This window comes from Labrus mixtus, chromosome 3, assembly GCF_963584025.1.
Source record: "Labrus mixtus chromosome 3, fLabMix1.1, whole genome shotgun sequence".
Lineage (NCBI taxonomy): Eukaryota > Metazoa > Chordata > Actinopteri > Labriformes > Labridae > Labrus > Labrus mixtus.
Window position 1 is genome coordinate 31,528,402 of NC_083614.1, and position 71,004 is coordinate 31,599,405.

General features: G+C 39.7%; 3 protein-coding genes across 3 annotated transcripts; 2 read left to right on the plus strand and 1 right to left on the minus strand.

Moving 5' to 3' along the window:
* Positions 1-20,051: 20,051 nt before the first annotated feature.
* Positions 20,052-36,766, minus strand: lurap1 (leucine rich adaptor protein 1). The gene is made up of 2 exons (XM_061034980.1): positions 36,273-36,766; positions 20,052-21,432 (listed from the first exon to the last, which is right to left on the minus strand). The coding sequence occupies exons 1-2, from the start codon at positions 36,483-36,485 to the stop codon at positions 20,581-20,583; spliced, it is 1,065 nt and encodes a 354-aa protein (XP_060890963.1). The 5' UTR covers positions 36,486-36,766; the 3' UTR covers positions 20,052-20,580.
* Positions 36,767-41,930: 5,164 nt separating this feature from the next.
* On the plus strand, positions 41,931-50,818 carry ttc22 (tetratricopeptide repeat domain 22). Its single transcript, XM_061034974.1, has 8 exons — positions 41,931-42,558; positions 46,023-46,323; positions 46,461-46,516; positions 47,201-47,325; positions 47,546-47,664; positions 48,620-48,781; positions 48,960-49,112; positions 49,996-50,818. Exons 1-8 carry the CDS (start codon positions 42,296-42,298, stop codon positions 50,533-50,535), a joined length of 1,719 nt encoding a protein of 572 aa, XP_060890957.1. The 5' UTR covers positions 41,931-42,295; the 3' UTR covers positions 50,536-50,818.
* A 3,886-nt stretch (positions 50,819-54,704) lies between these two features.
* Positions 54,705-57,663, plus strand: LOC132971414 (cornifelin homolog B-like). The gene is made up of 4 exons (XM_061034567.1): positions 54,705-54,768; positions 55,840-55,944; positions 56,491-56,678; positions 57,120-57,663. The coding sequence occupies exons 2-4, from the start codon at positions 55,872-55,874 to the stop codon at positions 57,318-57,320; spliced, it is 462 nt and encodes a 153-aa protein (XP_060890550.1). The 5' UTR covers positions 54,705-54,768; positions 55,840-55,871; the 3' UTR covers positions 57,321-57,663.
* The last annotated feature ends 13,341 nt before the right edge of the window (positions 57,664-71,004 follow it).

Sequence of the window (71,004 nt, forward strand, 5' to 3'; positions counted from 1 at the left end):
GGATCTCAACCTGAAAGCCATTAAGACACAAGTGTTTCAAATTTAGTCAAGGACAAAATTACCTCCTACTCATGATCAAAAAAGCTCCTGAATCACAACCAAGCATCCAGTGAGGATGTTATGTCTAGTCTAGTGACCCAGATTCCCCAAGAAGGCCCCCCCCCCCTCGGGCAGCAGATCTTAGTACCTGCTTCCCGGTCAGAACACCAGCAGCTTAGCACACGGGGTCGTGAGATAAAACGACCTTCCTGGGGGAAATGCTGCACATGTGAAAGTTCTTTGGTGCTGTGCTGATCTCTCAGCTGTGACAAATTAGCATCCCCGAGGACAGATTGAGCTTCACTTGAAAAAGAGAGCGAAAGATATACTGCATTAAAGAAATAAGTTTCTTTAACAGTGACTAAGTCTTATAGAAAACAAGTCATATTCCTGATCATAATATTTTCAGACCATAACATGAGATTTTCTAAGATTATTATGTCTTTGAAAACACTTGGGGTAGTAAATCGTGTTAAAAACAGTAAGTATCAGCAAAATGTATAATCTACCTCTTAAGATTGAGCTTTCGTTCATTAGTGGGAAAAAGGTTGACTGACAGCTCAATAATAAGATCAATTTAACCGTAATTAAACTCCTCATGAGGCAATTTGAGCAGTTTATAAATGTCCTGGTACAGATTATTTTGTTATTGGCCATGAACTGTTGAGTTTCCGTTTCAATACAGAATAAAAGTAAAAGTCAACAAAAACCTTTTAAAAAAGTTATAAAACAAATTGTTAAACAAAACTGAATTTGTTTAAAACAGCTGTTTTGATTTTGAAAACGATATGTGTTATCCATAGTTAGGCGCGTAGCTGACATGATTGACAGGTGGGCGCCATGTAACGGTTCATCAAGAGGCTTAAAGTCTTTATATGTGATTTTTCACACTTAAATATAATATAAATCAAGTATATCCTCTGAAAATAACTCTGTGAGTCATGACTGTCTACAATGGGTGTAACACCCGAGTCCCACTGTCTGTGATGTTTTCAGAGTTTTCAGAGTCCTATCTTCACTTTGTTTACATCGCCCGGACGGCCGGCTGACTCCTCCCCTCGTGTATAAAAGTTGTTTACTTGAGGGACTAGAGAAAAGAAGAATAACATACTGTACTCACTGCTTAACTGTGTTTCTAGATCACGCTCATTTCAGGTAAATTTACATGCAGTGTGAAGATACGAGCATAATAAAGATCGCTAGCATTAGCATGCTAACACAACAATGCAGCGTGAGTTGTTTTGGTTTCATGCTGGTGCTCAAGGGCGACATCTGCTGGATCAAAAAATCACATATAAAGCCTTTAAAACCCTAACCCTCATCTTCGGCTCTAAGCCTGTCATCAGGTTGACAGAAAGTTAGGTTGAGACAGGATTTCCATCATGGCGGCTGCTGCTGATGAGACTCCAGAGCCCCGTGCTGTAACAGATGGCTGTCGTCACTCAGGCTTCGTCCATTAATTACAGTCTATGGGAAAGACACTTGACCCCACGTTGCAACGCAGCAGCATATGAATGTGGATGAATGGGAGTAGTTACTTCTGATGGTCATTTTACATAATAACCTCTGTCAGTGTGTGAATGTTGTAGGTGTGTCCTGCAGTGTAAAAAGTGCTTTGAGCAGTCAGAAGACCAGCAAAGCGCTAAACAAGCTCAAGTCCATTTACCATTTTACCATCTTCTCCCGCTCATCCATCCTCTGTTCCTCATCCTCATTTCTGCCAAGGTCCATCCATCTAAAAATGGCAGCACAAACATTTCCACAGAAAGCTTCTTCATCTCTCAGGAAATATCAATCTGGTAATAAAACTATCCACAAAAACAAACTCACATGTCCTCACTGATTTATCTCTGAGCTAGATGCTGTTGTCATCTGGAAACGATTGAATCACGTCTGGCTTTGTGGAGGAGGGAGGTGGGTAGGTGGAAAAAGGAGAAAACAGGAGGTAGAGAGGAGTGAAAAAAGAAATGCAGACAAACAGCTTTACTCTGGTGTGAGAGAATAAAGGTAAAAATCATCAGCTTCAAAGGAAAAGACCTGCAGTGCTGCAGCTACAATAAATCGTCGTATATCTTTTGATAAGCACAAAACCTTGTTTTCAATTAATACATATTTTTTTACATTTATTATTCTGCTATTTTTGTAGATGAAAAAGTGCAATGTGCTTATTTAATAATTAGTTCTGGTTAAGAAACATCCACCTACAAATTGAGTTACAACTATTATTGAACTTAACTTAATCATCTCTACTTCCCCCAAAAAAGGATGTGAGAATCAGTGAATTAGTTAACACCAAAGCAGCTGTTCTGAAATCACTGGAACTTACTCATTAAAGGCTTTATATGTGATTTTTTTGATCCAGCAGATGTCGCCCTTGAGCACCAGCATGAAACCAAAACAACTCGCGCTGCATTGTTGTGTTAGCATGCTAATGCTAGCGATCTTTATTATGCTCGTATCTTCACACTGCATGTAAATTTACCTGAAATGAGCGTGATCTAGAAACACAGTTAAGCAGTGAGTACAGTATGTTATTCTTCTTTTCTCTAGTCCCTCAATTAAACAACTTTTATACACGAGGGGAGGAGTCAGCCGGCCGTCCTGGCGATGTAAACAAACTGAAGATAGGACTCTGAAAACTCTGAAAACATCACAGACAGTGGGACTCGGGTGTTACACCCATTGTAGACAGTCATGACTCACAGAGTTATTTTCAGAGGATATACTTGATTTCTACATTTAAGTGTGAATGATCACATAGAAAGACTTTAATTGGAGAAACATGAAAACCTCATAACAAACTGATGCTGCTTCAGTATGCAGCATGTTTAGTTGTGACGCCATAGAGTGAAATCTCATCCATCACTGAACAGACAAATTGACCTAAAGTCGGGTATTTGTGTTACTGTTACCCCGTTGATGGGAATCAGGAGACAGATTTAACAGCTTGACATTGTAAATCCTTCATTGATCGTCCAGCATTAATCCGTGCAGCAAATCGTGAGGGGCTTTGCTACTGCTGTTTATCCACGTTAGCTTTGAAGGAACCTAACATCTGGGGAAAAGGTCAGAATGCAGAAGTCCACTAGAGACCTCATCGGCTGCAAAGAAGCAAAAGGAAATCTGCCTTTGCTGGTTTGAAGCTACATGTGCATACTGCGTTGGCTGTGCTCCCATTTTTAGAAAAACCTTGAAAGAAAGAAAGAAGAAAGAACTTGGCTTGGTTTCCAGGCTTCACGGCACAAGTCGGATAGATTTGGGTTCTCTGGGAATGTAAAACCTCTCTCTCTCATGCTTGTAATCTGTAATCTTAGCTCAACTGCAACTCAGAGAAGTTGATGTCATCAGGAAGGAGAAGGCGAGACAAATAAAGAGTCTACATGGAGGATGAAAAATGTGTGAGGAGAAGCAGGTGTAAGAGCGAGGGAGTGTGCGGGGGGTCAGAGAGCACATGTGTAGAAGCTGAGCTGACCCCTGAGACCCTCACATGGGGCCCATTATGTGCCAGAGGCCTCTGAGAGGATTTGGAGAGACATGCATGTTGTTCTCAGACTGATCAGTAAATATACAAGCTGTGTAATGCTCGTCATCTCAGACAAGAAATATTTCATGTCAGAGAGAGAGTCTTCTTATGAAGTCTGCATGAATAGATGGACGTTTTTATGGTGAAAGCGAGACACTGCAATACAGCCATTAAGGTGGTTTGTGTGTATTTTAAACATGACTGCAACATATTGTATGAGCTGCTCAGTACTGTAGTACTTTGTCTAGTTTTTTCATGATAGGAAATACTTTGTTACAATGAAGACGAGAAGAATAAAAAAACATCTTCTTTGAAAATGTATTTCAAAAAAGTGTCACTTTCCATCACATAATGATGTAACACAAGAGTTACCAGCTACCAGAAAGGTTGAGCGAAGTGTAAAACATGTTTGGCCGGCAGTTTTTCAGTCTCTACTAGTGTTGCAAGTAAGGAGTTAAAAGGGCCAAGGTCCCAAACAAAGCCCACCTGCTTGTTGGAATAAGTTCATGAGAAAAAAATTGAAATCCTCAAGATTTCTAAACTCATGTTCAAGCCTATGGAACTGTCTAAATATGAAACTAATCATTTGAGACTAAACAAGACACAACAGAGTGTATATATCTGTAGGTATTCTTTATGTGCCCTCAGCTCTGATTGGATGTGATTACGAGTAACCAAAACATCGTAACTATTTACATTGTTATTCAATTATGGCTGACCCAAGAGAAATTCCACAAATTTTAACTCGGGAGCAAAAATGTTAAGTTCCTGAAGTATCACAGCACGCGTTGTAGAGTCCATGTTCTTTACGCCTCAGGACTTAAAGTCTTTATATGTGATTTTTCACACTTAAATATAATATAAATCAAGTATATCCTCTGAAAATAACTCTGTGAGTCATGACTGTCTACAATGGGTGTAACACCCGAGTCCCACTTTCTAGATCACGCTCATTTCAGGTAAATTTACATGCAGTGTGAAGATACGAGCATAATAAAGATCGCTAGCATTAGCATGCTAACACAACAATGCAGCGCAATTTGTTTTGGTTTCATGCTGGTGCTCAAGGGCGACATCTGCTGGATCAAAAAATCACATATAAAGTCTTTAAAGCTTATGAACACACTCAGAAATCAGCAAACAGGACCATCATAAGACCATGTGAATGCACTTATAGACCCCCCCCCCCTTGTAGTTAACCAAAGACCATGATATTAGCTCTCACAACCTTCCTCCATTGTTGTCTCTTGTTGATCGGAGTCACAACAATTGGGTCAACCAAACTCAACGGTGTCCAACAAACTTCTGTGTTGTTTGTATTGAAGTTTTACGTCCAAGAGCTTGTCCGGTCGATTGCGACTCATTATTGTCCTTCTGTGCAGGAGGGGAAAACAGCAAATTACCCCACATATTTATAGGGCACAAACCAAAGACCATTAACCCAATCATTTGCATGGAAAACTCCATTTGTTCACTTGTTTGTGGGAGAAAACGTGAGATGCACACGAGGATTTGAAAGAGACCTGGGGGCGGGCTTTTTCAGAATTGGGGTCGGGATGGATGAAATGCCTCTGGATCAGTTCGTATGTGTGTGTGTCACAAAGCATGCTTGTCTCTGGCTAACAGGGTGAAAGAGGCTGAGCCGAATGGCCCCCTTTCACTCCGACACTCAATTAAGGCTTAATTGGTTTGAGGTCCACAACAGGCATGTGGCAAGGCAACACCCCAGGCTTCTGTGCATTGTTCCCCTACTTTAACCCCCCACCCCCTCCCCCCCTCTCTGGTAATATTCCTTTGATCTGAGCGCTACCAAAGTGGACTTTAAGCCAAGGGGTTGATAGCCTATTTTCTCTTTGAACATGTACATCAGTTTTAGACAATTATTTTGGTATGTTTACAGTTCATTTGAGTAGGTATGACAGAGGACAGAGTGGAGTACAGTTAAGTGCAGATCTTTGCATGTGTTTTTGTGTGCATGTGCACATGGCTAAAAATGTGCATGTGAGAGACATTTCTCTGAGCTGTGTCAGCAGTACAGTAAATCATCTCTTTATGGTGTGTTGACCTCCTCTAATGCATTACTGGAAAGCTCTATCCCTGTTCTCCAGAGACCCATACAACCATGTTACAGCATTATCACTGTATAGTCACGATATTTTAACCCCCTCAACAACATGAAGTCCTGTATGCGCGCTCAAGTCAGATACTTTTATTGTGGCGGGAACTTTCTCCAACAAAAAAAAAAAATGTGGGAAAATATCTCTTTCACGAAATAAAGTGGTCTCTCTTTATGAAAAAAAAGGCTGGAACATCAAGTTTTTAAGTCCCTGCAAATCCTCATTGTAGGAATGGACAGATTAAAAAAAACCCACCTGTGTAGGTCGCTTTGTGGGGCTTGTAAACATCACCTTTTGACAGCACAGATTTCATTGAGGAGTGTAAGAGGCCACAAATGATGAGAACAACAAATGTTTGTTGAAGTAACCAATTTACTCATATTTTAACGGGAAACTTTTGGGGCATTCTGGTGCTGAAGATACCCATGTTAGGATTTTATCCTGCATGTAACTATCAAAACACCATGTTAATTATGAGTTACATTTTAATGACCCAAAAAAATGGATAAGAGCATTGTTTCTTATTTTACAGAAATGAACATGCACAGCTTCATAATATCCTAAGTTACCATGACGATATACATGTTACCTTCTGTATCATAGTTGCCTGTGTTTTTATCGGTCAGTGTTAGTTTGAGGAGTATGAATAGAATAGAATAGATGTTTATTGCCATGTGCACAGGTACAGGACGGTACAGGTACATTGGAATTTTTGTGCGTTTCTCCCTGAGTCAGCTTCTACAAAAAAAGTTAACATTATATATAAAATAGAAAAGCATGAAAGCAAGAAAAAAATGAGTGGAAAAGTACAAATAAAATAAAAAAATAAATAAGTTGTAGTAACAGCTAAGTAAATTAAAATAAACTGTACAGAAGCTATACACTGTATTAAAGCAAAGATATAATACAAAAAAAAAATAACAAAGGGGAACACTGTACAATGAAATGAAAATATAAATATGTTTTCTTGTCTCTACTTTCTACATCGTATGAATAACAATGTACTGGAATCTCAGATTATAAAAGATTGATCAAGGCGCATTTTTTTTACCTACCAGAACTAAAATAATATAAAAATGAATATGTCAACTACTGAGGAAAGTGCAGCTCAGAAAAGTCTGAACTTTTCTCTAAGCCTCCTCTATACATCAAGCATGCCTGTTTGATCCGACGACATGCAGACCTCAATGTATCATTGATCAACGAGATGGGAGATGGGATGGGATGAGATGGGATAAGAGTGTATCTATAAAGAGGCTTCACAACCTGGGCTAGGATTACATGATCAATACTCCAGTCAGACTTCATAGAGGAACGCGATTTAACACTCGGTCGGAGTGTCAGCATCACATCTGACCTTGATCCCCCTGTAGGTCTGTTATTTTAATTGGCCTTATCTTGTCTATCAGTTTGCTGCAGAGGGATCTAACACAAGTGAAATCTGCTCTGCACATATGTTCTGCTTACAGTGAAATCCAAAAGGCCTCAGATCCTGCTGAGAAACCAACAACACATGCATACTCAGTAACGCTAACACAAAACAGATGTCCTTATCCCCAGCCGTGTTATGTGTTACACTTAACCACAAAATCTTTGAGCAGCTATTGGAAACTCCTACAACTATTCCCAAAAAGCCTGGCCTCTTCTGACCCAGACCCACGTCTGGTTACGTCACTCGATGGGAACACCAAGGCCTAGTTCTGCCCCTTTGTTCATTTTCCTCAGCGGATCCCGGGACCTCTGGAGTAAAAAACACTGGACAGTAGCAGCCGGCTCGTGGGACGGTGGAGAACATTCCAATGTCTGGGGACGTTCCTGACAAACTGTTACAGGACCTAAAGAGTTGTTGTTATTGTGAGAGGGAGGATGAGGCTGTTGTGTTAAAAAGTTGTTCCTGCTCCCCTCAAGTGGCTCCAAAAAAGGTGTTAATGCAGAGTTTACACATAAAACCAATGAAAGGCGTCTGATCCAACCCGACCTCTTCAAGCCTTTCACTCTAAATGCAGCTTGATAGTTGGTGAAGTTGTGCCATGAAGCTCTACTCAAGATCAATATCACTCTCATGTCTCTCATCCAGGTCTACGCTCCCTCCCGCCCACTACGCTCTGCCAATGAAAGGCGTCTGATCCAACCTTCACAACAGGGTCCTAAGTCTCTGACTAGACTCTTCTCCTCTGTCGCCCCCCGGTGGTGGAATGAACTTCCAAACTCCATGTGATCTGCAGAGTCCCTCTGCACCTTTAAGAAAAAGCTAAAGACCCAGCTCTTTCATGAATACCTACTAACTTAATGATGATGGTCTCCATATTATTGATGATGATGATGGTAATGACGATGGTTTTTGTTTGATAACGACGACTTATAAGATGGTTTCTATACTGATTAGAGCTCTCAAGAACTGCCCTCAATGTTGTGCTTTGCCTCTGGTCACTTCCTGTCAGCACCTGTGTGTCCAATCAGACTCAAAGCTGATCGTTTGCTCTTACTGACATTGTTCCCTTTTTTCTAGATCCTTGCTTGTGTTGTACTTACTCTCTGATGTACGTCGCTTTGGATAAAAGCGTCTGCTAAGTGAATTGTAGAATTGTAGAATAAAACAAGGGTTACCATGCATACTTTTTTATTGTCACGATTAATTGTATGCTATTTTGTCCCTTGAGGCGCACCATGGATAAGAATCATCCCTGTAGTGAAAGTAATGGAAAAGAACCACACTGCTGCTTTTTTGAACGTCTCATTTCACTTCAAAACAATCAGACCGCTCTAGCTGACGAGTCCAAAGTGATATCCACCTTATGACATGACATTTCACTTTGTTACCTTTCCTTATAGCTGTTTGACTTCAATGTTTGATCTGTAGCCAGTTCTCTTTAGATAAGTTAATGTTGTAACCTTCGATCTACAAGAAGTTCCTTACTTTATTTCAAAATAAAAGCACGGTTGAATTCAAACGCTCCAGTACTCTAAGCCTACGGCAGTACAAAAGTTCAAATTAAAGCCTAACAACTTTTATTTTTCAATGGGAAATAATGGAATTTCAACTATTGAAATATTATTGTTTGACAACCCTTGTAAAAATGTGTTGACCCTGTATGGAATAAATGCAGGTTAATGGTTTCAAATTGTACATTATGAAAAAGCTTGGAGTGGTTGAACGTTTCCTCTTTACACTTCTGAGTTCTAAATAAGAGAAGCAAAGAAAAATACTCGGTATTCAATGAAGGTTTACCTGACTGAAAGGTTTTACGTTGGATTCTAAGGGGTTGTGGTTCATTCTTGATATTGCAGTTTTACTCAGTTAACTCAGTTTTCAATAAATGTGGAAAACAAATTAACTTAAAATCCACTGAGAAGGCCAATTCCTTAGATGTAATCACTGTTGCTTTTTTTTTTAACTCCATACAGTGATGCATTCGTCATATCCTGGTTACAGTATAAAGACATGACTTCATGTCTACTCATGGCACTGCCTTCTGTCAGAGGGCATGAGAAAGCTCAAATCTGAGACTCCTGGATCACAGAATCCACATCATATTGAATTTTATCTGCTTCAATAAAGTTCAGCTTAGAGAGCTCATACGCTTGTCTTTTTTTTTTTTACACTCAATACTGAACCAAGAAATGTGAAACTAGAAGCTACTCATTGTGCAACAGGTCAACTTTTCAAGAATACAACAAGACATATCAGAATAATTTATTAAGAGCTTTTCCAAACTCATTCCTGAAAGTCTTGACTTTGTCTGAGAAATAGTGACGCTAAGCCACAAATCTTCCCTGAGGGAAAGAAAGATGGTCCGTGGTTTCCTCTCACACCACACTGAGGCTGAAGGGAGGAGGGTCTGTGGTGTTTTCCTCTCCACTTTTGGGAGACTGAAACTATTCTGAAAAGTTGCATGGAGGGGTACTCGAGGAGATTAGTGGTACTGTGAAGCTGCAGTCTGTATGGCTCATTATCTTTAACCTGATTGGACAGCTGACAGAAGAAGAACTGAGAAGCACAAACATGTTTAACAGTAGCTGCACTGGGATTCAAATTATTCAAAGTGGTGTACTTGAGTCAAGGCCTCTGACCCAGGTCTGAGTCGAGTCTTGATTTTTAGTACATATGACTTGACTTAGACTTGAGCACTTATAATAATAATAATAATAATAACAACTTTATTTCTATAGCACCTTTTAAAAACACAGGTTTACAAAGTGCTTTGACAAACAGCAAAAACAAGAACAAACTAAACCAAACACAGAAGAACAGAAACAACAGCAAGAACATAACAAATGAAAAATACTAAAAATAATTAAATACAATTCAACAGAAAAGAACCCAAAGTGCACGATACCCAACAGACATATATAACCCGACCATCACAAGAACCATCATCAGAACCATCACAAGAACCATCATAAGAACCATCACAAGAACCATCACAAGAACCATCATATGAACCATCATAAGAACCATCATAAGAACCATCACAAGAACCATCATAAGAACCATCATAAGAACCATCACAAGAACCATCACAAGAACCATCATAAGAACCATCATAAGAACCATCATAAGAACCATCACAAGAACCATCACAAGAACCATCATAAGAACCATCATAAGAACCATCACAAGAACCATCACAAGAACCATCATAAGAACCATCATAAGAACCATCACAAGAACCATCATAAGAACCATCATAAGAACCATCACAAGAACCATCATAAGAACCATCATAAGAACCATCACAAGAACCATCACAAGAACCATCATAAGAACCATGATAAGAACCATCATAAGAACCATCACAAGAACCATCATAAGAACCATCATAAGAACCATCATAAGAACCATCATAAGAACCATCACAAGAATCATCATAAGAACCATCATAAGAACCATCACAAGAACCATCATAAGAACCATCATAAGAACCATCATAAGAACCATCATAAGAACCCAACAACACGAGCTGAGACCAAGAGGAACCAAAGATTTAAAAAGATGTAAGAAACTAAAGAGATAAAAGCAAATAAAATGATAACAGCAATAAGAAGGTAAGAGCAGTAAAAGAAATAGAAACAAGTGATTGTTCAAAACTAACTCCTTGCATTGCACATAGTAGAGCACTGGTTTTAAATTACTTATTTTTCCACACACAAGACCGGTATCAATTCTCAAATATTATTCTTAGCATTAAACCATTAGGCATGTTTTCCAAATATCCAGTTTTTTCTTTGTTTTTTCCATCACCTTCCAGTGTTGTCTCTCTCTCTCCTGGGTCCTCCACCGTGTCTTGTAAGCAGGAAACCTTCCTCCCTCCCCACTGTTTCACTGTGCTTTTAAAACCTGCCCACATTGTTTGTGTGCCCTCCATACACTTGCCACCCACTGTGGAAAAAACACTCAAGTGGAAATAAAAGCAGCCTGTCAGGCCTTGAAAAGAGCGCAGGTTGAAGCAGTGGCATTTAAATAATCAGTTGATGAACTGCATGTTAAAATGCAAGGCTATACAGCCTGCTTAGCATCAGCTGGTCTGACTGCTTCTTGTGGTTGTTGGTTGTAAACAAAAGTCTCTGCTGATACAGACTTCCGCACCAGCCGCCAACACTTAGTCTGCTTCAATTAGCTGAGCTGTGCATTACCAGACAAAACCACTGTCTCCTGAACCGTAAAAAATCAATGGCTGACATTGACACCAGCTTTAAAACACAACAGTACATTATCTGAATAGAACTGCACATTGTGAGCAGAGCTTAAAACTCCACTAGAGGATCGGGAAAGCATCAGTGGAACTACATAAGAAATGGGGTTATTTAAATTATGTGGAACTTTTTTATTAAAGCATTTAAATCTGAAAAATACATTGAGATGGTACATCATTGATCCTGAGTCTAGAATTGGGATGTGGGCATTTAGACAACTAAACAATTAAACGTCTGCACCCATGTTAGTTGGCACCAGCCCAATGTAATCGATTAAACTAATCATTTACATTTTGATTAAAGTAGTAGTGTTAAAGTAGTTATTGCTTGTTAAATGTTGTGTCTAAGCTGCCATCCACGACTAGCCAGGGCTGTAGATCCAGTTAATGTGCCTGCTCTCCTCGCTCTACTTTCTGGATGTAAAGGTGGCATCTTGTAGGAGCAGCACAAGTTAACTGGTATGTCCCCATTCAACTGGAGCAATGGTAACTACATTCAGCACAGGCATGTGGACATTTAACTTCAAGGAGGATCGGAGGCTGGTGATGCTAGCACTGCTAACGTTAGCCACACTCTGCAAACCAGTTTAAAGGGGTCATATTCTTCTTTTTCTGGTTTTATATTCTCTTTAGTGTGTTTTCCAAGTGTCCTGTGCATGTTTAGGCACATCTATGTGCAAAAATTCAAAGTCCGCGGAAACGCAGCTTCTCCTACGTCCTCCTGTTAGCTGCAGCATTAGCTTCATGTAACGCTCGGTTCTAGACCCCCTCGGAAAAAATTTGCCAGTGTGACGTCTTGTCAGTGTGAGATCACTGATCTAAACTCATTGGCTCGCTGTGGCAAGCCCAGCAGCTCATGTTGCACGCCCGTTAACTTCTGTAGTACGCCCACGATATGCCGTAGCCTGCGGTAGCACAGTAGTGCTAAGTTGCTAATGTTTTTGCTCCCCTCGGAGCCAAAGTGGCTGCATTCCCAATATGGTAAAAGGGGCGTGACATTTCCGAGAACTGTGCTGAGCGACTGACCAATTACAGCAGAGCCGACAGGCCGACCAATCAGATCAGACTTGGCACACGTGGGGACTCTGAACGTGGTCACTTCAGAGCCTTAGAGAGAGAGTCAGAAGCGAGCCGGTGCATGGAGCAGCAGTGAAAACAGACACTTTTTTATAACTTTATCTATTGTGAACATACTTTAGTAGGTACATAGATACGAACCCCAAAAAGGGCAGAATATGACCTCTTTAACAAAGTTGACCTGCTGAGTAATGCACGGTGCAACGCCACACATTCAGAGGCCTTTTAAAAGCTGTACATTTCTGTGTCTTTAGTTTGGCTCTACAACCTTCCACTCTTCACCAAGCCACATTTTAGCCGGAACAGCTGTGTCCTGGCTTTCGCCATGAACCCCCAACTCCACCCCCAGAGGCATTATCACACATGTCCTCTTACCAGCAACACCACCGCCTCATCCGGACATCCCTCCACAGTCACCTCAATCTGTTAATCTGATGACTTGATGTTTAGACCCTCTTTGGACACAGCACACTGAGAACACAAAGGCAAACAGACAATGGGGGTAGTGTGGTTGTTGGATTACACAAAGCTGTCACTATCTGTCCCCATTAGAGCACATAAACATTAATACTGCTGAGCTCTAACAAGACGGCTGGGGGACATGGGTAACAATGACTTCACACAAGAGGATTATGTCGTCGGATCTAAGCAGCGCTTTAGAATCAAACACCACCATAGGACTTAACACTTTTGATTTGTGACCATAGGAAGGTGTGAGCTTGCCAAACCAAGAGGTGTGATGACCCAGCGCAAGTGTGAATGCACAAGTTAGAGATAAATTCATCATCACTGTGTTTTTGTCCAAAATATATACCAAGTCAGTCTGTAATTTCATCAACGGAATTTGTATAGTACATGTTGGTTATCACTGGTAAAAGTAAAATATCATTGGGAGATTTTTTAGCACATTCTCTTGCCTGCCGCCCATTTCCACATCCTTATCTTTACAGTGGAATCTACTGTAAGATGGAGATGAGATTTATTTTTGTGAAGTTTTATTTTATAGATCTTTATTTTTTATCAGGGTTGAGATAATATACATTATTTGATTTAATGCTTGTTTCATTTATATTTACAATTTGTACTTTACAAGAGTATCTGTTTGATATGATGCACTTTGCCTTTAAGGTTCTCTGCACCTTTAAGAAAAAGCTAAAGACCCAGCTCTTTCATGAATACCTACTAACTTAATGATGATGGTCTCCATATTATTGATGATGATGATGGTAATGACGATGGTTTTTGTTTGATAACGACGACTTATAAGATGGTTTCTATACTGATTAGAGCTCTCAAGAACTGCCCTCAATGTTGTGCTTTGCCTCTGGTCACTTCCTGTCAGCACCTGTGTGTCCAATCAGACTCAAAGCTGATCGTTTGCTCTTACTCACATTGTTCCCTTTTTTCTAGATCCTTGCTTGTGTTGTTCTTACTCTCTGATGTACGTCGCTTTGGATAAAAGCGAAATTGTAGAAGGTTACCCATGGTTACGGTTGGAGTGATATTGCTTTAAGAAGTAAGGTGTTGTTGTGCAGTCTGGATATTTCATGGACGGACATTAAAGGTATGAGACGCACAGCATAAGTTGTCCCCGTGCTTTTACTTACCCACACCCAAAGATATATTTAATTAAGTATGTTTAGTGTAATAGTTAACGAGGATAATCAACATCATCCAAGAAGCGCCGTTGCACTATCATTGCTATTGCTTAGGTAAACTGTACATGCAGATTGTATGAATTTGTATAGGTTATATGCCTCCCCAACTCGACATCTTCACACAGTGTACGAGCTGCTGTCTTTGTTGTTTGTTTTTTGGGGGAAATGATCATTGAGTTGCTGTGAGTGCTATTGGATGTGGGAAGGAGAGCTGGGTCAAGTATTGATTAAAAAATCTACATAAGGTTCACTGAAAGCACTCAGAGTCGTTTACACGAAGAGGTCAGGGGGAGAAAAACAGCAGCTGATGGGTTTGAATTTCTTATGTCCTCGTCTCAAGGGAAATATTTAAAATGCAAGAGTCAGACTTTTTTCCAAAAGATCAAGAGGTCAAACTGCTGATGTCTTCAGAAACAACATTATTCTTACTTTCCTAGATGATGAGGGAATAAAATACACAAGCATGAACATTTAAAATATCTTTAATCATTGGATAAGCTTGTATAATTTACATACTGCATAATATATTTCTCCACATTAGTTCACAGAATCAGTTATTACTTGAACATTTTTCCACTTTACAAAGAAAAAAATAACATTTTTCTCTGGACACATTGCATAACAAAATAACTATAATGCATCGTACAGTAGCATGGAAATATAAACAATTCCACTCACTCAAGCAAAGATGTATAGATTTAACTGATCCAGTGAACTGCAGGTGGTGGTTTTCATCTTTCAGTTCTCGCAGCTTTGTGTTGCCTTTAGTTAAATTCTGGACCCATGTTCAGAGCCCAGCGTGCGCTCAGTGGGGTGCATTTCAATTCAACGTCCATTTCTTTGAGCATTTTGGGACGGTAACAAAAGGGATAAAGTATAAATAAGATTCAAGGAGAGGAAAAGCTTAATGGCTCTCTTTGAGGAGCTGTCAGGTACCCTAGAGACCCGCTTCAGTCCCGGGACGAATTGTGCTTGTGTGTGTTTGTGTGTATGTAGAAGAGGAAGGAAGAAAACAGCAGGGCACCGGGGGTGGAAGCTTCCTCTTAGCTGCATGCTGTGCTGCTCCGCTCACTGTTTATCCCTCTATTCTGCCTCCATGGAGACACTAGCAGTCTTTCTGTATTTTTTGGATGACCAGAACTTAAGAAGAAGTCTCATAGAGAAGGAGGCTGAGCTGTACACTAATGACATTTTAAAAAAGTGCCCTAAAAGACTTAAAGGGATACTTCACCCATTAGCATTAATCTTTGTATCATTAGAAACCTGGTAGTATTTTTGAATGGTCGTGCATCCCGCCCTCATTTCCCCCTGAGATGGGAAATCTTTGTATCTCTGAGTCTGTAAAGGAGCTTCCAGTGACGCAAATATCGTCATATTGCGGTTAGCGGGGTGAAACTACAACACTAGTTCCTCATATTTTCGACCACTGAAGCTACAGACCAATCACAGATCAGTGGGTGGGAACTCACTCCCAGAATCCAAACTTAACGTCCGCCATATTGCTCGGAAGCTATGCTAACAGGCTCTATGGAGAAATCTGATAATGGTGAAAAAATATAAATATAGCGGCGAGACGGCTGCTGCAGACAGGGATACAAGACCGGCCTGTCGGCAGCAACTGTCTCACGGCTATATGGCTATATTGCTGGCCGCCACCAGCCGCTGCCAGCTCAGCAACCGAGACACGAGGCCTGCCTGTCAGCGGCGGTGAGGACGAGGAGCCGGGGCGGTCTGGTAGTGTCGGTGCTCTCCACATGAGCCAAAAATTCACTTTCTGCCTTTTCTCGGCCAAGAAGGCACCAACTTCAAAATGTATTTCACATTTCTACATATATGACCCGATGTCAACACAGATTCATGTTTCAACGGGTGAAGTATCCCTTTAACTCTGAACATAGTTAGGAGCATAATGAACATCTCAAATTAAACACTGAAAGCTTGGACATCAACACTGATGATAGTCGTTGTCTTTGAACTTTTTTTAGTTTTTATTACATTAGTAAAAGTGTGTGTCAATGTTCAGTCTGCAACTGAAAAGCATGTGTTAATTGTGCCTCGTTTGAAAGAGGACAAATGCATTATGTATGGTGTAAAAGTCCCAAAAAAAAATTCTAATGTTCATTATTCAGATTCTGTTCAAATGTAGCACCAGTCGCCTCATCTCATCTTTTTCATCTCATTCAAACAGTGCTGCTTTTACAGCTGCAAGCACTGCTCTAAACGCTGTTCTGTGTACAGCCACTAGAGCTGAAAACCAGCCGGGGTGTCATCGTCATGACAACCTTGTGGATAATATCCACTCGTCTATGTAATCGCGCTTGTTTGTCTTGTGCCCAGTATAGCCGGGAGGGTTCCTGGCACCTGAAGCGAAAGCCAAACACATCACATCACGCACTGGGCATCTGATAAATCCTGGACCTCATAAAAGAAGAGAACAGGAGGATTTTCAGGGTTTGTGTCAACATCTATACCCGTCTCAAATAAAATCCACAAAGTGAGAAGAGGCTTTTCTGGTATTTTCTACAAGCTTTCCAGTCTGTAACTCGTCCATTCTTATCCCTGCACACACCAGTTATAACCACTTTTTTCAAAAAACAGAGACCACAGACGATTTCTCCTGGCACCTTGACTTTCAGCACTCGTTAAATCTCTGCTAGTTAGCGGTTGAAAACAATGTTTATATTTCCAATCTTAAACTGTATGTGCAGCAGTGAAAACTCATTACAGCATTAAGCTACAGTTTAACTTCAGGGAGGCACACTATAGCTGGATGTAATGTGTTTTACAGGTTTATTCCCTGCACTAAAATGTAGGCCTTTTTTTTTTCCATATGTCTCTGCAGATTTGGAAAAGAAAACCACAAACTAGCAGAGCAGACGGTCTCTTTGGCATGTAATGTTGCTTTAAAGCCAACACATATGTCAAAAAAAAGGAAGGTTTCAAATGACTTCACTTAGACTTCAACTAAAAAAAACTTCATCATATCCCAGCGGGCTGTACTGTGAGGCGATGAGACTGATTTAAAAAAAATATTCCAACTGGACCAAGAATTAAAGGCCGAATTTTCCTTGCCTGTCTCCAGGACTGGCCTGCAGATCTTTATTTCTGTATAGTGCAAGCTTTATGGTGCTGTCTCCAATGAGAGGGCATTGTGTGTGCATGATGTGTCTGTTGGCAAAGAAGGAACATTTCCATCCAACCAGTGTGGTGATGGAAAAAGAGGATGAAAAGAACGGCAGTGGGAAGAGAGGTAACACTTCAGTGACTCAAACAAAATGGAGATGCTGAGTTTAACATCTCATTGTAGTTGCCTATAAAGATAGAATTTCTTTACTGTGAGACTTAGCAAGTTAATTGATTGAAGATGTCCCCAACCAATGATTTTCCCAACCCAACACAACATGCAGATTACTCTTTGCATGTAGTGAAGTCAGCTGTTGTCGGCTCTGGTACCTCTGCCTGAAATCAAGGATTCATTTTGGGAAAACATGGGTACGGATTTGGAGTTTTAAATCGGTCTCTTTGCCATTATAAGATGCAGATATCTGCCATGACAAAACAAAATGCATGACAGATATGGCAAAATCAGCTTAGGCTTAGCAAGACGTCAAATAAAAGACGTGCAATTTCTGAAAAATCTGAAAAATAGGAAGAGTTCTTTTAGTATCTAAACGGTTTGTCTGTGTAGGTTCTCAGTCATGGTAAATCGAAGCTTGATCCAAAGGTCAACTGGACTTCATTCAAGATCTTCAACTAAGTCCAGGGGTTTGAATCTTGAACTCATTGCTACTGTACATATTGTTTATTGTTTTGTATGCTGTGTCAAAATTCATGTATGTGGCACATTATTTCCAGAACTAAAAGGACAGTACTTGAAGACAGCATGTTAGATTTTGAGCCTTGCAATGCTTTGAGAAAGAAATATAGATGGATCAAATCGACCTTTTTTCAAAAAGGTCAGGAGAGAGGAGTGACTTCAGCAAAGTAATACTGATTATGTAATGTGTTCCCTTCCTTTTGCCCAGAGTGTTGAAACATTAACATGTCTAACAGGCTGGTTAGAGACGGAGTAACACTGTGATGTGATGAATGGGCTGAAAACACTTTTAAAACCTTTGAGACTCATCTTTTCTTATCCAAACCTGCCAGGCGAGCTGTGCTCAGGCAGGTAGATCGCATGTGTACCTAGCATACACAGTGGAACAAGCACACACCCATACATACACAAACACACACACATCCCCTCCCTGTCAGTAGTCTTGGAAAATGCAGAAGAACAGAAAATATTATTTGATTTGATTTGCTGAGCAGAGGCTGTTTATGTGAGCCAGAGAGGATTCAAGAAGTATTGCTTTTCTTCTCTGATTGCATTTTGTCATTTACACATTTCTCAAACCAATAAAGCTCTCAGCACAAGGCATGCAATAGTCAACCAACCAGTCAGCCAATATAACACATTTAAAGTCAACACTCACATGGCAAGAGCACACAGACTGTTGGTCAAGCCGTTTGTACACGCAAGCAGACGCCAGTAAGAGCCAAAAAAATACCACCAATAAAATCACCTTGAAAACTCAGATTATCCTATCAACAGTGCAATCATTTCAGGAGAAAAAAAACGTTCAGGCATATGTAGTTAAGGTTTACATCAACCAGGCACGACATCTTTTCATCAGAACGAACAACTTAACAATAATCGTTTTTTTTAAAATCGACCATATTCAGTATTTGCCTACAACCAGTCAACAACAGTACCTGATTCACAGACTAGCTGTATTGTAATTCAGTGAATATACAATGTTGCAGAAGGTTTGGTTAAGCACAGAAGGTTTTTAGCTTTTACAAAGACACAAATGCTAACAGTGGTTACATTAATTCTCAATAAGCAAACTTTTACTGATCTCATGACACTGTTTTGTTTTTTTCACATCCTCTACTTTTTTTCATGCCCACAAAATTTCACAAAATGATCTTTAACTACAGGTGTGTTCACATTGGAAAACCTCAAAAAACCAATGCCATTGGATTCTTACACCGATGTACAAAGAACTCTTTAGCATCTGAATGAGCGACCTAGCCTTTTAACTGACTCCAATATAAACCGAGAGCGTGCCACAGCCCTATGTTCCCACAGCCCTATGTTCCCACAGCCCTATGTTCCCACATTTCCTTTTTCATAAATTTGTATCAGTTACCCTAACCCTACCCTGTGGGAACATAGGGCCTAATTTTGAGAAAATTCTTAGAAATGTGGGAACTTAGGGCTGACCCCTATACACCAATTGGCAAAAATGACACAGTTAAAAATATTTGAGGGCCACCCAGCACATGGGAAGTCAGATAAAATATCATAAAGGGCGACAACATTGGGGTTGTTGGGTTGGTAGTAAATTACGGACTTACCCAGAACACCAGAGTTACAGTGATACAGTTACTGTCTTTTTTTGAAGATTTTTTTTACCCATTAAATGTCAGTAAGTTCCACAGTGTAAACCCTCTTTTTGAAAGGCTTTTGCTCTGAAAGGGACGCAGATGCTAAAAGGGTATCATGTACGTCAAATGGGTGTGACAAAGCATTGGTATTTGAGGACTTGCGAAAGGAACTTGTTAGTAATATTGTTTTGCTTATTTTAAATATACTTTTTTAAGCACAGTAATACTGTCAACACCGTAAACGTTTGATTAATTTGTCTAGGTAAAAGGGTTCATACAATACATTTAGCTTGTGGCTTAAACAAATCGGGTTGATGGGGGGATACTTTGGATTTCCACTAACTTCAAGATAGAAAATGGCCAAATTTAGACCAATCAGTGCTGTTAGTAGTCACCAAATGTAGTGATGATTGTAGAGATATTTGAGGAGATCCAAGAGCAGTACTCTTCAAGGAGGGGGGTCAGACATCTTCACTGTGCCATGGTTTTATTGTGTGTTGAGGATTTTTAGTTTTTGGAAATTAGTGTCTGGACTAAAAGGTAAAATTATAACTCACATCTACTAATTCACATATTGTTTATTTAATGTGTCAAGCAGTCCAAAATCATGCTTCAGCTCTCTGTCAGATCATCTCACTGTGCTGTAGAAAAGGAAAGGAAAGAAAAGGTATGAAAGAATAAGAAGGAAAATCAGGAGATGCCAAAAAAAGGCCCTGAGAAAAAGTATGACAGGTTTTTTGAAAGACATTTTCCTAGCTTTGTTAGAGGCAGCCCTGTTTGGCTTGATATGGTCAAAATCCTGTTATGTGCATCCACCTTAAAATACTGACATCAATGTTTCATAGAGTTAGTGCAGTCACAGGAGGGAACACAAGGTGACAAAAAAAACGTATTTCAAACCCAGTGTGGTTCATCACAGAAAGCCTCACTATGTGCATTTCAAAACAGCAGTTTGTTCTTCATCTCTACTTCAGAGCCCTGGTGTTTGATTATAAGGAGAGGCTGTTGAATAGTGGCTCTCCCTCTGTTATTATCCTTTTTCACAAAAATGTAACGTCTTCTTGCGACTGCACCCAGCGCCAGTGTGCGTCGTACTCCAGATGCATTTTGCCATTCATCTTGCAAGTATCCAGGTCGATCTTTCCGTTTTTGTACGGTTTGAGTTTGGGGCTTGGATTGGTTCCCAGTTTCTCCTTGAGGCTGGGGCGGGTTGGTTTGCCAGTTTGCATGGTTGGTTTCTCCAGGACGCCATTGACCTTAACGCCTTGTGTCTGGGTGTTGCCCTTAGAAACAGGGCTTCCTTTGCTGGTCTCTGCAGCCTTGGTCCACACTGGAGTGTCTTGCTTGGGGCCTTCCGACTTGGCTTGGAAAGAGCCGATTGGTGGTTTAACCATTCCATTCCCACTGATGGCATTGGGAACACCAGTCCCTATCCCACCATTCACCTCAGTCCCATTTTCAACTACAGTTCCACCTTCAGTAGACCGAGTCCCATTTCCAGCCCCAGTGCCGGACCTACCGACTACCCCAGCTGTTGTGACCATGGCCCCTGTGCGGCCCCCAACGTTAGCCTCTGAGACCAGCGGTGTGGTCGAGCAGATGACCGACTCCGAGCTGGATGGGCAGTACTCATCCATGTCATCCGCCAGGGTATCCAGGTAGCTGCCAATGGAGATGTTGTCTAGTTTGTCGTTGGGGTCCTGCAGGCTGCTCCAGGAGCCCCTCCAGGAGGTGTCGGGGCCCTCGCCCAGGCTGTACTGACTGCTGGTGAGGCTGCTGCAACGGCTCGTCAGGGTGCTACGCTCTTCCATCAGCCATTTCACAGCCTCGATGCCTTCATGGACCGCAAGCAACTGCTGCAAGATCTTCACGTCCACAGAGCGCAAGTGAGCCTGCAGGGGAGAAAGAAGGAGATATGGAAATATTTATTAAAGTCTTTATATGTGATTTTTCACACTTAAATATAATATAAATCAAGTATACCCTCTGAAAATAACTCTGTGAGTCATGACTGTCCACAATGGGTGTAACACCCGAGTCCCACTGTCTGTGATGTTTTCAGAGTTTTCAGAGTCCTATCTTCAGTTTGTTTACATCGCCCGGACGGCAGCTGACTCCTCCCCTCGTATATAAAAGTTGTTTAATTGAGGGACTAGAGAAAAGAAGAATAACATACTGTACTCACTGCTTAACTGTGTTTCTAGATCACGCTCATTTCAGGTAAATTTACATGCAGTGTGAAGATACGAGCATAATAAAGATCGCTAGCATTAGCATGCTAACACAACAATGCAGCACAAGTTGTTTTGGTTTCATGCTGGTGCTCAAGGGCGACATCTGCTGGATCAAAAAATCACATATAAAGCCTTTAAGAGACAAGGAAGTAGAGATAGTCAGATCGATTTCTCCCTTCTTAATTGCACTGGGATGTTGTTGTTTGAATCACTACATGACAAAGTAACTGTAAGTAGTCGATTTTTTGGGAGCTTCTAAACTTTTAGCAATGTATTCACAAGCATACTCGCCCAATACCACATCTTATGCAGTACTGGAGGCTGATACAACTCTGCAAAAATGTTCCAACTTAATGGTATACTTAATCATATATATATTGGTTATTTTTATTTTGTTCACATTCTGATAGTTTGCAGTTTGTAAAACAGAAAAACACAATATATGACCGCCACACAAACTGTGAACCAAGAGAACAACCAGGACTCTTCAGATATTTATTTTAAGCATCCAGCTTTGGCTCCACCATCATATTGTTACTAAGCCTTTGCAGATTACCATAATTGGAAGTAAAGTATAACAAATGCTGGCAGGTTAAGAATACACTGCATCCAGTGTGGAAACAAGTAAGGTGATGATGAAGGTAGAAGGCTAAGAGATGGATATAAAAGGATCGAGAAAGAGGAACAAACTGAGTTGATGTTAAGAGTGAATTAAGATGTTCAAAACAGGGAAATAACTAAATGGACTTCACAACACTAGCTTTAGAATGATTGAATTTAGGACAGTGTAAAATCTGAAAATACAACCAAGGGAAACTGTAATCAAAATTGTATCAATGATGTCATTTGACATAACAGATAGTCATGCTTATTCAGAAGTAACAGCCACTTGTAACTCTAAAGTAATATGTGTGTGTATGTGGGTAAAGCTAAATGATGAATAAGAGGAAAAAAGAAGGCTGCGGTCATGGAAAATTCCTCCCCAGAATACATTAGCAGAGGTCTGCGGTGAGGTGCCGGGGCCAGGAGGTGATATATGGCACCCACATTCAAACCTCGGCCACTCTCCTTAGCAGATAACCAGCTTCTCTCTAAGCTTAAGATTTAAGTCCTTTAGTATCTCTTTTCACCTCCACACCAATTAATTCTTTCTTTATTACTTTTTCTGTCCGTCTGTCACCGTGCTCTCTGTCAGTATTTCTGTCTCTCTGAAGGCCACAGCAGTTTTTTTTTTCTTGTTGTTTTATTTCTCATAAACTTTTTTATATGTCTGTCTTTTGTTCCCACATAATTAAGGCCTCTTTCTGGTTTCAAGCACAATTAGGCAAAACAACTTTATATTTTTTGCATATCATATGAAATCTGTTGTTAAATCAGAAATACACATTGGAAAAATAAAAGTTTTACACACGTGGGAAGCACAGTATTTGTGATAAAAGTTAATAACATGAAAAATGTATTTATGGTGAATATTATAGAAAAATGAATAGAACTAAGAAACTAAATTAAAGCCATGTTTTTATAAATATTAAACTACAAATCTGTTAACAGAGCTTTATTAAATTACCTTTACTTGTCTTTCTTTGCTTTATTCAGATTTGTACTTCATAATGCCTCATTAACCAGCCATCATTAACATTTTCTTTTTGAAGAACTGATGTCCTGAATTCAAAAATGTAGAAAAGAGCATAAAGTGCACCCTTAGATTATTAAGGCTGTTGCATTATTGACTGATTGGTACTGGCTTAAGTCTAAAAATTCATAATATAATAATAAGGTCCTTTTATGTTCTCAGTAAAACCTAAATCTGTAAATGAACTTGTAAGTATTGCCGTCAGATACATTTATTGGAAATACTTACTTACTTTAAAATACCCTTAAATTGTTCTTAAAGCTAGCAGCTGAGTGTATGTACTTAGTGTTGCATCATTGGGTTTCCATATAGCTGAATTTATTGTGTTTTTTAACAAAATGAAATATATTGTGAAATATCAGAGATTATTCAAAACATGCCCCGTTAGAATAAAATCATAGTCAATGTTAGAAAGCTTAACTTTTATAAAAAGACAATAGACTGTGTTAGGGGTGACAGCTGTTAGGGGCTGTGTAAACAAAAAGCAGTCCTACCAGTGTTAGGTAGAAGTGAAGGGATATTAAGGGACTAAGACCTTTGGTCTCTGACCTCATTGAGACTTCATATACCTTTGTTATTTTCTATAAGGTCCACACAACACTTCAGGTTTATGTCAATAAAGCATTGGGGAGGAACGTATTGATTCCATCCATCTGCCAGGTCATTTATCTCTTGGTCCTGCATAATATTAACCTCTCCAGTGGAGAGATGCGTCCTTATAGATTTAGTTTATAAAGGTTTTCTGTTTTGAGCATCGATGCTGCTTAAAACACCTACAGAAAAGAAAAACAGTTTGTCCAAATGTGGAATTCTTCAGTCTGAAAGAAAACACTAGAAAGTAATACACTCTCCCATCATCTCTATCCAGCGCTGGAGGCTGACCTTTGTTTAAACACTCCACCATTAAAGACAACAAGCACTGCTGGTTGTAGGGTGAAAAAGCTTTATAAATCTAGCCATATCCTATTCACCCACTCTCCACTTCCCACTATCTGACTCTGATCAATATCTGGTTTGTAACTATCTATGCAGAATCTCTGTTTAAATATGGGTTTGTTCCTGTTATTTTCTGCCAAACACAAAATCCATGTTGAATTTTTCAGTTGTCATCACAGCTTATATTGGCCTACAGTAAATAACTGTAACACTGTCACTCAGCCTGATAGCTGTATTGTTTAAATGGGTTGTTTCTGTGACTTTGATTAATTTGCATGAATTAAAAATAACCAGAAATCTAAACCCTGACAACTTCATTCCTAACCCCAACCCTTGGCAAACTTTAACATAAGCAACACTTGGACACATGGATAAGCTTGGTTAACCAAAGAAGGTCATCACAAGGTTTTAAAAAACATTTTCTTTTTCAGACTTCACCCTGACAGTCCACGCTTGAACTTCCATCTGCTGTATGTTTTTAGATATGATCCTTAAAGTCTTTATATGTGATTTTTCACACTTACAGTAAATGTAGAAATCAAGTATATCCTCTGAAAATAACTCTGTGAGTCATGACTGTCTACAATGGGTGTAACACCCGAGTCCCACTGTCTGTGATGTTTTCAGAGTTTTCAGAGTCCTATCTTCAGTTTGTTTACATCGCCCGGATGGCCGGCTGACTCCTCCCCTCGTGTATAAAAGTTGTTTAATTGAGGGACTAGAGAAAAGAAGAATAACATACTGTACTCACTGCTTAACTGTGTTTCTAGATCACGCTCATTTCAGGTAAATTTACATGCAGTGTGAAGATACGAGCATAATAAAGATCGCTAGCATTAGCATGCTAACACAACAATGCACCGCGAGTTGTTTTGGTTTCATGCTGGTGCTCAAGGGCGACATCTGCTGGATCAAAAAATCGCATATAAAGCCTTTAAACCTCACCTTTTGACAAAATGACAGAACAGTAGAACTTGTTTACAAGAAAATGGTCTTTAGTCACACAGTACGCCGTAAAGAGAGATACAAAATCTAATATGTGTAGACTTCTCATATCTCATTTATCCATGTCTACTGTACGTGAGACATACATGAATGCATACATCATGGGGTAACAGGAAGGCAAAACCAGACAAAGAGGAGGAAACCCAAGATCCAACAACCACAACTTTCATTTGGCTGTAAACCCGCTGACATCCTAGGGCACAGTCAGACATGTGGGGGTGGGGTTCAGGTTTGAGGTTTTGAGGTTTCCGGCTGGCAGAGGACTGGGTGAACTAATGAGGGTGACAGTAAAAGTAGCTCCATGCCTGTCAGCGCTGAGGTGGCACAATGCTAACGAAGCTGAGCGTTTCACCACTCTGTGCTCGCTCTGCTGCTGAGCTGGGCCCCTCTGACAAGATTAGATCCACTAAAGTCACGGTACCTCTCACACCTCAGTGTTTTATGGATTTTTGTGGAAAGGCTGTATTTATCTTCATGTTCTCTTTTAAAGAAAAAAACAACAGGCCTCCTGTACAAACAGATATTTTGACCTCATGTTTATGTCTTTATCACGTAACAGTGCCTATGGTGTCTCACTTTTAGTTTAGTTGGGGGAAGAAATATGAAAAATCGTTTTTTTTAACTGACAAGGAAAACTTAGCTGTTCTGTACATCTCCCTCATAGACTGTATACAATAAGGACCTAGTCTCAGTGACTTCAACCATTGTTTGTTTTAAGCGTAGTTGTGAAGGATGGGCAAAGAGACCATCAAACGCTGTAACCATTTGGTCTTGTCCTATATAATGTCACATGTTTTGGGTATTAGTCGGAAGTAATATGCAGCTTGAAGAATTCTCCCTGGGCTTTTCAGTATTTCTTTTTTTTCCGGACATTTCATAAACCATATGATCAATGAAATCATTGACAAATATTTGACCGACTAATAAGTAGTTTCAGCTCTTAATGCAGATAGTTTTACTGCAAAAATGTATCCTGGCATGAAGCTAGTGCATGTTATAAATCATCATCAAATCGAAATGCAAATTGTGCTTCATAGTTTTTGGCATTGAATTAAGAATGCTAATCCTTGTGCCAACACTTGGCATGCATACCAAATGCATTATGTGTCTGCTATCTTTCTTTCATCTCCACTATTGCTTTTTCTTCCATACCGATAACAGCTTTTAGAATACTCGCAATAGAGAGCATCCAAATTTAAAGGGTCAAAGGTTTTCATCTGTCGTCCTTCAGTATGAGGGCAGGAAGTGGACTCTGAAGCCTTGGGAACCGAAACACCATCAATCATGTTTGACTCATTTTTGTGCCGTTAGTACACAGCCAAACAGATTTTTTGCTGCTCAGGCTTGACGCCAAGCAGCTCCTGGCTGATCCATAGGATCCTGGAAATCTAATTTTCTGCCTGTTATATTTGGTTTAGTACAGCTTGTGCATGCACTGTAAACAATATACAGCCTAAATATCATGCTTTATGTAAAGCAAACCTGCTGGCTTAGTTAGTATTTGCATGGTTCAGGATTTTCCTACATACAGTAACATCACTTCCTTATCTATAGCAGCCTTTCTATTTTTACATAGCATACCAAGTTTTTAAATTATTTTTTAAAGATAAATATCATTATTAATGTAAATATAACTAATATAAATAATAAAATACACATTTAAGTCTCACAAATCAACCTGTTTATCAGTAATCAAATCAGATGAGATGGAATATATAACAGTGGATCATCTGCATAAAAAAGTTTTCTCTATCTTTCTCTGCTTCTTTAACCACTTTGTTTTGGAATTCCATAAAGCAAACAATTTATTACTGTAATTTAAAAAATGGCCTTAGAATGTTGTTGTCATTTTCTGTGTGTTTGAGCATGTGTAGCTGGGATTTAAGAAAAGTATTGCACTGAATCCAGACAACACTTCAGTGAGCTCCTCTAAATCTGAGAATTAAACGGGTGTTTAAAACCCCTGATTCTGACTGACCTATTTCTACTTCTTTGATTGCAGAAGAGACAAGTAAGACCGAGAACGTGCCACAACTCCCAAACACAGGCAGTACCTTAGACAGCTTCAAACTGGAAAAACAAGAGCTCATTGTTGGAAAGTTTACTATATTTAGTTTTCTGTTGAATATGTTTTTTCTGGGACATTTTGTCTGGAACATTATTCATGCCAAACTTTTGGCAAAGCAAACTCATTCTTGGTGTTTTGGATTGAATGTTTGGACCTAAAATCTCTGTTTGATCCAGGCAGCTTGGGCTACATCTGATGCACATTTCTTACTCATTTCAGTTAAAAACTCTCAAGTGACTGTTGGTTTTAAACATGCACTGTAATTGATCTGCATTCCAATTAAAACCATGAGAATAAATTGCAAATAAATAACAAATTCTAATTGGAGATGTGCTGTCCAATTGGTGCATTGTTAGCTGCATTGTGTTGAACCTTTCGTGGTGAAGAGGGAGCTTGGGTTTACCTCTAAATCTACTAATCAACCCTTGTCCATGGTCATGCAACAGTATTCATTGGGTTTCCTCCTGAGGTTGGCCAGGCTCAGCTGTAGATAGAGGCCAAGCAGCTCAGATATCCAGAGGGAGCCTGGATTCAAGCATTGCTCATGCACATCAGAAGGCGCCAGTTAAGGTAATTTGGACATCTATTTAGGAAGTCTCCTGGGCAGCCTAATTTGGAATTCTTTTTCAGCATGTCCAACTTGGGTTGACACTGAACTCATTTAGGCATTTAATACCTAAGTTTGTCATAGGAACACCTCAAGATTACTCTGAGAGGAACAGAAAAATATTGCTGGGAAGGACTTCTGGAATACTTTGCTCTGTATCATGAATTTATACACATTTTATGAAACACTACTTTGCGATCACACCCCATTTTGAAATAAAACATAACACAATACTGGCGTTAATCATTAGGAGTCATTGAAGTTTAGATCTACAACAATAATATCATTAGCTTGTTTGAAACCAATCATGGCTGACCACTCTTGCATCTTTCCCCAGCTGTCTTTGTTGGGGGACTTAACTCAACTATCATGGCCTGAAATGACTGCAACAGGAAAATCCAGCGTTTGATACATTTAGAATCTTTCTTAAAGTCAGAGGACCAGATTTCCCTCATCACTGTAAAATGCTAAATTAAGCAGCAAGTGGCTCCAGATCGTTGATGGACGGCTTGCCTGAACAACTTGATTGAAATTGAAAATCATCTTGTCTCTGCATTTCCAATCAAATGTTGACAAACTGAGAGAATACTTCACAGATACAGTACATTGTGATGTTTTCTGCTCAGCTGGAGCATGGTTGGTGACGCAGACAGACTTGTCTCCCATGTGGTAAAAACTGCCTCTCAATGTCACACAGCAACTGAACAGACTGCTGAATCACTGCCAGCAGGGACAGCTCAAACACACACTCAATCTCTCCTGCAGCAGCTAAATAAACCCCCTGTTTATCTGCAAACTCTCTCTCCCTCTCTCTCCCTCTCTCTCCCTCTCTCTCTCTCTTTCTCTCTCCCTCCCTCATGTCCCCTGGTGTCACTGTCTGTCATTTCACCTTCACATCGAGCTCTGGCCCTATGCAAACATACGGCGTCCTTGCAGAGGCCCTACAGACTGGATACACAGCAGAAGGTCACCCATGTCTCTCCGTGAACCTCCAACAGCTCCATCTGTCTCTGTTCTCCTTTGAATGCTCGCTTCAATATCAGCCCTCTTTGTAGTCTCTCTATCTTTTTTGTATCTGGCTGATCAAAGCATTGTTGCATCTATTTTTCTTCCCTCTGTAGCTGTATTTTTGTATTCTTATTTTGGATGTTACTGCACAGTGCAAGTAAGACCAAATGAAACAGTTTTTGCTAAAGACCACCTGCTATTGCAAATAAAAAAAAACGAAAGAAAAAACATTACGTTTCCAGCTTTCAACTTGGCACTTGTATTGCACCTCATAATTTCTACCTAGTACCATCTATTCTTTGGACAGTAGTTTTAACACATAAGTGACAACATATTATAATGAAGAAGAAAATGTCATGCTCATATTGTTAATGTTTTCCAGCGGTGCAATTAAATAATCCTATTCTTCAGGTGTTAGGAAATATAAACGCATCCAAATGAGTCAAAGGGGAAATTTAAAGTGGTAAAAGAAACAATCCTTTTCTGAGAAATGTCTTCAATATTTGAAACAACAATATGTTCATTAAGAACCGTATCGCCCTCTGGATTAAATCTACTTCCTTCAATGTGTGCTTGTAGTATCTTCAGCATTATTCATTGTATTTTGGAGTTATGGTCGGACACTTCAGCATTGGGTAAAGATTAAGGCTTTGGTTAATTATTGCAAAAGTCACTTGAAGCACAAGACTGGACCAACATATAAATGCTCAACCAAAACCACATTTACTGTGCTCTGTATGCCCATATTCAACTACACCCTCTTTACATCGTGTAAAGCTGTTAAAAAAAAAACACAACACTCTCTTTGCTTGTATAAAATCATGTCTGAATCCAGCTGCAATTACTGAAGATGCAGCCTAAGTCGTTTGGCAATGATTCAATTTGACACACTCCTGAGGAGATAGCCAGCAGACAGACAGTGATAGATCACTGAGATTAAACGTAGATTTTGAATCCCTGCTCAGCTCTGCCCTCAAAAGCTGACTTTGCAATGTCACCGGTCAGCCCAGAGGTGGACGAAGGGGAATCAGAGAGACAGGGGAAAACATCATGGACAAAAGCATAGCTCCAAGAAATAACTTCCCCTAACTCCCGGCTTTACCATCAGCTGCTTATTTAATTAAATTAAAGATTTGAACCATTGTGAAAAAAGTGTTTCCTATCACCAAATGCCCAAAAGAAAAGGCATTGTTTGCTCCAAGGCATGGCTAATGTTAAAAACCTCCAGACTTTCACTTAACCCTCATGCATCACTATGGACATTTTTGTCCATTTGGTCAAATGTTACCTCTTCATCTGACCATCATTTTGTCTGTTAGTTCATATGGCAAAGAAAGACTCTCTCAAATTTTTGAATGCACATTTTAACTTTTTAACAGATCAATAGAACACTGGGAAACATTATTATTAAGTCACTAAGGACAAAAATGTCCACTTCCAAAAAACTTTTTTTTTTTTAAATGCCAGAATCATGTAATCAAACTGGCATTTAAAGGGTTAAATTCCTGATAATTACTCAATATTTGATATTTTTGAGCAGGGCTGAAGTTGTTTAAGAGATTTATGCAGAAAAAAGTAGAAAACAATATCAATCTTTTCTATTTTTATAGCAGTTTTTGTAAATTGGACATTTTCACCCTCCATTGTCCAAACAGGGAACTACATTTTAAATCTGATGCTACACAAAAACTAACAATGCATCAAAGTCAATATTTTGGATAATCTTTGACATATCAAAGACTGAAAAAAATCCCCCAGCCACCAAATATTTGTTTTATGGAAAATAACTAATTTTTGTGTTTTTTTCTTAAATAACAACAGTGACATCAAGTAATCAAACTGGCATTTAAAGGGTTAAATTCCTAAAAATTATTGAATGTTTGGTAGTTTTGAGCAGGGCTGAAGTTGTTTAAGAGATGTGTGCAGAAAAAAGTAGAAAAAAATATAAATCTGTTCTATTTTTATAGCAGTTTTTTGGCATGGACATTTTTGTCCTTAGTGACTTAAGAGGGTAGTAAATGAAAGTGATGCCTGAGGGTTGAACTATATGCAAAAGGAAAAACATTGTACAGCATGATGTCATTGGGACAGATGATTCTGTTTTATGTGTGTTAAATTAACGTCAGACTTACAGGCTGTTTTTTTTGTTTGTTTCAGTCTAACCTACACTGTAAAGAGATGCAGACTGACATCCTGTTTTTCCTGACAGTTAACAAGAAGCAGATCCACATTTCATTACTACTGCTGACAGTGTCAACATGACACACACACCCATCGTAGCCAGATGCTATCGCTCACCATCACCATGCTGTGCAGTTACAGACACAGAAGATTAACAGATGACTGTGCAACACAAATACACAAATACACACAGACAAGCAAATACACAGAACAAGTGATAAAAGAAGCAGATATTAGACCTTTCCTTCAAATGAAGTGTGTGTGGATAAAGAGCCTCAAAAGTATTACAGTAAATACTAAGAATCCAATAATAAGAAAACAGATTCAAAGACGCTGTCAGATGAAATGTGTGTGTGAGTGTGTGTGTGTGTGTGTGTGTGTGTGTGTGTGTGTGTGTGTGAGTGTGCAATTGTACATGTGAGCCTTTCCTTTTTACTGAGCAAACACGTGTAACTGCACATCTTACTAAGCAGATTTCTGATGAGAGTGCAGCGCTCAGAGCTCTTCTTCTGCACTCCCATTACAGCCTCCCACTCTCATAGATGAATAGAAAACACACACACACACACACACACAGATGTAACACACACACACACACACACACAGATGTAACACACACACAGATGTAACACACACACACACACTCACAGAGACAGTCTCCCTCCAGTTAGGAAGTGGCTCTTCATCACTTCACATCACTCTCAGTCCTCCTTTCTTTGCAGCAGACCTGATTAAAGCTGTTAAAAGGAATCAGTCTGGCCCTCTGCTCTCCACATGTACAGAAACTCTCTGAATGCAAACTGGATACTTTGGTCAACCTCACACTAAGGAGATGAGACATGTCTGCACATTATTGCAGCACATTTTCCAATAACATTCTTTCAGTTTAAATTAAAAAAAAAAACTAGGAGAAAATATTTAACCTGGTATTTAATTTACTTAGCCATCTTTTTTTTTTTTTAATATCTTGCACGATACCATCGGTGTGATTGATTTAATTACACAAAAAGACGACTAAGCTGCTAATAAACTCAACGGTTACAGCGATGCACGCAGCAGCCCTATTGGAATCTGACCTCGGGCTACTGAAGATTCTCAGAGTTTCCAAGTCAGAATTCCGACTTCAGGGGGCGTTCCTGATGACGTATCAGACCGGAAACTCAGAATTTCAGACTTCTGAGATCAAATGGAATGCAGCATCACTCTGGAGTTAAACTACAGCCACCAACAGGCCTCTGAAAATAGATAAACAGCAGCCCAAACTAAACTTCTGCAGCCACACCCGTGGGTATCAATGATCACAGGTGGACGAGGCTAATGCTGGTTGTAAACTGCCAGATAGCTGCTGACCTTGTTGGGTCGCAAAACACATTAAACATCTTCACAATGGAAACCCACACCCATAGTGAAAACCCAATAACAAGAAGTTTACAGAAATATGAATAACAATTAAATTAGATTTACATTTTATATGATTACTAACCATTTTTTAAAGGCACCAAATGAAAAAAGATTAGAAGTCTAGTGTGGATTTGAGGTTTCAGAGACTCTATAACACACATGTAAAGTCTTAAGCCTGGCTCACACGGTGCCATTTATCCCCGATTGTATAAAAGTCGGGGTGGCATGTCAGCTCACACTGTACGACTGAATTGTTTACGACGCCCGACCAGACCTTGAGATTGACGTGCTCGCACTGTACGAGTGAAATCGGGAAGGAGCGTTGACAATTGTTAATAAAGTTCCATTTGAAAACTTCAAAAGACGACGGTTGGTGAAAGAGAAGGAAGTGGAAGTTGTTGTAGGATATAGAAAAGTTGATACAATCGTAGATATATGGACGATAAGTTTCAGAAAAGTGCTGCACTGATGATCTGTACAGAAAAGTTAAAAAAAACAAAAAAAAACGCCGGGTTGCGTCCTGCCGCTGGTTGTCATGACTACAGTCCTCCCTTGTCTCTCGTGATTATATTGTAGTCACACACAACTCCAAATGTTTGAAATAAATCGGGGCGTCGTTAAGATTGGATCTTTGTACCGCTCGCACTACAAGATAATCTGAGCAGAGAATCGGGTCCGAGCAGCCTCGAGTCGGGAGCGACCCTGAGATTGTCGGGAAGAATCGGAGCTCAAATCTGAACCGATTATCCTGCAGAGTGAGCCGGACTTTAGTGGGAAAGCAGTTTGTCGAAGAAAATTCTTTCAGGAAGTGATATGAAGCAATCGATTCATTCTTTAGTCATGTAGTTCCACACCATAACTAAAGGTGTCTCAGGATAGTTTAAAAAAAAAAAAAAAGCAGGTCTGGAACGTACCCTGTTATATTATTTATAGAGACCCAACTTGTATCAACAATGATTGAGCACTTTGCAACATTTGGCAACAGTGGCCAGAAAAAGAAAACATCATTTTGAAGAGGCAGGAAGCTGGAGCAGGAGCAGCTGCTTATTGTTAGTTTGCTTAAACTGCCCATGCTTCTATAATCATGAGTGACTCATTTATTTAGATTTATTTTTTGTTCTTTTTGTGCCTTTATCAGAGAGATAGGACAGTGGATAGAGTCGGAAATGAGCCACAGGTCGGACTCAAACCCGGGACGCCCGCCTGAAGGACTACAGCCTCCATACATGGGGCGGGTGCACTAACCACTGCGCCAGCACACCCAAACGTTTCTATTCTTAACTGTCTGATAATGTGTTTTGGCTGTTTAGATCTAACTCGTGTATTTTGGATTGACTCTCTTGTTTTTGGGGATTTCTTGTTGACAGTGAGCCGTACATGTCATAACCAGAGAGAATGTATGACACAAATGATCACAGAGAGGGAAACTAACTGTGGGGTGTTTCATTATTGTTACAAACCTCTACAGTTTGGAGGAGGCAGGGTTCTTGTAAACAAAAAACAAAGAGGGGTATTTGGACTGAACTAACCATAGAAAATACTCTAAACTATTCAAATAAAGAAAAAAAACATGGCGGCACAAAGTACAACTTTGGATAACAGTTTGTAAGTCCACATGTGAAAATTATTTATTATTTGAAAAACAAATAACAGCCTTCAAATGATACCTTTGACAGCACTGATGTTTTCAATGAATAACACAGAAACGTGCACGTCTCAGTAATAAAGCAAAAGAGTGAACTCAAGCAGTAGGTGATAAAAGCTGCACATCTGTATGACTGCTGTATTATTTATTTTTATTTATTTATTTAACCTTTATGTAACCAGGATGGTCCCATTGAGATTAAAAAAACTATTTTTCAAGGGAGACCTGGCCGAGACAGGCAGCAGCAAAAAACACAAAGTTACAGATGGAAATAAAAAAGAGAGACAAAGTACGATTTACAAAACACAACATTTTGGATTAAAATAGAAAAACCATCTATGAGTCATATCTGGGAATCAGTCGTTCAAACAGCCGAGCTAAAACATTGACATCCTACAGAATCTGCTTCCATGTCTTTTGTTTTAGATTTAAAAAACATTTAAGGACACCTTGCGCTCCTTGAGCTTTAAGTCATTCTGCAACAGATTCCAGTCTGAGGGTGCAGAGTACCCAAAAGCCCTTTTCCCCAATTTCTGTCCGAGCGTTTTGGGACAGAGAGCATGAAGAGGTCCTGAGAACGCAAAGAATAATGTCCGGTACTTCTCTGCATGATAAAAAACACACAGATAGAGAGGAAGCAGACCAAGAATTGCCTTATAGACAAAGGTGTATGAGCCTACGGGTCGCCAAAGCGGGCCATCCAACCCGAGAGTACAACTCACAATGGTGAGTCAGAGCTCTACAATTTGTAATGAACCTGAAGGACGCATGGTAGGCAGTATCAACCATGTGGAGACGCTGACACTGAGTTGTGATTTGAGAGGTGACCAAATGACGGACAATAAATCAATCATGTGTGTAGAAGGGCTTTTGTGGTCAACACGTACCCTATTAACCACAGCCATCTGCTCTGCTATGGTGATGAGCAGCTTCATTAACTACTGAGTATATATTAAGAGCCCCAGAGATTAGAGCCAAAAGTTAAAGACCAATAAAAAGGGGGGACATTTTTATAGATTATGAATATGGCAGCCAATGTCACAGGAATTTAAAAAATGATTATCGGTTCTCTTTTGTTATTCACTGTGCGTCTGTGTCCCAGTCTGTTTCCTTGTCTCGATCCCATTTTCTTGACCCATCCAGTCGAGGCAGAAGGCTGTTCACCGATGAGTCTGGTTCTGCCTGTTCAAACAAACTATCTCCTATCACTTCCTATTTCTTGCTCATGGTGGTTCGACGTTGGGTCACTGGATATAAGGTAACATAAATTAGATTGGGCTGGTTTTTATGTAAAGTGTCACAAGTGAGATGTAGTTGTTCATGTATGGAGTGTATCTTGCAGAGTTTAGAGGTTGTATTGATTAGCTATAGATTTATAATATATAACATTTCAGCACAGTCTTGAGGTTTGTTGTACAATAAGTTGCAAGAAATTGCAGGAGAAAAAAACGAATAGCTTTGAACTGATTTTGGAAATGTAAATACATAAAAACTGTCCAGTGTTTTCAACTTTTACAGGTCTGAACCATTTCACTCATTCTCTAGTGAGGGTGTCATCTCTACAGTAAATGCACAACATACAGCACGTTAACTAAGGCTTAAATGTTGATATTATTCTTATTTTTCTACAAGTACACTTGCTGGTCATCATGGTTAATGTAGATGTTGAATTAAATACATTTGATCTATCTCTATATCTTTCTTAGAGGTTCAACAATTTTGTGAAACTAGCCTACGTACATCTTAAAACAGCCAATAACTAGCCTATGTTTTATTTTATTTCATATTGTGTGTTGTTAAATAATATATATATCCTGGAGTAATGTAGTATCATAATGTCGAGCTGTGTGCATAAATTTAACCATAAGAGTTTAAAAACTGATCTGATAGACGCACAACTGGTCAGCATGTCAGATTGTGTTGCCTTCTGTTCAGAGAATCTCTCCCACTGATTCCTCTTGTTTTGAAGGATCAGGCATTCATTCACACACAGGGCGACAAAACGCACTCTTACCATCTCCATCTTCAGTTTCCTGATCTTTTCATCCAGACTCTTCTTCCCCGTCTCCTTACTGGTTTCGTGCGCGGTGGCCAGCTTGGCTTCTCCCCGGAGAGTGGACGCCTCCTCCCGCATCCACCTGAGCAAACCCTCGGGGGTCTTCCGGCCAATTTTCACCTCTATGTCTTTCAGATCCGGGATGGTCTCTGTGGCCGTGCCTTCATCCATCGCGCTTTGATTGTTTACTCCTTGAAAAAAAAAAATCCGCAGGACACACGATTACGTCCTCCTTGTTTGTTGTAAAGTGTGACTTCCTATAGGCTGGTGTAGCATCCTCTGTGACTTCAGCTGAGAGAGCAAAACAAATCTGACAGCATCAACACAACAACGTGTTGTTCCTCCAGCAGGATAATGTTACATTATTGTTTTGTTCTAGCTGGATTAACATCTGTTTTAAAATCTAAAACAACTCAAAACTGTTTAAAAAATATATATATAGATTTTAATTGGCGTGGCTTTTCCCCCGGAGCTCACACCCCGGTGTCCAGAGTCCAGTGTCCGCCGTGTGGTCGCTGCAGGCCGGGGAAGGCTGCTGTGTCTGCTCGGTGATCCCTACACGGAGCTACATTGCGCAGATTCCACCTGCATGATGACAGCGACCAGCAGCAGCCGCAGAGTGAGAGAGGAGACTTCAGACCGTGAAGTACAACACAGTAAGGTCATACAGCTTCCGGTAGAACTTTCAAAATAAAATAAACCGACAGGAACACCATGGGTTTAGCATTGCAGACTACAATTGATTTTTATTTTATAATAATTTAACTAGGTAATTATTTAAGCCTTAGCAGAATACATTTTGAATTTATTTTTCCAATGTTAAATAAATTTTATTTTCTTAAATATTTTTTTCCAATATTAAATAAATATGCCTATGAAATAAATAAATACATACATATATGATAATACAATAAAAGTCCCTGGAAATAAATACATTTAGACCTACTCCTTTTAAAATAGAACCCTTTTTAATCATTTATTAACTATATTGAGTCATTTATATAGCCTATTTGTATTTAATTATATTAAATAATTAATGTAATTATATATTCATTGCCTCATTTATTTATTTCAGGCATAAATAAAAAAATTAAATAATAGCCATATTAATTAATTTTGTAGGAAAATGTATTCATTTATGTATTTATTTCATAGCATATTTATGTATTTATGTATTTATTTAATATTGAATAAAAAGTTGTCTCTCGTAAAAGTATTTTAAAGTCTGTCTTCGGGCGGCTGTGGCTAAGTTGGTAGAGTCATCGTCTCTCAACTGGAAGATGGCAAGGGTTTGATCCCCAGTCCCTGCAACAACATGTCAGATGTGTCCTTGGGCTAGACACCCCGAATTGCTCCCTCTGCTCCGTCTGCAGTATGAATGCGTTTGAATGCACTGTAAAAACAAAAAGTCACAATAACATACAATTCTAAGTTAGTTCTACTTCAAGTCTATGAAAATGTTGTGTTAATAGTGTTTAAATATTTCTGTTAGAAAATTAAATCAGGTGTATGATGAGTATATTTCCCCCTTCATATCCCCTTATGGCATAGTAGAGAAGGTATTTAAGCATTTCTAAACAAATGTAAATCTGTAGGCCTATTATGTTATCCTCAAGCGCTCAGTGAAGAACTGACAAGCTCACAACAAGCTAGAGCCGATTAAAAGTGAATAAAGAGCAAACCTTTTGTTGGACAAATTAAGATAATTGAAGACATGACATAGGGCTCTGGATAGTTGTGATGATTTCTTTTAGCATTTTTTGACACTAAAGGGTTAATTGATAATAAAAGTATTTGGCCGATAAGTGGATAATGGAATAACAAATACTTGCAGCCCTGTAAGAAGGTTTTTTTTTTTAAACCCAAGATGTTTATTGATGTTTATTTTTGTAATGATTTATAACATACAGTTAGTCATGATTTTTTAAATGTGCTCTCATAAGACTTCCAGAAAATGTTGTGCACTTAACATAATATGTTAATTACACACAGAGACTGAACAAAGAGACATTGATGAGTGTAATCTGCAGTCAGAGAGAGAGACTCTGCAGAGCTGAAGAGTTGCTTTTCATGCGAGCACTCACTCCGAGAGAAGCTGACTAAGAATGAAAAGACAGTCGTAGTCACCGGTGATGAAGTGGCTTAGAAAGGTCCAGTGTGAGCACTAATCAAATGCACAAGTGTGTCTCAGTGGAGTAAAGGATAAAGAGGGGAGTGTGTAACCAAAAAAAAGGGGGGAAGGACATCAGCATTAAATACCAATTTGTTAAAAGCATGATTCAGGATCTGAAGTGGATTAAGGAGGTCTCACTTTTTTTTGATAAGGCATGAGAGCCACTGAGCCAGAGAGAGGCTTCTTTCCCTTCAGTTCTCAACCTCACAGTTTAATAATAATCATTAAATCCTCTTTTTAATAATGCTTTGAGCCACTTTTTACAACCAGATATTGAACATTTAACAAAAGGCATTAACAACTGAGGCGAGTTAAGCCGAGCGAGAGTAGATATAGGAAGGTATAAAGTCTGGATTAATGAGCTTTACTGTGATCCTATGATCTTTTGTGTTCAGTGTCACATCTTGTGAGGGGCCCCGATATTTCCCAGCCATGCGCCTGTCAATGTAGCTAAATGTACAATTTCTGTAGAGAAACGTTTCAGACATCTTTGATGCTGCCAGGTGGGCCATCTTTGCTCTCATCCAACCAGAAATGAAGACGGACCCCGCTATGTTGAAATAGGTCAAAAAGGGGTTAGCTTGTAGCAAAAAAGGACCATTTTCATAATGTGGGACACTTATCCTAATCCTGCTTTACAGGGGGGGGGGGGGGCTGTAAAGGCCACAGGGATTATTAGAGGTCACCGTCTTCCCCGTAAAAACCTTTTGTTGTTGTCATTTGGTGGCTGAGATGAAAAATCTATTGAAAATGATCAAAATGCTTCTGAAATTCTGTCTTCAGCTTCAAGGCTGCAGAGTCATCTAAACAAACATCTGTAATCATTGTGTTACCACGCAATCAACTTGCCATCCAGCATCGCCGCCATGGCAACAGTTTTCGAGAGAGAGCAGAGAATTTTCTGTACACCCACATCATGGTTAGAAATTGAAAAAGCTGCCCACGAGGAGGCAAATGTTGTAGCTGAACACACATTACGAAACACACTCTGGGTGTAGGTCTATGTCTCGTGTGTATCAGAGGCAGCTGAGGTGGTTTAGCACTGCTCACCGAGGCATTTGTGTGTGTGGGTTTTTGCATGTTCGCTTCAGGTGATGCAGTTTCTAGCCACATTTTTTAAAAGTGTGATGTTTGTGAGTGCATGCCCTCTCGCTGACCCGCTGAGAGATCTGTGAGATGTGGGTTCACTGCTGCCAGCTGGGCTCTTTTCCTGCCCACTCTTTCCTTTTTCCTGCAGGACTCACTCTTCTCTCCTGCAAAGTTTACAAGGTCATGTTCTCCTCTGAACTGAGTCATAATTTACAGTAACTGTTTTGACTTCTTAATGTCTTTAGGGGATCTTTTTGAGGACTCAATGGGGTCATTTCTGTATGAATAAAACAAGACAAATGTGCCCTTTTTGCATCCCTATAGTAGCTCATGCATGGCTGATTACTCCCTAGGCTGCCTTCTAGTGGAGAAAACTGGCTAAAGCACACTTCAGTGTATCCTTGCAGTGGAGAAAACCTGATAACATATCTTACATTTTCAGTGAATGAAATGTATAAAAGTGCCCTCTATAAGTCACATTTTGATAAATTGTGATGAAGTGCTTACAGATTTTGACTTTTCATTGGAGAAAATATGATAGAGTGCCCTCTACAGGGTATAGCCTACTATTTGAAAAGGTCAAAGAAGTGACCAACAAGTGGGGAAAATGTGGTCAATTATTAAGTGTTTTTAGTTTTTTTTGAGTGCCTGTAAGGATGCCTTCTCATTTGGGGGAAAAAATATAAAGATGTTCTTCCAGGTGAGAAGCTATGATGAGGTTCTTTAAAGGGTGCTTGACAATCAGAGAGAATATATTTGAAGCGCCCTCCTACACTACTGAGTGGCAAACAAATCATAAAATGTCTCTCATGGGTTGTCTTCATTGGAGAAAACATGTAATGATACAGGTTGCCGTTCAAAGGAGAAAAGGTGATAGAAAAGTCCTCGGGGGTTTCATTCTAGTGGAGGAAATGTAATACAGCGTCACCTAGGCTGCTAGAAAACATTTGGTACACCCAATGCATGCAGCCTTTTTTTCCTTTTAAAGGCTTTATATGTGATTTTTTGATCCAGCAGATGTCGCCCTTGAGCACCAGCATGAAACCAGAACAACTCGCAGTGCATTGTTGTGTTAGCATGCTAATGCTAGCGATCTTTATTCTGCTCGTATCTTCACACTGCATGTAAATTTACCTGAAATGAGCATGATCTAGAAACACAGTTAAGCAGTGAGTACAGTATGTTATTCTTCTTTTCTCTAGTCCCTCAATTAAACAACTTTTATACACGAGGGGAGGAGTCAGCCGGCCGTCCGGGCGATGTAAACAAAGTGAAGATAGGACTCTGAAAACTCTGAAAACATCACAGACAGTGGGACTCGGGTGTTACACCCAGTGTAGACAGTCATGACTCACTGAGTTATTTTCAGAGGATATACTTGATTTCTATTATATTTAAGTGTGAAAAATCACATAGAAAGTCTTTAAAACTGCCCTTAGAAAGCATGTGTCCTCCACTGATTGGTTTCATTACCTGCATGTGTGTAACGAGGTGTATGATATTATGACTGACAACTGTGTTTATACTATTAAGAAACCGGTTTTCATTGAACGTTTGCCTTCCATTGGTGTGATGTTAAGCACAGTCCTATTGGACTTCTTCAAAGTTGATTTAGATGAATATGGACTCGGACTTGTCAGCTGATCTCTTTTAAAAATATCTCTCCTAAAGGTCTCTTTGAACTGAGGCTTCATACATTTTTCATGTTGTATTTTGAAAGCTTGCTCTTGTTGAAAACTCTGTTTGATGTGAGCCTTTTGAAATATTTCATTTTATAATCCACTTACAACACTAAACACCCTCTTCTTTTTGTTCCACCCTGTCTGGTTTATCATTGGGCACGTTTTTCCTCAGCTGGAAGAAAATGGATTTGTATGATAACGTAATCAGAAACACACAACAAAATGCTTCTCTTGTGTTTATCTGATGTTGTTGTGGCTTGCAGTATCATTAGCATACAAAGTCAAAGTTTGCTTTTGTTGCTCTCTTTGCAGAATATCTGCATTTCACCTCAAGCTATTTACACACCAAGAGCGCGTCATGCTAAACATGTTTTTCTATTTTCCTACATTTTTTTAAATTCTGAAATTTAATATTTGTTCCTTTTAAAGAAGTAACATGAAGTAGAAAACTTTTTTTTTTCATCTGGTCCACTTCAGAGTGTCCGTCAAACTGATCCTGATGGTTCACATTCTTCTGTTAGAGCTGACTCAGGCAGGGACAAAAACAAAGCTTTAAACTATTTTTACCCAACTCAAGACATGAATATTAGCATCCTGTCAAAATGGACTTCAAGAAATGTCAGCTTGCACTTGTGCTAAAGAGAAAAATGAGAAGAGAAAAGGCCAGACCAAGATAACTTTGAAGTAATGCGGTCGCCTTTTTCAGAAAAAAAAATGATATTGATGAAGGCTATCAATTTATGCACAAGAATCAGATTTGATTGTTATTCTTCATGAGAAAAACGTTGGAAATATTCATCCATATCTATACACCATGTCCCCCTTCGATGCAAATCCACTCCCTAGTCACTCCCAGGTCAAACCTGCTCAACCTGTCTGCAACGTGATGACTCGAGTGGGTGGTTAAATTATTTCACAACAGATTCAACTGTCGGCTCAGCAGGAAGAAAGAAATGAAGACAAAAATATAACTACAAGCAGATTTTTTTTTTGCAGATAAAGTTTCTTTTTTTTCTGTCAGGGGGCGGAGGTTGATCATGGAGGGAGACAGCACAGAGGACATAGAGTCTCTCATTGAGGATTTGGACTACATCCCTGGACACTTCCACCTGGAGCTCAACCTGAACTGTGATCCCGCCGGGCCGTTGAAGCTGAGACTCAGGGACACTTACCTGAAACAGGACAGCCTGCGAGGAGAGCTGGAGGCCGAGGCCGGGTGTCTTCAGTACGCCGTCAGAAATCTGTTGGGTTTGCTGGCCTTTCACCTGGAACAGCTGGAATCGGCAGAGGAAATATTCAGGTAAGGATTCACTCTTGATATAAACGGCAGGGTATTCTGAACGTCCAGCGAGTAAGGGGAGCCGTTTTAAGACGAAGGTGATTGCTGATTTTTGAAAGAGATCTTGAAGAGGGAACACCACACAGGTTGTCTTGCTTTAGCTGTGTGAGCAAACTGAGAAGCACTACATTAACTGTCCAAAAGGCAGAAGAGAAGCCAGCTGAAAATATAAAAAATGACCTTTGAGCAATTATTATGAACATCATTGAAAGTAAAAACCTTAAATTCAAAGACATTAATTAAGAATAATCTTAAATGCATGATGCTGCATAACAAACATGATTAACATATTCAAGCTTGGTAACGAGTGGCTTGACTGGCTCAAAGAAAAAACTATAAATATAAACATATCATGATAGTTGAAATGATCCATCAAGTACAATGAACAAAGTGTTGCTCCAGTGAGACGAGCACATGAATATCTTTACATTTATTATACGTTACATTTTTTAATGATAGTCTTTTTATTCTAACCTTTGTCATTTTTGTACCTGTAATATCCTAGGATCAATGGTTACAAGCGTTTTAATTTGTTATAGATTGTAAGAAATAGTTGTTTTTATCAATTCTAATGTTTGTATTGTATGAACGCTCATAAAGTACATATGATACAATCAATAGTACAATCAAGTTACAATAATGTAATCTAAATATTTGAAATATCCTGGCTCCATCATTTTTCAAACTAAGCATCTCATTATTGTTGATGGACGGCTTGCCTTCCCCACCCCCTTGCTCCCTATCCCTCTTCCTGCATCTTATCCCATCTCTCCCCCTATCCCTTTCCAAGCCCGGTGCAGTCTAGGCCTGTGAAGACTGTTTCGTCATGAGCCGGGGATCCGGCCGAAGATTTCTGCCTTTTAATAAGACAGTTTTTTCTTACCACTGTAACTTTTGCTGCTTTGTTAAAGTGCTCATGATGGATAGGCCGGATCTTTGTAACATAACAATAAGTAAGGTCTTTTACCTGCTTTTTGTAACATAACAATGAGTAAGGTCTTTTACCTGCTTTATGTAACATAACAATGAGTAAGGTCTTTTACCTGCTTTATGTAACATAACAATGAGTAAGGTCTTTTACCTGCTTTTTGTAACATAACAATGAGTAAGGTCTTTTACCTGCTTTTTGTAACATAACAATAAGTAAGGTCTTTTACCTGCTTTTTGTAACATAACAATAAGTAAGGTCTTTTACCTGCTTTTTGTAACATAACAATAAGTAAGGTCTTTTACCTGCTTTTTGTAACATAACAATGAGTAAGGTCTTTTACCTGCTTTTTGTAACATAACAATGAGTAAGGTCTTTTACCTGCTTTTTGTAACATAACAATGAGTAAGGTCTTTTACCTGCTTTTTGTAACATAACAATGAGTAAGGTCTTTTACCTGCTTTTTGTAACATAACAATAAGTAAGGTCTTTTACCTGCTTTTTGTAACATAACAATAAGTAAGGTCTTTTACCTGCTTTTTGTAACATAACAATGAGTAAGGTCTTTTACCTGCTTTTTGTAACATAACAATAAGTAAGGTCTTTTACCTGCTTTTTGTAACATAACAATAAGTAAGGTCTTTTACCTGCTTTTTGTAACATAACAATGAGTAAGGTCTTTTACCTGCTTTATGTAACATAACAATGAGTAAGGTCTTTTACCTGCTTTATGTAACATAACAATGAGTAAGGTCTTTTACCTGCTTTTTGTAACATAACAATGAGTAAGGTCTTTTACCTGCTTTTTGTAACATAACAATGAGTAAGGTCTTTTACCTGCTTTTTGTAACATAACAATGACTAAGGTCTTTTACCTGCTTTATGTAACATAACAATAAGTAAGGTCTTTTACCTGCTTCTTGTAAAGTGTCTCGAGATAACACTTGTTATGAGTTGACACAATACAAATAAAAATTGATTGATTGATTAGGCATTTCATTTTTGCTGACAGTTTTTCTTTCATAATAGTAACATTTTTGAATGCTATGGTGAAAGAACTAAAACAATCAATTCTAGCAGATCTGTGAGATTTATTAGACACAGCAGTGCTGTGAGCTAAATGCTAATACCCATATGCTAACATGCAATCAACGACGTTGCTACATGATAATGTTTCAGCATATAACGCTTACCATAACCCTTTTCACACATACGGAAATCTCCTGACAAACTCCGGCGATTTGTCTACCTGGAGGTTCTTCAGTCTACGTGTGAACGCAAACAGCCGCATTTTTCGCGCAGACTTTACCGGAAGTTTCTCCGGACAGACTCCTGGTATTTTTTCCGCAGAAAATCTGAGTGAGTTGATGTCTGAACGCGGCAGCATATACTCCGGAGATTTCAATTTGAACCAATAGAAAGAGAATCACGTTTATATAGTGACTGCATAAAGTGTCTGCACGCGACCACTACGATCTCCGTGCTCTAATTAAACGTCTGCATTCTGTTTTCTGTTCGTCAGTATGTTGTTCTCCTCTCTTTTCTGGATGTTGTCATTCCATTGGATTACACATAGCATTGATATAAAGACAAATATTCTCATTATGACGTCGTGTAGCGGACTCTGTTGCTTTGGCCGCTACTTCCACGTTGTTTATTTACGTCACGTCGTACCTCAGGAACGTAAGCTTAAAATATCGACCTGATTGTGGCATTTAAGGAAAGGTCAGGGGTCAGCAATCACTCAAAACAAGAAGGATTCATCCTCCTCTTGAGACCATGAACAACTTAAAAAATGTAATTGATTTAATTTCTTTTCTTTTTTTTTGTCATTCTATATTTTATTTATGCTTGATGAAGACATAATAAAGTTAGTTTAAATATTTTTTTTTGAGGTAGCAATAATAAAACATTCAATATTACAGATATTTTCCTCCTTTTAAATTAAATTAAGAAAAACGAAAATAACAGGCAAACATACCAGTAAACAGGCGTAGTGAGTAACACTAAGTGAACAACAACGACAGCAACAACAACAAAAAAAAAGAAAAGGATAAAACAATTCTCAAATACATGGATTTCAAGTTAAAAAAAAAATCTCTTTCTGAGTGGGCGCCAGTTTGCCTCGCAGTGAGTTCATGTACAGAGGCGGTTGTCCTTGAAGCAGGTGAGTTTGACTCTTCACAATTTTCTCTCTCTCTCTCTCTCTCTCTCTCTCTCTCTCTCTCTCTCCCTCTCTCTCTCTCTCTCTCTCTTTCTCTCTCCCTCTCTCCCCCTCTCTCTCTCTCTCTCTCCCTCTCTCTCTCTCCCTCTCTCTCTTTCTCTCTCCCTCTCTCCCCCTCTCTCTCCCTCTCTCTCTCTCTCCCTCTCTCTCTCTCTTTCTCTCTCCCTCTCTCTCTCTCTCTCTCTCTCTCTCTCTCTCTCGCCCCGGTTTTCTGACTCTAAAAGCCCAAGAATAAATCTCAGAATAAAAAACATTGTCTATTGGCCTTTTCAGAAGCATTTGTAAAGAAGACCCTGGTAACCTCAACGCCTGGGCCAACCTGGGCTACGTGTACGACAAGCTGAAGAGAGAGCTGGATGCCGGGGAGTGCGTGGAGAAAGTGTCCCACCTCATGGGATTAGATGCAGGAGAGGCCTCTCAGGAGGAGGCCAGGGTCCTGGCTGCTCGATGCCTCGCTGAACAGGCCTACGTGTACCCCTACGATGTGGAGCTGGACAGCGAGGAAGACCTGAGGGAGAGGCTGACGGCGGCGTTGACACTCTACAACAGAGCGCTGTACTATGGAGGGAATCTGGTGAGATCACAAACTCCATGTTACTACATGTTGCTGCTGTACATTAACATAAATATATAACAGACTATTCCAGCCAGTAAACTTCATTGTATTCCACATTAAGGGCTACTCATAAATAATATTGGGTTTTTTTTCAGATACCAATAGAGGAAAAACGAAGCTGGTATTTTAAAATGGCGACCATCTACATCAGGTACAAAAAGTGCAATCCAAACTTTACCTCTACACCTGTGAAGTTGAATTTGAATTCATTTATTTTAAAGTCTTTATATGTGATTTTTCACACTTAAATATATAAATCAAGTATATCCTCTGAAAATAACTCTGTGAGTCATGACTGTCTACAATGGGTGTAACACCCGAGTCCCACTGTCTGTGATGTTTTCAGAGTTTTCAGAGTCCTATCTTCACTTTGTTTACATCGCCCGGACGGCCGGCTGACTCCTCATTAGCATGCTAACACAACAATGCACCGCGAGTTGTTTTGGTTTCATGCTGGTGCTCAAGGGCGACATCTGCTGGATCAAAAAATTGCATATAAAGCCTTTAATAGGGACAATGCAATTTAACATAATTTCAATACAAAGCATGAAACTGATGTGCTGCATAAAGAGTTTATAGCTATTGCTAGCTGCCAACTTGTGTCCCCAGTTGGGCCTTTGTGTAAACAAACAGATTAAAATGTACAACATTCATCACATAAAACCTCATAACACTATATGAGGATAAATAAAAATACAACAATACAAATGCTATAAACCAGTTTAAAATAAAGTTTTAAGATACTAATTAAAAGTGGGTACAGCTCTGGCTTGCTTTGAGCCAGGATTTAAGTTTTACATGTATATGACCTGAAAATCCCATTTTCTCACTGCAGACTCGACGACATCGTAAAGACCAAAGACGACTCTGAGTACTCCAGACTCTCTCACTACAACAAGGGCCTGAAACTCCTGAAAGAATCTCTAGAATCTGAGAAAACACAAAACAAGGGTCAACACGGTATGCTACCTTTTGGATTTATCTGATTGGTTGTTCACCTATAGAGACATTTTGTTACATGTGCAGTGCTAAAAGTATTTGATTTAAAGTGCTTAAAGGACTGCTGTACAAAACCTTTGTTTTAGTATGAAATAAAAAATGGGATCTCCATGTGTAATCTGAAGGGGAGAAAAGGCCATTGGGTAGAAACTGTATAAAGTTTGGATTCGTCTCTCTTCAGCTCTCGCCTGGTGTTATGTTGGCCTCATGCTGGAGAGGAAGGAAGAGTTCAGCACTGTTCCCATGGCTATACACGACTGTGGCTTCTCCGCCTCTGATCCTCTGTCCTGCTATGGAACTGTGAGTTAACCCACACGTCTACATTTCTCAACAAATATCAGACAAGCTTTAAACATAACACAGCTATCTTCCCTGGACCTGAAGTGGGATATGTTGAGCCATTAAAGTGTCTAGTTGGACACTTTAATGCTAACCTCACAATTGTTTAAATCGCACCTTTAATGTTTGCACTGCCTGTTATTTAATGTCTGTTTTTTGATAATTTTGCACTATCTTCTTTTTAAACAACATATATAAACAACACAACTTCAGAAGGTCAACACTTTTTTATTTTTTATTTTTCATATTCAGGTCTAATTACAGATTGTTTTCCTCAACTGTTTAAAGGTTCTTGTTTAAATGTCACATATATTTTTATCCCTGCACGGGTTATGTACATTTCTTGTATAAGTCTATTTTTAATTGTACAGTTTAAGTTTGATTCATCTAGGGGTATTCTTTAAATCTTTTTTTTTTGGGGGGGGGGGGGGGGGGGGGTTAATATATATGTATGGGAGGGGGAGGGTGTCGGTTTTGTGGTTAATTCAAAATTCAAAACAAATGTTTCATGTCATGTCTTTGTAACCTGCTACTGGATGCTTTGAATTTCCCTCGGGATCAATAAAGTATCTATCTATCTATCTAGAGTCCATGGAAACTTCTGCTGTACTCCTAACCTGCTCAGAAGGAAGTTGATTTAAGATTTTGGGATTTCACTCAAATGAGTCAAATGATGCATTAAACGCCTCCTTGTATTGGACGACTCTAAATTGGGACGGTTAAAGAAAGAAAGCCCGGCTATGTCCGACTCTCTAGAAGTACAGCTTCAGGTCTAAAGGTCTAAAGACTGAAAAACGTTCTTATCCCAAACCCTGTGGCCTTCTGTCATTTTGCACGTTTCTTTGGCAGCTCAACTGACATTACTTTAGAAAAATCTTTAAAATAACATTTCATGTTGACTGTCTTGTGTCCTCAGGCCATAAAACTGGCCAGTGATGATGCATTCACTCTGAACCTTCTGGCAAAGGTCTTCTTCCTGCTGGGCAAACATGAGATGGCCACAGGGATCTGCAACATGGCCTTGAATGTGCTCCCGGACCCAGAGCTCAACTGGCAGGCCTACTGCACACGAGCCAAGGTACCGCAGCCGAATGCATGAACAAAGCTGGACAAAATGTCTCAATTATCATGTGGAATCCTTTGATTTGAAAATGTCCATGCATTGACAGTGGTTTAAAGATGCAAGAACTCACATATTTTGCACATATTAAATAAATGGCGTTCAATAGAAATATTTATGAAGGTTGTTCTTTTAGATCAGTATGATGCTCTACATCAGAGATCTGGAGATTGCCAAACAGGGTCATGGTGGTATCCCAGACCGACAGAAGCTAACTGAAGCCAGGAAAGACTTGGACAAGGTCCTGACTGTGCGTCCATGTCTGCGGACTCACCTGCAGATGGCACAGGTAAACACACAAACCATTAAAGGGATACTTCACCCATTTGCTTTAAGCTTTGTATCATTAGAAACCTGGTAGTATTTTTGAATGGTCGTGCATCCCGCCCTCATTTCCCCCTGAGATGGGAAATCTTTGTATTTCTGAGTCTGTAAAGGAGCTTCCAGTGACGCAAAATGAAGATTTTTGCATCACTGGTTACAGTTAGCGGGGTGAAACTACAATACTAGTTCCTCATATTTTCAACCACTGAAGCTACAGACCAATCACAGATCAGTGGGTGGGAACTCACTCCCAGAATCGAAACTTAACGTCCGCCATATTGCTTGGAAGCTATGCTAACAGGCTCTATGGATAAAGCCGATAATGGTGAAAAAATATAAATATAGCGGTAAGATGGCTGCTGCAGACAGGCCAGTCTCGTGTCTTGGCTGCTTCGGCCGCCGCTGTCCGCAGCAGCCGAGAAACAAAACCGGCCTGTCGTTGGCAGCAACCGTCTCAGGGCTATATTGCTGGGCGCCTGCCTGTCGGCGGCGGTGAGGACGAGGAGCCGGGGGCCGGCTCGAGCTGGGGCGGACTCGGAATCAGTTGTGTAAACGGCCTTATGTGTTGAAGTAAATGTGTCTGTAAATCTGACCTTGGTGGGAGTGGCCTGCGGTGCTGTGCATTCTGGGATTTGGTGTCTTTCATCCACATGAGCCAAAAATACACTTTCTGCCTTTTCTCGGCCAAGAAGGCACCAACTTCAAAATGTATTTCACATTCCTACATATATGACCCAATGTCAATACAGATTCATGTTTCAACGGGTGAAGTATCCCTTTAATAACGAGCAGTGCAGACAGATTTTCTACAGGGACTAGCCATAAAGATTGATTTCTTTCCCCTATAGGTGTACTACTACATGGGTGTAGACGCCCTCCAGGAGAGTCTTTTGGTGGATGAAGGGGCAGTGAACTGTGCTCTGGTGAGTCTGTCTCACGCTCTCCAGTTCGAGCTGAGCGACAGCCTGCCGGACCTCCACGTGCTCCGAGGACGCTGCCTCCTGCTGAAGGGCGAGGAGCAGAACGCCGCAGACTGCTTCAAGCAGGCCATGGAGCTGGACAGACCCAGGAGCACGGACACCACGGCCCTGCGCTGCCTCCTGCAGGCCCTCCTCGCCCTGTTCATGCAAGGAGGCCCGGACCCCAGCCACGCCACCACACAGCTGGAGCTGTGCGTGCAGAAAGCGGAGGAGAGGTACCCCGCAGACGTGGTGAGGGCCGAGCTGAGGTGCCTGTACAGGACTCACACGGACGAGGTGACGGAGTTGTCGCGGGCTCTGATCAGGACGGGCAGACTGAGCCTGGTGAGGAGGCTGCTGGACACGGTGGTGCCCAAACAGCTGGTTAAAAAGAACAGACCAATGTCCAGATCTTTCACAATTGCATGAAGCTAAATAAGACTTTTACAGGAAACAGGTACATGACGAAACCAGAGCGGAGTTAGTTATTTATCGGCAAAGTTGCAGATACATTAAACTGAGCTGAAGCTTTCTTTACTGCAGCTCTGTGTGTTTTGCTGTTTTTGACTTGCACATCTTTTGGAAGGGTTGGATCTTCATAGTAACCTGCAGTTACAGTGTTAATGAACAAACTTAAAATATCCTTTCAGCTTTTCTTTATGATGGATATTGACAGTGTAACATTCTACAATAAAAATGATAACCACCACTTGTTACCACCACGCTCTTCCATCAGCCATTTCACAGCCTCGATGCCTTCATGGACCGCAAGCAACTGCTGCAAGATCTTCACGTCCACAGAGCGCAAGTGAGCCTGCAGGGGAGAAAGAAGGAGATATGGAAATATTTATTAAAGGCTTTAAATGTGATTTTTCACACTTAAATGTAATAGAAATCAAGTATATCCTCTGAAAATAACTCTGTGAGTCATGACTGTCTACAATGGGTTTAACACCCGAGTCCCACTGTCTGTGATGTTTTCAGAGTTTTCAGAGTCCTATCTTCACTTTGTTTACATCGCCGGGACGGCCGGCTGACTCCTCCCCTCGTGTATAAAAGTTGTTTAATTGAGGGACTAGAGAAAAGAAGAATAACATACTGTACTCACTGCTTAACTGTGTTTCTAGATCACGCTCATTTCAGGTAAATTTACATGCAGTGTGAAGATACGAGCATAATAAAGATCGCTAGCATTAGCATGCTAACACAACAATGCAGCGCAAGTTGTTTTGGTTTCATGCTGGTGCTCAAGGGCGACATCTGCTGGATCAAAAAAATCACATATAAAGCCTTTAAGAGAAATGTCGAGCTGAAAAGAGAAAGTGGAAGTTATCAGAATATAATAGAATAGAATTACTTTATTGATCCCAAACTGGGAAATTGTGGCGTTATAGCAGCAAGTTATTGTGTTAACACACAATATAAGCAAATAGACACAATATAATATTAAATACAAAGTAAATAAGCACTAAAATCATATCATATCATATCAAAACTAAGAATGAGAATATAGACAACCAGGATTTAACTACTAAGCATTACTTCTAGTCTTAAATATGAAAGATGAAATACAACATACTTTGCTGGAGGTCGATGTAAATGAACAGTATTGACATGGGGAGCTGTCCAGAGCTGTGCAATCAGTGATACACAAGTTAAAGTGCAGGAGTGTAGACATGTTATCAGTAGAAAATATTCAATATAACGGCGAGTAGACAGACAAATAAAGTGAACTTGAGTGCAGGGATCATTTGTAAATTTAACATGTGTAGAACAGATTACACTATAGAGAGACAGATATTATCATAAAAGGGCCAATGTGAGGATACCCTGAAATAAGTCATTTCCAACATAGACTTTATTTCACTTTAAGTGAGACATTTCATGCTTTAAAATGCCTTCAAGAGCCTTCAAGTGGCCGTGTGACAGCTTGGATGTAATGTTTGAATAATTGAGTTGAGGTAATTCAGTGATTAAATAGTTGTGTGTGTGTGTGTGTGTAAACTTCAGCCTTGGCAGTAGCCAGATCTCAACCCACCGAAACACCCACCTGTAGAGACTTTGGATTTAAGAGCTCTTCACTTCACCAGTATAATAATCATGGGAAAATGTCTTTATGGGGGGGGGGGGGGGGGGGGGGGGGGAGTCTGCTCCTTCAGTAGATCTTCAAAAAAAGTTGAGAACATGTCTCCATTTTGGACCGTTGTAGAGCAGATTGTGAGAGTTTATCTGTTCAAGTTTGAATAAAACAATCCAAAAAGATAAACGTCATGGTGTGAAATATCTATGGAGATGACATTTATTCTCAAAGCCACAATCAGTGGCACCTGTTCATCAAAGGCTCCTTTCTGTGAAACTATCAGTAATGATGCTTTTACAGCAAGAAATGTGATAAGAATTCATGAGGATTAGGACCAAGGTGCTAAGAGAATTCAGATTCAGATTTTTTTATTGTCCCACAAGGGGAAATTTGCGTTTGCAACAGGAGCACACAGAAGACAAGAAACACAAGGACAACATCACCATAAAACATAAACCAAAACAGATTTTTTTAAAAATCAGACAACAAAGCAAAATATAAAACCAAATAAAAAACAGCTCAATAAAATCAGTCGAGCCCGTACCAGAATGGAAATTCAAGTTATTAAAGTGCAAAGTGGAGGTGTGCAAATGTGCAAAAAGAGCAACAAATACCTAATTATTGTTTAACTTATTAATTGCACTTGGTAGAAATGAGATGAGAATTGCACAATGTTTGGTCTAGTGATCTCATACTACAGGAGACGAGAAAGAGAATACTAAAGCACATTAGCTTAGCGTTTAGGGAGTCAAACCAGTTCTTAGCACTCACTCACTCACTGACGCTAACTCGTCACTCAGTTAGGAATCTCGACTATTCAACTGGAATCCTGGGTTGACTCCTCCCTGACTCTTTGTGACTCTCGTGAAAGGGATCACTCTTCATGTTGTAAAACGTACGTTCAAAAGACATTCACAAAAAACAGTTATTAACATTTTACTGTGACAATTACAAATGAGGGAGGGGGGAATGTTATTTTAGTCCTGGTTTCTGTAGCCATCATTGACACCGTATTTACACCCAGAACTCTTGGAGAGTTTTAAAAATGTGTAATCATGACAAAGTGTTTGATTCTCACATTTCACTGGGAGACACAAAAAGCAGCGGGTCTGATGATAGCGTGCTGTTTCATTCCCTGGAATCAAATTCAAAATTTCAATATTATTTTCCAAAAGCAATTAAATGTCTGTTAGGTGGGGGTTGTTTCTGTTATATAAATCCAATGAAGAAATCGTGAAACAGACTGGAGATTATAACACCATTTAATCGGCCGAGGTCTGACAACTTCATCAAACAAGCATGCTTACAAATCATCTTGACTGACAAAGTGCTGACTAAGTAACAGTGTTCACAGTGCTGCTTATATTCTGTTAAAAAGGTGCAACCCACAAATTCCTTTCTATTTGGGTGCATCTCCATAAACAATGAAGATGACATGACACTGATTTGTTTACGTATCAGATGTAGACTCTCTGTTTAGTAAACAGTTGCTGACAACATAAAGTTGGCTCCTATCCATACATAGATCTGCTACTACTTAGGTGCTTCACCCTTATAAGATTACAGCTTCAGACACCCAAAAGTAGAAGTGTTAACAGGTGGTAGACAGACTTGAATAATACAATTCACAAAGTTACCAAGATCAATGAATTTCATGAAAATTAGTACTAACAATGTCTTTGTTAAAACATTTGATATATTTTATTTGCGATATTACCAATTAAATAGGGGTTTCATATTCAGTTTTTATTTACATTTAACAAAACGTCACAACCTTTTAGGACTTTTAGGACAACCTTGTTGACAAAGTAAATCTTCAGCCCAATCTGAAGGATGACTGTGCTGACAGGAGTTCCATCACCAGAGGTCATTTGGCTTGACGTGAAAGTTGCTGTCTTCAGTATGTTTGATGTCTTGCCTTTCCCCATGCAGGTTACAATGAACTGTGCCAATGTGGAAATCCATAACTGTCGAACAGGTAGCACCGAAACTACTGTTGGTATTCATTTTATTTATACAACAAAAGAATTCTGGCTTCTCTGACAACAATGCAGCAGGCAGTACGCCTCCTCCGGTCTGGAATGGTTTGTTTGTGTTTTAACCAGAGAGGGTAGGCGGTTTTAAGGCACCCCAAAACGTCCGTTTAAGACACCCCTCGGTTTCGCCTGGCAAATGGAAAACAAACAAGGTGTTGCCGCGAAGGAAGCAGGCAAGCAAACTGGTTCTGATGTAATTGATTCTACCTGACCTAAAACGCCTCTGCATTTTTCTAATAAACATAGAACGCAGAATGGCTTCAAGACCGATGCAGAGCTGGCTAAACACTGAAGCTTCCGCGTGTGCGACGGCTCCAGAGAGGAGGGGACGGGAGGAGACAGCTCTCTCCAGCAAAAGAATGTCACTTTTATATATGTTTCGCTGGTAGCACTACTCTCAATGTTGACTGTTCACCTCGTTTGGTTCAGGTTCTGCAGCATTGTTTTTTTCTTACTCATTCTACACTCATGTCATGCCACTCCTTCTACATTCAATATTCGCTCACAGCTTTCCAAGGTGACAACAAGGCTTTACACCTTTGTCAGGTAAGATTTTAAGATTTGCTTTGAAAACAAATATCCAATGTTTCACCTGAAACATGAGAATCAAATAGAAGATAATCTTCTTAAAAATGTTGGAAGCTCATAAAATTAAGAAAAATGATGCTGGCAAAAAGAATGAAATTGTTGGTTATATTCAAGTATCTATCAGGTCATACTACCATTGGTAATTCTGAAGACTACACTTCAATTTTTGCATTTTAAAAGAAATTGAAAAGTTTCTACAACATTCAAATAGTTGCAATCTTACAGGAATGTACGTTTTTGTTAACATCATGGTGGTTCTTATGTTGTCAATGTCCTTTAAAAGCCAATTGGGTCACTCACCAGGTAACAAGGGTTGACAGTTTTGTCTGTCGCTGCAACGTCTTCCACTGTTGTTGACGTCTGTATTTGCAGTGGCAACAGATTAAAGATAATTGACTGACATTTTTGCCATGACGGCTGTTATTTTTAAGAGATTTCTCTGATATAACAGAAAGTGTGTCTATCAAGATGTTTACAAAAACAGAAGGCGTGAGAAGTTGAGTAGGCGTTGCTGCTGCTCAATCTGGCTACAGAGCCTACAGACTCCTTTTTTAACACATTACAGAAAACATAGGCCGTAGGATTTGGGGTGGCTGTGGCTCTGTGGTAGAAGCAGAAGTCTATCAACCCAAATTGCTCCTGCTGCTTCATCAGCATGAGTTGATTCGATGGCTTGTAAATGGAATTTCCAAACACAAAAGCTTGATTGTCAAGACACTTAGTCGATCGCTCTCTTACACAAATACTTTCATTAAAGAATGTTCGATCTTTTTATACATATATACAATATCTCATTAATACCAAATCACATTTTTTTTGCATTTGATATTCTATGAAAAAAAAGTTATAAGAAAGATGTGAAAACACATTTTCATATCTGTGATTGATCTGTGATTTGATATCTGTGGATTACATATTGTTGATTGTTCAAAATCTAATCCAGATCATCATCTCTGTTGTTAAAATGAATTCTTAAATGCATGTTATCAAGGTTTGTCCTGCTTTAATCTCTTATCTTTTTGTTAACAGGTTAAGTTTTGTGTCAGTGGAAAACATTTAAAATGAACATTGCAGCCCGCCCCCAGACAGAGTGGAAAACTGGTCTCTTTGACTGTTGTGAGGACGTAAGCTCATGTAAGACTCCGCACCACAACTTTTATTCACATCGGTATTTTGGGTGTAACGCTGCATTTGCCTGTTAAGTCCAATAAAGCCACTTTTTAAAGGCTATATGTGATTTGTTGATCCAGCAGATGTCGCCCTTGAGCACCAGCATGAAACCAAAACAACTCGCGGTGTATTGTTGTGTTAGCATGCTAATGCTAGCGATCTTTATTATGCTCGTATCTTCACACTGCATGTAAATTTACCTGAAATGAGCGTGATCTAGAAACACAGTTAAGCAGTGAGTACAGTATGTTATTCTTCTTTTCTCTAGTCCCTCAATTAAACAACTTTTATACACGAGGGGAGGAGTCAGCCGGCCGTCCGGGCGATGTAAACAAAGTGAAGATAGGACTCTGAAAACTCTGAAAACATCACAGACAGTGGGACTCGGGTGTTACACCCATTGTAGACAGTCATGACTCACAGAGTTATTTTCAGAGGATATACTTGATTTCTATTACCTTTAATGATTCATCACCACTCCAGTACATCTTCACACTTTCTATTTTTCAGGCTGCTATGGTTTCTTCTGCTGTCCTTGCCTCGCCTGCACGGTTTCAAACAACTTTGGAGAGAGCCGTTGTCTCCCGTTATGTGACATCTGCAGTCCAGCCATAACATCAGCTGTTGGGTTACCTCTGTGTGTGCCTCCTGCTGCCCTGTCTCTGAGGGTCGGCATAAGACAAGCATATGGTATCAAGGTAAAACATGTGTGAAATGATGCACATTGACATAAAACTGCAAGGCTCTCCAAGATTTTTTTATATTGTTGTTTCTAAACCATTTTTGACTTAAAACTTTTTTTGTGTTGATCCATAACAATCAAGCCAAATAATATCGACTTTGCACGAGAAACAGGAAATATTCAAGTGTAGGTTTAAAACTTACACAAGGTGCTGTTTATTATGATTATGCAAAATGCAAGTTGGCAGAAAAATAAAGCGACTCTACAAAAATGTATCTGATTCAGGAGATTTTATATTTGAAGTTAGAAGATACTCTTCTTGAAGTCGTACAAAAATGTGATTCTGACATATGACTGACATAATTTTAAAACCCTAATTTAATCAATTAAGTGAAGTGAAATGATACCTGAGAAATGCCGTAAAGTGATCGTAATCCATACACTTGGTTCTGCACAGGGAAGTGTCTGTAAAGACATCATTACCTCCTGTGTCTGTGTGTGGTGTACCTGGTGCCAGATGCATCGTGAGCTGAAATACCGTAAAAACAACCAGACTGTCATCGTCAACGCGCAGCCTCAACCAGTGATGATGGCTCCTGGAAACCCTCCCCCTGCTGGTTTCATGGGTCAGCCTGGAATGGTCATGAATTCATATTGAGCTTTGTGACCTTCTTTGGTCTGTTCTGACCTGTGAAGGAATTACAAAGATGTTGATTGCCTTGGAATCAGGACAGGCTGGTTCTTTAAAGCTATTCTCATGACAGTAGGGTCACGTGATTAGCTACTTCCCCTTTCTTTAACAACAATAATAATCAAGACAATAAATTATTTCGTACATCATGTTTATGTCAATCCAATGGGCTAGTAATCCTGGAGTGAAACTTGTTGTAGTTGGATTTTACACGCCTTCATAGTTTTTATTATACAAATACTTGTTGTTGCCTGTGTGTGGGTGAGGGTTAAATCAATAAACACTGCATTGGATATAAAAATCTGCTTCTTTTACATCTTTGGAAAAAGTGCACTGCTATCAAAATTAATTAAGACTCAATATTAAATCGATAATTTTCCTTTTACAGTTACAGTCAGTTACCAGTATTGCATAATTTTGGATTCCTAATAACGTCTTTGGTATATTGTACCTAACCCTTAGATCATGTAGCTGATGCCTGCCTACTGTTAAAAGAAAGGGAAATGAAGTCCTGTCCTGCATGTTGGCTTAGATGTACTTTGTAGTAACAAGAAGTGACAGAAGATGGCGACAAATTCTTAATGGAAACATATTAAAGAACACATGTATTACACACGAACAAGTATTTTCCAATTATACCTTTTAATTGCTAGTCTAGCAGAAAATAACAACAGAGACTCTTTTAACCCTTTGACAAAAAATTATTTGTTGGTAAAATTGTGTTCCTGCCTCTTCATTCAGCAAAATTTCAGCAACATCATAATAAGGTGAAACCCAAGAGGGTACAGCTCGTTGCATAGCTAGCGTGAACCTTGGACACAGAGTTGACCTGCTTTCTGTTGGGACAGGAAGGTGTCGAACAATGGTGGTTTGCTTGTGCTAGCTTGAAGTGTAGGTACAAGCAGCATATAAAGCCTGTAATGGTTTTTATCTTCTAATTCAAATACCTTTTTTTGCACTCAGGATTAACAAAGGGCCCTCTGTTTTCCCTATCTTTCACCCATCATAGTGATGTAATTTGATTGCAAATTGGTGGGTAATTGTAGCATTACTCCATGAATGAACTGATGAGGTGTTAAGAACAATTCTTCCAATACTCAAGTCACAAAACAAACACAGTTAATTAAATACCTTTGTAAAGTATATTATGCAATTTTATTTTTTTGTAGAAATCAAAATATGTCACACTACTGTTGGGCCTGCATCTCTGTGAGAAGCCTCATTTGATTTATTCACTGGGAGACCTAAAGGACTCTTAATCCCAGAATCCCCTGCAATACTTCACACCTACGTGTGACGAAAGGGGGGGACCGGAACCTCTCTTTTCTCATTGGAGGGGACCTGAGGTAAACCCCCCATGAAGCAGGCCAGGCTACAAAACTCCAAGACTTTCATTGTTCTTCCTCTTTCCACCTGCTGACTTCAAGTGTTCGGAGACACAAGCTCAATTCCAGTTTTCTGCAAGAAAAGTTTTGGCGCGCAGGTAATCCGCGGCCGGCAGTGTTCTGAATTCCGAGCTCGGATTGTCCAGTGAACGCATCTCAGTTTCTCGGAGAGCGTCAGACTATAACAGATTATCAGAACGATAAGGGTCTCATTCCATCCTGCCACGAAAGGACATCAACGGACATCTTTCCACTCGACGGAGAACATATCGAAGCCGCTGTTGCCGTAAGGGACCCTCGCCACCATCAGACGCCTCTACACCAGGACGGACAGAAGATCTGTTCCATCGCCGGACTCTTTTCCCTTCACCAATCGCGGGCAAAGCGATTCACAAGTGAGGCTTAATTAGGTCTGGCCAGAATTAGCTTTAGAGAGTGTTTTTAACAATTGTTTGATTGATGCAGAAACTGTCATTTTTATCTTTGTTGGACCGCTGCGTCCTGAGTTTTACCTGTCTAAAACTCTTGTTGTTCCCGTTTCGGACCGCTGCGTCCTATATGTGTTTATCGTAACAGCGTTATAACCGGGTATTACTCTTCTGATCAGAAAGGCCAGTGTAAGCCGTATTAACTTGAATTCGGCCATTGGTTTGTTTCTGTGAATGAAGGGAATTACTTCGAGTTGTGGCGCGGGATTCGGACTGTGATCCGGCCTCTTCAGGCACGCATTTCTCTCTTTCTTTTCTTCCCCTTTCACTAACGCACACAGACACACACACACACATATTCCCGTGTAGACGCACATCTGGGACTAACTCCACCACCGCGCCAGTACACACGTATGCTGCACACTCACACAGAGATCTGTACACTCGCCATTCAAACGCCTCAGAGACACAGATTGTGCAGGGCCGAACTCGGCCTCTTTAGACGATAGACCATGCCAGGTCTTTGTTAGGTGTGCGCCATCGGAAGGGCGACCACATGGGTACGAAGCCATCTCCCCCCTCTCTCCCCCTCCTCTCTCTCTCTCATCCACACACACACACACACACACACACACACACACACATCTCCATTCTTACTCCTCTTCCACAAGCCTTACTTGATAATGTTTGTTTGCTTAGATTAGTTTATAATAGTTCAATCAGGAGAGACAACTGATTAAAGACAATTATTTATTACAATGAGATATGGAAATGTTCCTTGACAGAAATAATTTTGGCGCTTGGACTCTATGGGGTGGGCGATGTGTAGAATGACAATTCTTCGCAACGTCAGAATAGATCCCCCCATGGAGTCCAGACACTGGTGGTGGTGAAGCTGATGACTTGATGAGACCAGATGGGATGATGATTCTGCAAGATGGCGGTGTTGGGGAGGTGGAGGGGCGCACGAAACATCAGCATGAAGGGACTAAGGGAGAGAAAGAATCATATTTAAAAGGGGAGCAGTACGGTGATAGGTTGAAAATAAGGGCGGAACACCATGCCATTGGTTAGATGAGTATCGCTGACGAGACAGCTGATTAACCAATGACAGCCCCCAGAAAATGACAGCTCAAGAATGACAGCGGAAACGAGAATGAGCGTGCAAAAAAGATGAACGAGAAAGACCCGATCGTGAAGGCAGTTATATAGTCTTCCTTACTGAACTTACGCTAGAGCTTCATTTATTTGTTTAATTAAGTCCATTGATTTTGGATTGATGTTGCTTTGTTTAAATAAATTCTGTTCTAATTTAAGAGAGCAGTTGTTTGTGATTACTGGTGTATTTGCATTGTGATATAAGCTGGGTGTGAAGGCTTTGTGTACGGATTTCACGCCTTCAATTTATTAAATATAATTATTAATTATTAATAATATTAGTAATTAAATAACTAATTTGAGACTGATTTGAGTGATATTTTGGTTATATTTCCATGATTACAGGGTGGTGCCCCAAGAGTTGATTAAACATAGTTTAATGATATTGTTATTTATATTATTAATAATTAAATATAATTATTAAAGAATATAACCAAAGCTGACTTGATACAACCCCAACACTACTCTATTGTGAGCTATTCTAAACGTTTTACATGACTTTGATCCGGGTTGTGCAACATGCAAAAGACTCACTCCATATCAGAGGCACATCCCTTGAATTTCATTTGCTTCAAGGTTTAAACAAGGTGTACGGCTCACTCGGGTAAGACCTTTTATCTTCTATAATAAGATTTTTATTCCAACAGGTTAATAAAACGTTTTTCTGATATTGCCAAACAAGTTAAACTTATGAAATAAAGACTGATGAGATTCCTGCAGACTTAAACAAAATAGATGTATTTCCTTTATAACACAGCCTCAGCAGCAGTGAAAATAAAAAAACTCATTAGTTTCCATTTAAAGCCACTAATAGGAATATTAGTGGCTTTAAATGGAAACATACATGAAGGCTGCCATCTAATGTAGGTATGAAGGAAAGGGTGTGTGTGTATACATGTATGAATATGGATGTGTAGTTGTTTGGTAAAATGGCATGTTAGGATTTCATGAGAAAATGGACAAGTGTAACTGAAAAGCATCTCCTGAAGTTGTATGTTTTATCTGTGTACTCAATAAAAAATAAGTTAAAAAAAATGGAAACATACAAGATAGAAAAGAACATTTCCTTTTTTTTGTGATAATTTTTTTATTATTATTATTGATGTTTAAACATTGTCACTTACAATAAATGAAATAAACATTTCCTGTCAACATTTAATGTTAAAATCAGATCAGATCAGATACGCCTTTATTAACCTCTAGAGGGGAAATTCAAATGTTGCAGCAGTACAATGACGAGTAAAGGTTTGCAATAAAGAATAAAAATAAAATGAATTAATAGATACGAATTAATCAAAATGAAATATATGTACATCTGTTATCTAGTTAGTGTCGAATAAACTATACATCCTTTGATTGCCAGACAATTTAGACATGTTGTGCTGTCTAAATTGTCCCCTAATGCTTTCTTTAAATATTTCCTGTGTTCAGTTTCATTGTAAACTATCTGTGGTTAGAGATGTCAACACAACCCCTGGTGGAGTGGGAAACTGGTCTGTTGGACTGCTTTGAGGAAGTCAGTACCTGTAAGAATCAATTACACAACTGTGATCATTGTGTGGGGGAATTAAAGCTATTTTTTTTTCTTTCTCATTTGTCTGCTATTCTTAAAAAAATGTCAAGTCACTTAAAGATTCTCTGTTTCAGGTTGCTATGGTTTCTGGTGCTGTCCTTGCCTTGCCTGCACCGTCTCAGGGAGATTTGGAGAGAACACTTGTCTCCCATTATGTGACATCTGCGGCCCCACAGCCTGTGGGATTCCTTTGTTTGCGCCTCCTGCAGGTCTGTCAATGAGGGTTGCAATGCGAAACAGATATGGTATCAAGGTATGATGCACGCAGAGCTGATGTCATCAGACTTTCATGGCACAAGTTGAGTAACAGTAAAGCAATATTGAATTTACACTGGTTCATATTTTGTCACCTTGTTTTTCCCTGCAGGGTTCCATCTGTAAGGACATCGCAATTGCTTGTTGCTGCGGATGTTGCTCCTGGTGCCAAATGCATCGAGAGCTAAGACATCGTAAAAAAAAGCCCGTTGTCGTCAATGTGCAGAATACAACCGTTTTTGCCACACAGCCTGCTCCGGTGATGATGATGCAGCCCCAAGGTTTTGTGACCCAGCAAGGGATCATCACGACTTCTCAATGAGCTTCATGGCTTCTTATTTGTCTTCTGCTGTGTGTTGCTTGTGTTGTTACACAAACAGAACTGTAAACTAAATGTAAGTGTGAATTTATCAGTTTAACACAACAGTTAGTTACAACCAAGTAATTTGATTAGACAAGAGAAATTCAATGTGTGCTGATACACTGTAGACTGAAAACAGCAAACAGAGGCTTTCCTGTTATATAAAACTGTGTCTCCGATTCACACAAAACACTTTTTTACCTGGTTGCACGATGAATGAAATCATACAAATACATGTAAATTATACAAAGTAGCTGATCTGCTGTAACCATGGACACAAACAAAGTAGCAAGAGGGCAGAACATCTTTGAGTTGCTTGGCAACAGTTCAGTTTGAGATAAAGTCGCAGTAACCAACAGGATGTTGTTCCTCCTTTCCCTATAATCACTTTCGCTTTCATCACTTTGCTAAGCCACACCCACCAAATGACACACCAAACATGCATGGCAAACATAGTCTCTACAAACAGTCTGTTTCACCCAGGTCGCTGTGTCAGAAACATTGAAGGCTGATTAATACTAATACTTTCCAAAACAATGTGAAAAAGTAGAAACTGGGTTGTGCGGTGCAGCTGCTGTGGTTTCACTACAGGCAAGGCGAGGAGAGAGTGAGAGGAAAGAGAGAAGGCTGCAGTGATTTGCTTATTACATGGAAGCTATCCTTGATTGGATGTGTGGCTGTTACGAGCTAACACAACCCCACAGCTAAATGCTATCCTAGCGCCTGACGCTAAGGCCAGTGAGCCCGTAACTTAATGCAGCTCACTCGGACAGCCCGATCCGCGGAGCCACTTGGGGTACGATCTCCTCCACCAGCCCTCTCTTTCATATCAGTTTAGTTCCTGTGTAAAAAGAACCCGTGAAGTGTTGACACACAAACAAACGTTACTTCAGATTCAGTCTCTCAGGTGTCTTGCGTCTTTGACTCGAAACCAATTTCCGCCGGTTCCTCCGCAGGTGCTGCTAATGAAGGTTACAGAGACAGAGCCACCCCCCCCCCCCCTCAGGTGTGTCATCAGTACTGACCCTGCTTCTCCTCCTACCAACCCACGCCTACCGCTAAAGAATCCTCCTAATGCAGTGGTTCTCAAACTTTTTAGAGTGCGTACCACCTCCGAAAATATTTGGCTCTCCAAGTACCACCATCATGGTAGATGTTAAAATACACTGTAGGCCTATTTCTACACACATTTTACGCAGGAGGTTATTTATTATTGACTGTTGGCAGCCACACTATAGGACTACTAAGGGTTAGCGCTAGAACTGGCACTTAAACTCCACACAACTCTGACATTTACCCAAATCAAAAAAAAGTGCAGCACAATACAAATTAAAACTTTATACCAACAACCTGTTTGAGAATATTTAATCTCCAGTGTTTCCCCACACAAAGACGATACCTGGGCCCAAGTATATATCCCACCTGTTCTTATTTAATTTTTCATTTATTCATAAAATTGCTGCGTGTCTGAGAGAGCGAGAGAGAGCGGGGGAGAGAGAGAGAGAGTGCAGGCGCGCGCTCTGCAGGCTCCGTGCAACCAGAGCCTCTGTATTATAAGTCTCTGCGTTCAACATAGCAAAACTGCCTTTATAAAAAAAAAAATCCCCCTCGACTCCTGAGGAGTGTTAACACTAGAACCGCCAAGACCGTCTGCCGGACGGTTTGGGGTTTTTATAATACAAATAACTCTTTTTAAATAAAAACTACGAGCCTCTCATCCAACGACTTTTCTTAAATATGTGTCCTGTATGTTTTCTGAAGCCTATGTGTAACTACAATAAAACACACAAGATTTCTGAGCATTTATACCTCTAACCGCCGCCGCCTTCATATTGACAGCAGTTGAAAATGATACATTTCCTTGGATTGTTTTCGCGCGTCGTTTTAATTTGTATTAGTTATTGTTTCTATTTATAGACTTCATATATATGCGCAGGAATTTAACAAAGAGCGACAGATAGATAGGATATACAAATAGATAGATAGAGACCATAGACAGATAGATACATGCTCATTCTTGAGTCGGCAAAGGAACAGAGAGAGGAACACCTGCGTGTCAGCCTGTGTGACGTCGACAACATCCACAAGAGCTGAGAAGGAGGCAGTGTCAGACAAACATGCAGTGCAAGAAAAACATGACCATTGTCTCCTGCAAGGGGTGCAAGCACCCTGTGAGTGGGAAGTGCACCGTAAAGGTTGAGCACTTGTGCAGCAGGTTTGTGCATTACGTGCCGCGGCGCTGTCCAAGGTGCCGACGTTCATTTGTTCATCTGTTTGTTTGTTCGCCGCTGCATCTATTTCTGCAGTTCTTTTTCTAGGCTATATAGTTTGTCATGCCCATAGATAGCCGTGTTTTTATTGTTGTTGTTTTTGGCGTGCGTGTGTGTTGATCAATGATTTCCTCTATGTCGGGGAAACAAACCCAGTTGCAGAGAGGAGGAGGAGCATCGGTGTTTATCTCTTTTTTTGCAGTGTTTTTATTAAAATGCATAGCCTAATCTAGGCAACAGTATAATAGACTAAAAGTCATGTCTGTTTGATTATTGTACAATGTGTTTCAGCAACGGGAGACGTGGAGCAGCAGTAAAAAACGGCGCTCTAAAAAAGCAGACAGATATTGTAAATTGACATGCGACATTTAAAGGGTTACCAATCCTGCTTTATGCAGATAGCCTATTTGGTTTGTAGATAAAAGTAAGTTGTATTTAACTTCATCAAAGAAAATGCATTATTTGTGTGCTTCTGAGCACAAACTATTTTGGGCAGATTAAAGTTGTTTGTTGCAAAAACTAGATTAATTTAGAGGTGGAAACACATTTGATATAAATACAACTCAATAGATACAAGACAGATAAGATAAGACTATGTCAAAAAAAAATATGTTGTTTTATGCTGAACAGGTTTTTTATATATATTGTGGAGATTTCTTTGCGTACCACCACAGGGAGCCCACGTACCACCGGTGGTACGCGTACCATAGTTTGAGAACCACTGTCCTAATGCATTATCATAACAGTGACTCAGACCAGATCAGGGGTTTTTTCTTTTGCTCATAACAATGGGGCCGACGCTAACATAAACACAGATTGGATATCAGCCGTCAATTTTCATGACTATCAAATCAAATGATTTAATTGTGGTCTTAATCATGGCGCCCCATGTACAAAGGCAATTAGTCCTCCAAGCAGGCACCCCAGGATCAAGTCAGACCTCTCTCCCCTTTTTACAACTCTATCAACTTTCTTATAGAATAAAGGCAAAAAAGCCTCCAAATAAACCTTGAATAAAAAATGTGCAGGAAATCTTTTCAGAACATATAATGGTGGTATCATTGAAATCAAATGAGACGGGTGCAAGTTTGTTTTTTAAACAGTCTTAATTTGAGGAGGTGTGATAAAAAGTTACTGGTATCAATGTAAGGACAATAGTATTGACATTTCTGAACAACCTCCATCCCTATTAGAAAGAGAAAATAGATTTAGATTTTCTGTACTGGTCACCTGACTCGTTGATTTGAATTTTTATCAACTTGTATCATTTCCTCTAATCATGTTGATGAGAGAGATCTTGTGTCACAAAACACATACACGTAGCTTCAGAGAATTGCCAGGAGTGTTTTTGTCAGTAGGATGGGCCTTTAGTCTCTTATCACACCACTTGAGCACGTATGCAAAGTTTCCCAGATCAATACTACGCTGAACACCTGCGGAGATAAACACAATATATCCACGAGATTGATTTTGACATGTTACTCATCAGTGTTTCATATTACTATTATTTTAATATTTGATCACTTTTTATCAACCATATTCTAAGTTGAATGTTTATTGTGGTTCATCCCTCTCAACCCGTTTATAGACCTTTTAACACATTTCCATCCACCAGCGGGACTTTAATATACTTTTGCATCTTACTTGATATGTGATAAAACACAAAACTCTGGAAATCATTTTTTCAATGGTTAGAGTCAAAGCCTTTAATTAAACCTTTCTTGCATTGCATCTGTATAAAAGAAAAGGGACATGGGTTTTTTAAAAGGAAAATTGGATTGGTTATATTTTGTAGTAACAAAGAGTGCCAGTAGATGGTGCAAATTCTTTATTAAAAATGTACCAGAGCAGGTTTCACATCAAATGCTTCCCATCAAAACAGACCCATTAAATTACTTTCTAGAGGACATTTGCAACACAGCATCTTAATAGAAAACGTTTTTCTCATCTGGTTTGTGAAGAACCGCCGCAAATGACTTTCTCGTATCAGGAATACAGTTTGAGATTCTTCCACGAGTCAGTTTCTGATAACTTGGCAAACTACAACACTACCCCTCTTCTTACTCTTACCCTACAGCAAAAGATGGATCAGTGTGAGCATAGTCTCTTAAAAGACATTTTATGTCCTCTGGATGGAGTATCTTGCAGGAGATGGATCAAGGCAATGCAACTGAGACTAATCATGAACACATAAAGTTCTGTGTGGGTGATATGTTACCTCAGACATAATAACTCTTTATCCTAACAATTAACCATAAAACTAAAGAGGTTAAAGACTGCATTGAAAAAATTACATTTTGGAACCAGCACAGAATGCAACTGAATGCATCAATCAATCAATCAATCAATTTGTATTTGTATAGCGTCAACTCATAACAAGTGTTATCTCGAGACACTTTACAAAAAGCAGGTATAAGACCTTACTCTTTGTCTGTTAACATTACAAAAGAGCAGGTAAAAGACCTTACTCTTTGTCTGTTAACATTACAAAAGAGCAGGTAAAAGACCTTACTCATTGTCTGTTAACATTACAAAAGAGCAGGTAAAAGACCTTACTCTTTGTCTGTTAACAATACAAAAGAGCAGGTAAAAGACCTTACTCATTGTCTGTTAACATTACAAAAGAGCAGGTAAAAGACCTTATTCATTGCTATATTACAAAGACCCGGCCTATCCATCATGAGCAAAGCAGCAAAAGTTACAGTTGCCAGTTGTTCTGGCAGGTCGTCAACCAACGATCTCAAGGAGCCTAAGAGAGCTCAAGAGCTCCCAGGAAAGTAGGTGGTTAGTGACTGAGATTTACAGATAGATACATGTAGTGATATGATGTACTGTATATGCACAGAGAGAGAAAGAGAGAGAGAGAGAGAGAGAAGCTAAGCCTATAGCAGCATAACTAAGAGCTGGTCTACACCAGCACCAGCCCTAACTATAAGATTTATCAAAAAGGAAAGTTTTAAGTCTATTCTTAAAAATACAGACTGTATCTGCCTCCCGGACCCCGGCTGGAAGATGATTCCAGAGGAGAGGAGCCCGATAACTGAAGGCTTTACCCCCCATAGTACACTTGGAGACTGTAACCACTAGCATGCCTGCATTCTGGGACCGTAATGTTCTCGAGGGACAGTACGGCACTAGTAGCTCCTTAAGATAAGATGGTGCCTGGCCATTTAGAGCTTTGTAAGTGAGAAGAAGGATCTTGAATTCTATTCTAGACTGTATAGGGAGCCAGTGCAGAGAAGCCAACACAGGAGTAATGTGGTCCCTTTTCCTAGTTCTGGTCAGTACACGAGCTGCAGCATTCTGGACTAGTTGAAGAGTCTTTAGAGATCCACCATAGCACCCTGACAAAAGAGAATTACAATAATCCAATATGGAGGTAACAAATGCATGAACCAGTTTCTCTGCATCATTTTGCGACAGGATATTCCTGATCTTGGATATATTACGAAGGTGAAAATAGGCTGTTCTTGAAATTTGCCTGATGTGAGAGCTAAAAGACATATCTTGATCAAAAAGAACTCCTAGATTCCTAACAGTGGTGCTAGATGCCAGGCTGATGTCATTAAGGACAGTCACATCACTAGAAAAAGTCTCTCTGAGGTTCTTAGGGCCTAGCACAATAACTTAAGTCTTGTCTGAGTTAAGTAGCAAAACATTTCTGGTCATCCAGGTCCTAACGTCCTTAAGGCATGTTTCTAGCTGACATAACTGACTGGTACCATCAGGCTTCATTGATACATAAAGCTGAGTATCATCTGCATAACAATGAAACTGTATGGAGTGTTTCCTCATAATATTTCCCAGAGGAAGCATGGATAATTTAAAGAGAATCGGTCCAAGCACTGAACCTTGTGGCACTCCATGGCTAACTTTGGTGTGCATAGCGGACTTATCATTAACATGTACAAACTGAGATCGGTCTGATAAGTAGGATTCAAACAGACTTAAATCAGTCCCTGTAATTCCACGTAAATGTTCTAGTCTGTGTAATAGGATCTGATGGTCAATGGTGTCAAAAGCAGCACTAAGATCGAACAAGACGAGCACAGACAGAAGTCCCCTGTCTGAAGCTAGAAGTAGATCGTTTGTAACTTTAACTAGTGCAGTCTCAGTGCTATGGTGGACTCTAAATCCTGACTGAAACTCCTCAAATAAACTGTTGTCATGGAGAAAGTCACCCAGCTGATTAGCTACCACCTTCTCCAGGATCTTCGAGATAAAAGGAAGGTTGGATATAGGCCTATAGTTAGCTAGAGTTCCTGAATCTAGAGTAGGCTTTTTAAGTAGAGGTTTGATTACGGCTACTTTAAATGCCTGTGGTACATAGCCTGCCAGTAAAGACATATTGATCATATCTAATATGGAGTTGCTAACTAAGGGAAAGACTTCCTTAAACAGCTTGGTTGGGATTGGGTCCAAAAGACAGGTTGGTGGATTTAGTTCCGAAAGGTCGATTGGAGAAAAACAGTCGAGGTTAATATCAGGTCCTGGAACTGTCTCTGCCGTATCAGACGTATCCGCACCAGGTAAGGGCAGGAGGTTACCAATTTTGTCTCTGATGTCTAGAATTTTGTTGTTAAAAAAGCTCAGGAAATCATTACTGCTGAGGGCTAAAGGAATACAAGGCTCAATGGAGCCATGACTCTCAGTGCTGAAAAGGTATCTAGGATTGCTTTTGTTTTGATTAGAGAGGAGTAGTAGGGCGCTCGAGCATGCCAGAATAAACGAGATTCTACCGTTTTGGTAGAGCGCCATATTCTTTAAAAAGTTTTGCAACGTTTGTTTGAGAGTACGGGTTTCTGAGTTGAACCATGGAGCGAGTCTCTGCCGTTTGATAACCTTCTGTTTTAGGGGAGCAATCGAATCCAGAGTAACTCTCAGCGAATCCACTGCACTATCAACAAACTGATCCAGCTGAGAGGGACTAAAGCTATCATAAGAGTTTCCAACTGGGTTGAAACACAGTACTGAATCAAAAGCAGCTGAAATAGCTTCCTTAAATTTAGCTACAGCACTATCAGATAAACTTCTAGAGAGCACATTTTTATTAAGCAGAGATAATTCTGGCAGGACAAAGTCAAAAGTAATAAGGAAATGGTCTGATAGAAGAGGATTTTCTAGGAAAACTGTAAGGTTTTGGATTTCAATGCCATAAGCTAAAACAAGATCCAGGGTATGGTTAAAACGATGAGTAGGTTTGTTTACACCCTGGGTGAAACCAATAGAGTCTAATAATGACATGAAAGCTGTGCTAAGGCTATCATTATCATTATTATAGACACAAGGAGAGCATTGACCTGAATGCCACTTTGAATAACAAAGAAACTGTATGAGGTTATTAACAATTATAAGATCATATAACACATTTATAAGAACTTATAAGCAGTATTTGTTGGCTGTTATTAAAGTGTAAGATACAATGCTTCACAAGATTCAGGGTCTCTGAGACCAGGCTGAAAAGCTATGAACAATCACTTCTGTCCATTATGATTCTGAATAGAAGCTCATGTCTATATACATTTATAGGAACGCTCTGTCTGTGTCTTTGCACTCAATTTGTTAGTGATTTCAAAAGATTCCTTCATCTTTTAACGCACTGTGTATTTTGTGAAAAGTAGGATATAAAGAAACTTTACTTACTTAAGTTGAACTACGTAACACATTATTGCAAAACACCGGTATCACTCAGCAAAAACGAAAAACATTGAGGCCATGCTTCAACTGCGGGATGACAGGTGAACAGTTTTGTGTTAATAAGGCCTTAACATGTCATCAGATGTCAGAAACTGGGTCACACAGACCAAACCCTGAAGACCTGATGAGTGTAAAATACCTGTTGACTTTACAGTCAGATTCTTGTCCTCAAGAGTTGAATCCAGGGAAAAACTCTGCAGTCAAGTCTGACATGCTGATTCATCTGTTTCCTCTGAGTGGAGCTGCAGTTATAAATATAATATTTCAGTGACTTACAGACAGTCACCCATGCGCTCATTTCATCCCGGGTTGACTACTACAATCCTTTATTTACTGGGATAAGCAAGTTGTCCCTGTCCCGTCAGCAGCTGGTCCAAAATGCTGCAGCAAGGCGGCTGACTAGATCCAGGAAGAGGGAGCATGTCAGTCCTGTCCTAGCGTCCCTTCATTGGCTTCCAGTGAACTCGTGTTGTTTCTTTAATGCATGGTACAGCACTTTGGTCAGCTGTTGCTGTTTTTAAATG

Excerpts from the sequence above, each read along its gene's own strand:
- lurap1 (XM_061034980.1), bottom strand. The coding sequence starts at position 36,485 with ATGGATGAAGGCACGGCCACAGAGACCATCCCGGATCTGAAAGACATA. Across the intron at positions 21,433-36,272 it reads GGAAACTGAAGATGGAGATG|GCTCACTTGCGCTCTGTGGA; the intron begins GTAAGAGTGCGT and ends TCTCCCCTGCAG.
- ttc22 (XM_061034974.1), top strand. The coding sequence starts at position 42,296 with ATGGAGGGAGACAGCACAGAGGACATAGAGTCTCTCATTGAGGATTTG. Across the intron at positions 46,324-46,460 it reads TGTACTATGGAGGGAATCTG|ATACCAATAGAGGAAAAACG; the intron begins GTGAGATCACAA and ends GTTTTTTTTCAG. Across the intron at positions 47,665-48,619 it reads CTCTGTCCTGCTATGGAACT|GCCATAAAACTGGCCAGTGA; the intron begins GTGAGTTAACCC and ends TTGTGTCCTCAG.
- LOC132971414 (XM_061034567.1), top strand. The coding sequence starts at position 55,872 with ATGAACATTGCAGCCCGCCCCCAGACAGAGTGGAAAACTGGTCTCTTT. Across the intron at positions 55,945-56,490 it reads TTGTGAGGACGTAAGCTCAT|GCTGCTATGGTTTCTTCTGC; the intron begins GTAAGACTCCGC and ends TCTATTTTTCAG. Across the intron at positions 56,679-57,119 it reads GACAAGCATATGGTATCAAG|GGAAGTGTCTGTAAAGACAT; the intron begins GTAAAACATGTG and ends GGTTCTGCACAG.